General features: G+C 44.3%; 4 protein-coding genes across 6 annotated transcripts in view; 2 read left to right on the forward strand and 2 right to left on the reverse strand.

Moving 5' to 3' along the window:
• Window positions 1–1,933, reverse strand: part of pprc1 (PPARG related coactivator 1) — an 8,959-nt gene extending 7,026 nt beyond the window's left edge. The window contains exons 1-2 of the mRNA XM_084470458.1: window positions 1,842–1,933; window positions 20–115 (exon numbers count right to left, since the gene is read on the reverse strand). Of these exons, the coding sequence (XP_084326584.1) occupies window positions 20–115; window positions 1,842–1,922 (177 nt within the window). The 5' untranslated portion in view covers window positions 1,923–1,933. The remainder of the gene's footprint in view (window positions 1–19; window positions 116–1,841) is intronic.
• Window positions 1,934–6,307: 4,374 nt separating this feature from the next.
• On the forward strand, window positions 6,308–21,848 carry ldb1a (LIM domain binding 1a). Of its 3 annotated transcripts, none has more exons than XM_084470478.1 (11): window positions 6,308–6,434; window positions 13,875–13,977; window positions 14,625–14,669; window positions 14,894–14,969; window positions 15,612–15,714; window positions 15,801–15,973; window positions 16,320–16,442; window positions 16,542–16,634; window positions 16,795–16,918; window positions 17,377–17,513; window positions 19,650–21,848. In XM_084470478.1, exons 1-11 carry the CDS (start codon window positions 6,407–6,409, stop codon window positions 19,701–19,703), a joined length of 1,059 nt encoding a protein of 352 aa, XP_084326604.1. In that variant the 5' UTR covers window positions 6,308–6,406; the 3' UTR covers window positions 19,704–21,848. The 3 variants fall into 3 exon arrangements, with proteins under 3 accessions (XP_084326604.1, XP_084326606.1, XP_084326605.1); XM_084470480.1 differs by lacking the exon at window positions 19,650–21,848 and adding an exon at window positions 18,683–19,514 and having other exon boundaries at window positions 6,375–6,434; window positions 17,377–17,519; XM_084470479.1 differs by lacking the exon at window positions 6,308–6,434 and adding an exon at window positions 11,500–11,811.
• A 2,253-nt stretch (window positions 21,849–24,101) lies between these two features.
• On the forward strand, window positions 24,102–40,612 carry prom2 (prominin 2). Its single transcript, XM_084470468.1, has 24 exons — window positions 24,102–24,297; window positions 25,089–25,440; window positions 29,197–29,261; window positions 29,601–29,806; window positions 30,009–30,129; window positions 30,692–30,755; window positions 30,890–30,979; window positions 31,251–31,447; window positions 32,159–32,224; window positions 32,904–32,967; window positions 33,160–33,316; window positions 33,604–33,756; window positions 34,968–35,091; window positions 35,547–35,611; window positions 35,949–36,033; window positions 36,431–36,574; window positions 36,695–36,763; window positions 36,873–36,965; window positions 37,468–37,521; window positions 37,678–37,758; window positions 38,392–38,460; window positions 38,684–38,773; window positions 39,209–39,321; window positions 39,538–40,612. Exons 2-24 carry the CDS (start codon window positions 25,179–25,181, stop codon window positions 39,587–39,589), a joined length of 2,484 nt encoding a protein of 827 aa, XP_084326594.1. The 5' UTR covers window positions 24,102–24,297; window positions 25,089–25,178; the 3' UTR covers window positions 39,590–40,612.
• A 935-nt stretch (window positions 40,613–41,547) lies between these two features.
• hps6 (HPS6 biogenesis of lysosomal organelles complex 2 subunit 3) lies at window positions 41,548–46,894 on the reverse strand. The gene has a single exon (XM_084470459.1). It carries the CDS (start codon window positions 46,598–46,600, stop codon window positions 43,625–43,627), a length of 2,976 nt encoding a protein of 991 aa, XP_084326585.1. The 5' UTR covers window positions 46,601–46,894; the 3' UTR covers window positions 41,548–43,624.
• Between the last annotated feature and the right edge of the window lie 25,195 nt (window positions 46,895–72,089).

Genomic DNA, 72,089 nt, shown 5'->3' on the forward strand with positions numbered 1-72,089 from the left:
TGTAATAAAAAGGACTTGCCTCTCCTGTTGGAACATCTTCGAACATGGAAAGGATTGACGGGCCTAAACATCCTTCAAAGGCCTCCAAGGTTTCACCAGTGTCCAGATCAACATCCTAGAGAGAACAGCATTGACGAAAATTTTAGTTTAAAAGCTCATTTAATGCTGGATCCCATTCATTACCATTGTTAATCATCTGAAAACCAGACCGTAGGCATTACGGATTTCAGCACTGGTAGAAAATGTAAACCAACAGGTGGACTCCGAGTGGGTCAGAATGCTAGACATTTACTAAAGTGTTGTTGTTTTAGAAAGGCATCTCCTGAGGGCCGGGGAGGGCCTGTTTTCCGATCTAACTAGCATATCAAAATACCATAGGCAACATCTTTCAAGTTTAATCTAAATCAGAACATATTTAGTCATAAGAACAACATTGTTTATTATAAGGCGTAACCGTTATATCGTACGGGTTAAAAACAGGCATAGCAGATCTCACTGCCCAATGTATTCTAGGCCAATTATAAACATTTAAATAGGCCTGAACGCTTCAGTAGAAGAATGAAGTGTCAAAAAGCATGTTATTAATTAATTAATTCGACTATATGGGCACTATTGACCTGACAACCACCATTGTCGCTATTGGTTCAACGTTTCAAAGAAATAAGGGCAGTTTGTTGCAATACTATATACTCGAAACCACGTGTCTACGCCCGTACATGTGTACTGTGCGCAGACATATTTGTTGTAGGCTACGCTCTAGCGTGGAACCCACGTGTTGCACTACAACAAACCAGGCAGCGTTTCCGGGTCCCCTCCAACTAATCCCTCACGTGTGTATTTCAAATCTCCAAAAATAGCAAAGGGATCTTCATTTATATACACGATGTGCATGTATATGCATAGATTGCAACCCCACTGGATGACAATTGTGTTGAATTCCCGGTGCGCTTTGTAACGTTAAAGCTAGCGACATATGACTCGCCACTGCTTGGGAAATGCAGATGGAGAACGTAAATGGTATTCCTACAATACGCGATTATCGCAATTTGTACCATCGAGACACAATATAATGGTCAACCACCCAGACACACCAACTGACATTCAATATCAGCAGGTCGAATTGAGTGCAGCACCCCTTGCAAACCCTATGGGCCTATCTCGTGTTGCTGCAGTGAGCATGTGTGGGTACTAGCCGGACACATCGCTGTGCCCATCCACCGGTAGGCCTTTATGGTCGAAGTCCATTTTAACATGGCTACTAAACTTTGCGGCTCATTTTCTGCATTTTGCAGTTTCACGTGTTCATTATAAGCTTTGGTTAAAAAGTGTATACGTTTCAAGAACCAGGCACATACGCCTTAAAACGCAAACTACTCTAGCGGTTAAATAACCCTGTAAAAACAATGACATTTATAAATGTATGGCGAAAACAAAGCAATATTATAATTCAACTGTCAACGAAATCGTTAAAGTGAAAACGAATAATAAAAAGATAAGAATTCCGAAACAGCCCTGCCACCCATCAGTCATCCCAACGTGGTAAACCGGCATTACCAGTCACATCGGTTAAGGTTAACGGGAGGCATCGCTTACTACATTGTTGCTATATATCCAGCGTATGTTGTCATCAAACCAATCATTAATTAATAAGCAAATTGTGTCATGGCATAAACCACACTGAACTAAATAGTTTGCTAAAGACACCGGGATGGTATCCACGTGTCACTTTTCCCATGCGCAGTCCAGACCATGTACACAATGCAGTCAGCCACCGTTAACGACATTAGGCTAAACCAAAGCATTGCGTATTTCAATAATTTTGTTATACAGTTTCCATTTACCTCGTTTAGTGTATCGGTAGCGAAATAATCCAAATTGCAGGCTGTTAATATTTCCTCGCCTGCTCCCCACCGAGCCGCCATCTTACAAGTGCTTGCAAGCCCTACCCAGAGTCAATAGCCCAGTTTGAAAGTATGAATCGTTCACGTTCACAGGAAGAACACGCTGGGATGCAGACACGTGGTTTGCCATTCCCGGCAAAATGACGCAAAATGACGCCAGGGGACGGCGTCGTGAAACCCGGTGCGGCCCTGGCGTTAACCAAGGACCGCGAGCATTATCAGTATTTTGCTTGTGATGATTTGTGTCATCCATGTACAAAATAACTATCACATACAAATTGTATTACTTTTTGAAATAATGTGTTTCCCCCTATGCAAAATATATCTGTGCACTAGGTGTGCTTCAACACTTTTAAGCCTTCCTTCCATATTTGGGAAGGGTTAAGAAATAATTAATTCATGGGCCAGGGTGGGGACAATTAGCAAACATATAAAACATATATAAATAGTATAAATACAAGTATTTGAATGCATAATATACTTCGTTTATAACCTGTAATAGTCAGTATGTCAAATTTACAGGTCTACTTCTATTTAAGTAATTAGGGGACTATGTATTTTTTGTTTCCCTTGTTTCCAGAAAATGGTACTATGACTTATTCATTAGATACAAAAATCCATCCAAATTGTTTCTATCAGCAATATTATAAGTTTAACAACGCCAATATTTAGGCTTTGAATCCTTGGACGTCTTTGTGGAGATCAGATATCAAACTGATCCAACAGATTCGTTCCCAGTCTTTCCAGTGCAGGGAAATTGCCTGAATGGGTTTTCCTGGCATATATCCAATCTCCCTTAAGTGAACTAGTGGAAGTCCGTTCATTCAAATAATCAGCCAAAGGAATTGATAACCTTGGTTCCATGAATCATCCTATTGATTGATTTATATTAAAAGCACAGCAATTTTGGTAAGTAGAAAAATACCGCCTTCATTTCCAGATGGTTCCTGTCTGGTACAGAACTGTCTGAGGCAGCCATTTCCATCTTATGAAGCCAACCTCACCTTGACTGACCCCTGTGCATCCGTTCTGTTAACAATGGATTTGTGCTGCTGACCTTTTCTTGTATCATGCAGAGAGTGGACTAAAATCCACGGCCGAACAAACACTATGGGAATGAGATCACGGGTTCATCACAAAGTGGATGTCTCTCCCTTTTACTAGAATAATCTATAGAGCATACATTCACAGCCTCCCTTATGCTCTCCTTCACGGATAACATCCAAACCGTGCCCTTATCTCTCTGTCTACACAGAGGCGGAGGACACCCTTGTAGAAGTTAATGGCTTACACGGCTTTCGTTTTATGTGTGTGTATGTGTGTTTCTGTGTGTGTGTGTGTGTGTGTGTGTGTGTGTGTGTGTGTGTGTGTGTGTGTGTGTGTGTGTGTGTGTGTGTGTGTGCACACACGTTCACACATGTGTGTGCGCATGGGTGTTTGTGTGGAAACCCAGACAGCGAATAACAGTAGGTGGATGAACCACCACTGTACCCCTACGTACTCCCTAATAGCTATACCTACCACTGCTCCGGCGTTGCCATGGATACAGTGCCCTCTCTCTCTCACTCCATCTCTATCTCGCTCCATCTCCCTCTCCCTGTTGGAACGGAGGGATGGGGCTGGAGAGCGGAGGAGAGGATCAGTGAGGAGAAGAGACTCTGGCGGCTGTCTCTGCGTCATATTCATACCAGCGCAGCTTAGAGCTGCCACCCTAACCCCTCCTTCTCCTCCTCCTCCTCCTCCTCCTCTTCCTTTCTCCCTCCCTTCATCATCTTCCTCATCATCCAATTTGCACACTGCCAGATCCCCTCACTTTGTCTCTCCGTCTCCATGTGGCAGACTCACTTTGCGCCGGTGTTGCGGTCCAGCAGGTCGCTGTGATCACTGTTTTGAACGAGGAGAAGGAAGGGGAGGGGGGGGGGGTGTTGCACGCCGTGAGAGCAAGGATTTGGTGCGTGCACGACGTGGGCGCAGAGAGAGAAAGAGAGAGAGAGAGAAGACAAAAGGTAAGTGTGGAAAACATCAGGAGGCTAAGTGAGAGAGAGCGAGAGCGAGAGCGAGAGTGAGTGTGTGGGAGAGAGAGGGAGAGACAGAGGGAGAGAGAGAGCGAGAAAGAGAGATGCCTCAAGACAAAAGGAAGGCTGGGAGTTAATTAGATAAACAGACTCAAGTATGACCACTCAAACCGTTTTATTATATTAATACTTTTACTGAAAGGCAGAAGCATGTTCATGTGAATAATGAATCTGTAATCTTTTGGTATTTGTTGTTTTCATCGGCAATGTACAGTTGGTGGAAGTCTTTATTTGTTTATATTACTGTGTTTATGTGAATGTGTGTGCGTGAACGCACATGTGCACGGGCGATTACATGCATGCCTGTGGACTCTCCTCTACAGTTGTGTGTGAGTGTTTGCGCGTGTGAAGCCAGTCAGTCTTCCAATGTAAGCGCAGGCATTCCTCTTGTCTTGCAGCGTTATGAAGCTGCGGCAGGATTAAGAGAGATGGTTGACGTATCACTGGTTGTGAAGACAAAGTGCGTTTCTCGTGTTCACTTGAGACAGGGACCTAGAGTGACAGACAGCGCCGTGCATTGAGTTGAGACATTGGTGAATTGTGGAAAAACCTCAGCCATTTACTGAATCACTCTGTAACTGGTTTGTCCTTCTTTCGCTTGTCTCCTTTTGTTTTGAGTTCCCCGTTTTTCAGCAGTCAAAAGCCTTTCTCAAAAAAGGCACAAAGACTAAATGGTGAGAGATATTGTACGTGAAAGCTGACTTGGTATATTGTTTGGGATTTATATATATATATATATATATATATATATATATATATATATATATATATAGAGAGAGAGAGAGAGAGAGAGAGAGAGAGAGAGAGAGAGAGAGAGAGAGAGAGAGAGAGAGAGGAGGAGAGATTAGGATGATGATGAGGCTGTGAAATAATCAGACAAACCTGCAGCTCTGAGAACAGTGTGTGACATTTAACTGCGATGCCTCTGCCACCTTGGTGCCGTGTGTTGAATGCGCCTGGCAGGTTTTGGTTTGTACTGGCTCATTAATGTATTGATCAGTGAGCAATGGACCACACAGATGGGCTGAACTCCATACACGTCACATTCGATTGGTCACTTGTGTGTAAAACAATGGAATTGTACTACATTGAATATACACATACACACACAAACACACACAGCAAATTACATTTTCTATGTGAGCTCTTGTGAGCTGTGTGATCTTTTTGACGTTAAGTGAATCCTTCTCGTAATGGATGGAATCATTGTGTTTGTTTGTGTGTGTGTTTGTGAGTGTGAATATGTGTGTGAGAGCAGGAGGGAGAGCAAGAGAGATAATGAGAGAGAGAGAGAGAGAGAGAGAGAGAGAGACTTGTGCATGCTTGTACGTGCACTCTCCTCTCTCTCTTGTGTCCTCTGTGTCCCTGGTCTCCAGGTGGGCTTTGCATTTTTAATCAATACTGTCTGTAGTGATTAACACCGCTGTTCTCTGTGCCGCAGAGAAGGAGAAGGGCAGAAAATAGAATGAGAGAGAAACAGAGAGAGAGAGAGAGAGAGACAAGGGCGCATTGAAAGAGAGTGAGTGAGAGAAAGAGAGAAAGAAGTATATATGGAAAGAGATAGATGGCAGATACGAGAGAATGAGGGACAGGAGAAATCAATCGAAAACGAGACAGTGTGTGTGTGTGTGTGTGTGTGTGTGTGTGTGTGTGTGTGTGTGTATAGTGCCGTAATGACCCTCTGCCTCTGGGCTCCTAGTGAGCATGTTTATCTCCCATAGCAGCACCAGGCAAAAATAGACGATGCATCACTGACACACATACACACACACGTGCACGCACAGACACATACACGTGCTCAAACACATACATGCGTAGTACATACGCACACGTGAACACACACACACACACACACACACACCATTTTGCCTTTGCTGTTTTTCTTATCCTTTGCCATAATTGCATCCCTCCCCTCCTCTTTCCTTCACTTACCCCAACACACACACACACACACACACACACACACACACACACACACACACACACACACACACACACACACACACACACACACACACACACACTGCGTATAACTCCTATCTCACATACCATTACCGCTCTTTATTCCTGCATTCTCTCTCTTCTCTCCCACTTGTGCTGCCTGTATGCCTATTAACGATGCTGCCTTAGCGCCACCTTGAGCTTCCTGTTCTGACCAGGGGAGGGAGGGAGAGAGAGAAACAGAGGAAGAGAGCAAGAGAGAGAGAGAGAGAGAGAGAGAGAGGGTGTCAGAGAGAGCAATGAAATGTTGTTTGCAGCTTTCAACCACTCCCTCTGACTCTCTCCCCGCCCCTGTGTATGTGTGTGTGTGTGTGTGTGTGTGTGTGTGTGTGTGTGTGTTCGGTGTGTTTCCACAGAGTTAGCCCATGCGAGCAACGTGTGGACTGAACGCAGCTGTTTCGTTCCGAGCAAAGCCCAACATGTGAGAAGATGTCTGTTGGAGGTTGTGCTTGTCCTGGTGAGTACTACAGACACACACACACACACACACACACACACACACACACACACACACAGAGAATACCCCTCGACCTTATTGCTCTCTCTCTGTCTTGTTTTGAAGCTTTTCTAACTCATTCTAAGACTGTATTTGCCACCTCTCCCCTACTCTCGTAATCCTTGTGTCTCCACTTTGGTAAAAGTGAGGTGCAAAACAACTTCTGTATATCTGGGAATTTGTCTCTACCATATATGTTTATGTTAGTGTGTGTGTGTGTGTGTGTGTGTGTGTGTGTGTGTGTGCCTGTGTGTAACTGTTGTGCTGCATTCTTTAGACATGTTCTGAACATAAACTGCACTTTTGGAGTTAGGTATCTGTCCTTTACTGAAACCTCAAAATAACAGATCAATTGCCAGATCAATTCCTCCCTGAGTGGTGCCACTTAGACAAACAGTGGAAACCAATCACCATATCTATTTGGTTGGTGTAGCTCCTTTTCCGTGTGATTTCTGGCCATCTAAAGAGTGGTGTTAAATAAGCTTTCATTCTAGTCAATAGTAGTGTGCACCCTAGCAAGTGAATGGTAACCCTAACCCTCCTGAGGAGTAGATCCAACGGATCCCATGTTGAGAACATTTCACACTTTTTGGGACTTTCAGGAGAACACACACAGGCTCTGGAGAGCTTCAGGAACATTTTGGAACTCACAACGACGCGGTACCAGGGGGCGAGCGAGCAACACGCAGAGTGGGGGAGAGAGGGGGAGAGAGAGAGGAACAGGGAGAAATTGAATCTCTGTGTCCGCTCCGGGATAGTACAGCTGGCAGATTGAATTAGGGTGTCAGTATCATTTTAATGGTCCTGCCCGGATTCAATGGTGGTATCAGGCGAAAAATATATTAGAGGAGACTCCGTTTGATATTCTTCTCGTCTATCTGCTCCCAGCGATATCTTTCTCTCCCTCACTCCTCCACTCCTCAACCCCTTCTCTCTCTCCGTCTCTCTTTCTGCTGCGAAGTAGTACTTTATCTGCTATGTTTCCTACACTCAGCCTGCTGAGTCTTAGCTGTAGACTGGAGAGTTATAATGGTATCCACATGTCCACGTCTAGGAAGGTGGTCCAGCATCTGCACATACGCAAAACACACACATACATACACGCACACACATACACACACACACACACACACAAACACACATGCACACACGCACACGTGCACACGCGCACACACACGCACAGACGCACACACACACACCCACACACAGCTTTTGACACATATTCATAGATGGGACATCAACATCTTGTTGGGGCAGGTTTAGAAAAAACCTAAAGTACAGCATTTCTTTGCACGGCTGACTTTGTGTTTGTATGTGTTTGTGTGTATATCTCTGTGTGTATAGATGCATATGTGTGTGTGTGTGTGTGTGTGTGTGTGTATGTGTGTGTGTGTGTGTGTGTGTGTGTGTGCGTGCGTGTGTGTGTGTGTGTGTGTGCGCGCGTGTGTGTGTGTGTGCATGTGTGACTGTGTTTGATTCTGTGTGTATATATGCATATGTGTGTGTGTGTGTGTGTGTGTGTGTGTGTGTGTGTGTGTATGTGTGCGTGTGTGTGTGTGTGTGTGTGCATGTGTGACTGTGTTTAATTCTGTGTGTATAGATGCGTGTGTGTGTGTGTGTGTGTGTGTGTGTGTGTGTGTGTGTGTGTGTGTGTGTGTGTGTGTGTGCGTGCGTGCGTGTGTTCATGTTTGATGTCATTGGGTTTTTCGGAAGGCTGGTTTGTTTACATTCTTGTAACATGGTGGCCAGACTGCTCCTCTCCTTTCCTCCTTTGTCAGAGCTGCATGTGAACAGTCCTTCCTTTCTTATTCTCCCATAACATACACTTTACCTTCTCCCCTCCCCTCTCTCCCTTACGCCTGTATTTTGCTTGTGATGAAGCCTGACACTATCATTTCATCCCCCTACCAGTGCATGTGTTTATTTTCAGAACTGTCTTTCAACAATAATTTATTTGTATGTGCGTAAGTGCAGGTATCCATTAAAACATGGGAGATGGGAATCTGTGATGTAACAAGATGTACGCCTGTCCATGTTCATGGGGTCTATATGCACGTCGTTTCGGTGTAATTGGTCGGCAGGGACATGTCGTCCTGCACTGGATTTCATTCCAGCGTAGCTTTCAATCCGAATTGGAGAATGCTTCAGCAATAAAATGGCAGAGATCTGTTCTAACATGGTGCGGTGGAGCAATCACGTCCTTTGTTCTGACTAAATGGTAAAAATAGAATGCCTGTGAGTTGAACACCCCCCCCTCTCTCTATTCTCTCTCTCTCTCTCTCTCTCTCTCATCCTCATACACACATTCAAGCTGGCGCTCTCGCTCCACAGTGTCTCACCCATCTCCCTTTAACCCCACCCCCCCTCTTCCCTCCCATCCAATCTCTCTCCCTCTCTCTCTTTCTCTCTCTCTCTCTCTATCACTCCCCCTCACTGCATCTCCCTCACCACCCCCCCCCCCCCCCGGCTCACCATGCTGATTGCAGTAGCTGTGGCGGTGACGTTACCTCATGCAGAAAGTCACATGGCTTCTGATTGGAGAAAAGTGACTTAAAGCAGAGGCAAGATGGCAGCCAAACAGCACCGGGGCTGTTTTGATTACTGTTGCACAATAACAAGGCTGCCGTATAGCCTCTCGCTCTCAGTACTGCAGAGTATCGCTCTCTCTCACTCTCTCTCTCTCTCTTTCTCTCTCTCTCTCTCCCCACATTCTCTCTATTTTCTATTATTTTTTTACCTTCCTCTTGTAGTCCTTCCTCCTTTATTCAGTGCTTGGTTTGCTAGATCAGATGAAAATGGCTTTTTTTGTAAAAAAAAAAAGAAAGAAAGAAGGAATGCGTGGGAGACAGGGTTGTCGTTGGGGGGGCAGAGTGAAGGGGAGAGAGTGCGGGCAAGAGTGGGGGGCGGGTGGAAGTGTGTGTATGTGTGTGTACGTGTGTGTGTGTGTGTGTGTGTGTGTGAGGGGGGGGGGGTCAGGATGCAGTATAGAGCAGGGTTGTTTTTGTGATGTAATATCTGCTGCAGGCGAAGAAATCGGCAGTGGAAAGCCAGAAAAGATGGAAAAACACTTTAATTGTGTCCTTTGGACATGAGTGAAATCTGACACCAGACTGATAGGCAGCATGTGTACCTAACACAGGGAGGAAAGAGAGAGAGAGAGAGAGAGAGAGAGAGAGAGAGAGAGAGAGAGAGAGAGAGAGAGAGAGAGAGAGAGTCTTGTAATAACAGGCAGAAAGATGTTTGCTTTTCAAGCTACTTCCACCTGTGTGAGTGCAACTAGTTTGGGTAGTGTGTTGATTTTTTCTTCTATGTGTTTCTTCTAAGATTCAGCTCAGAGACTTGGACTGTTGCGGTGCACACTGGCCATGTCTACTGTACAGATACTTACTTCTCTCTCACTCTCTCGCCCAGTTTTGCCTCCTCCCTCTCTCTTGTTATTCGTTGTTTTATCTTTTAAGGCACCTTGTCACGTCCACTTCCTCCTACAGTAACCTCCTCCTCCATAGAGAGAGAGAGAGAGCGTGAGAGAGAGAGAGAGAGAGAGCGAGAGAGCGAGAGCGCGAGAGAGTGAGAGAGAGAGAGAGAGAGAGAGAGAGAGAGAGAGAGAGAGAGAGAGAGAGAGAGAGAGAGAGAGAGAGAAGCTGCCGCTCAGTTTGTTCTGTCTTCTTCCTTGTTGCCATCACGACCACTGAGTCTCCGCCACAACACTCCACTTGTAGGGGCTTGCTGTTTCCTCAATGGCTGTATGACTTAGAAACTTAGGAACCAGGAATCTGAATCTGACACTTGCTATCCTCTTGAATAGCCAGAATGTGCCAATAACAGGTTTGATTATCCTCCTACACTGAGGAACACAGTCCTCCAGCATTGCATTTTAGTCAGATGGATGGAAAAAAGATGGAGGTCCCCGCTAAGCTGTTTGTTGGGCTTGTTTAAACATGGTCTTGTTTGTTGAGTGTGAAACTGATAATTTATCATGTTTTCACTCACCCCATTCTTTAGAATGACAGAGAATACAAAGTTCAGCATACTGGCACCACAAAAAGTAGTGTTATCAAATGAAATAATATCTGTTCTCTACATATTTTATCTGAGAAGCGTTTTTTAAATCTTCATTCTATGCGATAATTTGTGTGGGTAAACATGAGTCAAGCTATCAAGACACTGCAGTCGTCATTATCATCTGTATCACTTGTTTTTATTACCATTTTATAGTCCATTTATTTTTCCCACATTGTACATTTATTTTATTTTTTAGAATTCGATAGGCCACACACTGACTTCTCTGTGTCACCGAGCCAATGCAGTACCACTCAACTCACCTGATTTCCAGCAGAGGGAGATGCAGATCTAGAAAGGCTTTACTCCATCCACCCATCACATGCCTCACATGAGACCAGCCCTGCAAATCATAAGCAAGCATGGGCCAAATTTCAGGCTGTGTGCCTGACATTGTACTTAATACTTGCAAAGTTTTCTTAACAAGCTTGCTTAACATCTATCCATCTATATTTCTATATATTCATCTATATTATATATCTATATTAGGATACAAGGGTCAGGGTTATTAGATATCAGCTAATAGATTAGAAAGAGGCAAATATATGAAAATGTATTTGTAATCCTTCTTAAAAATGATCCTTACATAAATATAGACTTGCTATGAACGCTATAGGAAAGCATATAACTGCATTAATGAAATGTAACAGTTGCCTTTACATGAGTCACATTCATTTCTGGGATCGTTATAAATTAACCAGCTTCTTGAAACATTCAGTTGTCCTATCGCCTTTAAGTACGACATGGTTATTGCATGATGATTTAAAGATCTGCGTTCACGCTAAATGTTCTTCCATTAATGCACGTTGTGGTATTTGCCTAGTAGTGAGTCAGTGGAAATGACTGCAGTGGCGAAAACCCTTGCGATATTGGGTAGGCGGAGTGGTAATCTATGTTTTAGAGGGGGGGATAGCATCAGTCTGGGGTATGGAACAAGCATTGGGGGCGGGGCCATTGTTCGTTCCTCGGTTGGCAGGAACAAAGAGGTCTCGCTCTCTACATGTTTAGTAGTAGTTGTAGTAGTAGCAGATAGATAGATAGCATCACCCCCGAGAAGACAAATGACGCTCGAAACCCACTGGCTGCGAAGGTGGTAAAAATATACCGACAGTGGGACCAAGTACCGTTTGTGATTTACTTTCCCCCCCGTCCACATCTCTTTATAATTTGGGTCGAGGAATCGTAGTAGCCTCAAGGTTGAAGACAGATCGGCAGCTCCCCGGCTAACAGGAGGGCTAGCTTGCTGCAACACCGCGGTTCGGTGAACCTTTCTCTTCAGGTAACTTGACGTCCACACCTAGACGGCTTTAAGTATTTAAATCGCGTACAACAAATGCAAAGTGGAACTGCGATGTGTTCTCAGTAAGCTATGCACAAATGGCGGCGATATTTGAGTAACTAATGCAGCTTAGCAATGGCATCCGTTCTGCAAATGGGTAACTGTTAATAAATGCGGCCCTGCAATGTTTGGTTGGTGTCTTGTCGAAACGACTCCCTAGTCAAACGTTTGGGAGCTACGTACTGCAAGCATAATAATAATAATATGAAGAATGGAGCCCATCACTACTGCCAATATGTCAAGATATACTCTAATCGTTCTATTTTGATATTGCTTCAGGCCTATAGAATAAATACACACACCGTGATTACATTATATCTCAACGATTGCATCTTAATGCCGAGCTCTAATCTCACTGATACATCTTGACAAGATGACGATACAACAGCCTCTACATCAACATCTTCCCCAAGATGCGACAGAATGTGTTGGACCTGCCGCCATTCACTACAATGCATCATCTGATTGCCAACAGACCTGAATGCCTTAATGTAATGTTATTGTCAAGCAAAACTCTATATTTATTTTTATTTAAGATGCAGTTTATATTTAATCATGTGGTTGATCACGTGTAGCTGACAGCATATGCTAGGTGTGTGTGTGTGTGTGTGTGTGTGTGTGTGTGTGTGTGTGTGTGTGTGTGGCGAGGTGCTCAGAAAAGAGACAAAAGCCACGTAAACTGGTTTATAAAGAAGTGTCATGTGTCTTGTGCATGAATGACACCATTAGTCCGATCTCTTGTCTGTACCTGGGTGATCGCTAATGAGGTCATCACAAAGTGCAGCATAGTAGGGAGTGGTGCCTGGGAGATAAGTTTGTGTTTTTGTATGGACATCAGACTGAACAAAGGCATATTGGACAGTTCTAAACACTGTCTGGTGGTGCTGGTTGTGTGTTATAGGCGGGTGGGACTTAAGGTCATAGTTGACACACAGAAGATGGGCATTGTGGGGCCCCATTGAACATGTTCAGCCCCTTAATAAGGTGGATAAAGATGACCCCAGAGGGCAGTTCGATGAGAAGAGTGAGAGGAAAGGTTATATATAATATAGGTGTCAGGGGGATATTCTCAAATGCAATAATTGTGAAGCGAAGCACAGACCACCTGACACTAGTCAGCCCTAGTCCTTCGGTCTCTCCCCATGCCTCTATCCTTCATCCATATCATGCAGCCACTCTGACTGTCTCTCCCTCCATCTTTTACATTATTATTGACCTACCTCTGCTTTTGGTCTGTCTCCACACAGCCCACAGAACAAATTAGAAGATTGTAGTCTAGTAATGTAAAACAACCACCGGCCTCAGACAAGCTCCCAATGTTAGGCTGTCATCCAGCCGGGATGATGAAGATGTTTGTGATGGTGTAGTAGATATTTCCTTAAGCACTCCCTGCATGTTGCTGTATGAATGGCTTATCTGGGCAGACAAGAGTTAACAACAGCCGGGATAGAGAGTTGGGGGATGGGCGGGAGAGGCAGAGAGAAGGGGGGGTGGGGGGAACACACACACACTGTGCAGAGGAGCGTGGTTAGGATCACATGAAATGGGGCTGGGAGACTGAGGGAGAGAGAGAGAGAGGAGGGTTCCCTATAATGAGGACAATACCAGAACACAAAGAACAGAGCAGGCCCTGACTTAGAAAAGCTCCCTTGCGTTTTATAGTTATGATGGTTTTCAGATGTCATTGTTAGGGCTATGCTGATATATTTTTTTGTGTTTTCCCCTAGAGAGATATAGTGTGTGTGTGCGTGTTTGTGCTGCCACAGACATGCGTTAGGTAATGAGGGGAAAAAAGGAGCAGATGATTGTTGGGGGCCAATGTGCTTTAATTTGAACCAATCCAAACGCAATCCACACACACATTAGATTGCTTAGAATATGCTGTGATTTAAAACGATCTTAATCTTTTAATAATCGTAATCCCTGCTAAATCTCTGCCCTCCTCTCTCCTCCCCACCCCAACCCCATGTGTCTCCCGCACCCTCTCCTGTGCTCATGTGCAGGCTGTTCGTCAAAGTCATTCAAACTGTACTCCCCCAAGGAGCCCCCGAACGGCAGCACCTTTCCCCCCTTCCACCCGGGCGCCATGTTGGACAGAGACGTGGGGTATGTGTGGCTACCTCACTTGGGCAAACGAACGATGGAAGTGTAACTCACAACTGGTGGGGCGGGCAGGTTCGACATCCCCTCAGTGTAGAACAGGGACTCATGACACGGAGCAAGGACTATCTTGTTTGACAAGCCGAAAGGAATTTGTATGGGGGGGGGGGGGGGCGGGGGATTGTGGCAGAGCAGGATAGGGGATGATTGGCCTAGATTTAGTAATCAATTTAGTGTAAAGAATGTGTTTTTCAAAGTCTTCTATGTCCTTGGGCTCTTATTTGACGTTTTTTTTTAATGTGCAAAATACATTTGCAACACTTAACTTGGGTTTATGTTTATTATTATCCCCATGTTTCTGAATTTGCATCTTGTAATGGCCATTTAAGCATTATTATAGAATTAATTCTGTAGCGCTTTAATATTGGCAGTTAAGTTAAGAAGGGTAATTTCATGGATCGTGCTTGTTTGTACTTTTCTATGCACATTTTAAGTAGTGCTAATCTGCTCCCGTCAGAACTGTTTTACCACAACAGAAATGAATGGCAACTCTGACGAATCATGTTTTGATTTGCGGTATTCCCGTGCCTCTGATCTACAAAGTAATGGGTTTTCTAATGATGAATTTTCTTTTTCCACTTTTCCATTTCTAGGCCTACACCCATGTATCCCCCATCGTATATGGAGCCTGGGATGGGGTAAGTTATCATGTTCTGTTGGCTGTTTGTATCCAATTATCACGCGTTGTATTCACAAGGACAACATTCATGGTTGTCCTTGTGTCAACAAAAACATAGTCAAGCGCAGTGTTCTGGACGCTGCCTATTGCTAATAGTGTCTGTTAGCACTGTGGCTGGGGGGCCTACCACTGCACTCACAATGCATTGCAGGGTGTTGATCTTGTGTTCCCGTTGGGTTTCAGGAGACCCACGCCATACGGGAACCAGACAGACTACCGGATATTTGAGCTGAACAAAAGGCTACAGAACTGGACAGAGGTGAGACGCGGACAGCAGTTCTCTCCCTGGAGTATGAGTATACCACTCTGCTGTGTTTCTGCCAGGATCCTTTTTGTTTCTTCACTATTTCCACCAACTGAATTGGGGTCTGAGAATAGTTTTGGATGAGTCAGTCGGGATCGTGTTCTTTCAGAGTCCGTAGCCCCTTAATTGGTTTCTGTGACTGGGCTTTATGTTTTTACCGCCGTCCCTTAGTTCCAGTGTTTGCAGCGTACAGTGCCTTTTAAGGGTTTTATGGCAAACAAAGCCTAAGATATGAGTTGTTTACATGGACATGCACTGGGAACTGGTTTGTGGCTTCTTCATTTACTGTCAATCCTCCATGACTCTTGATTCAATGTGATTCAGCTTCATGAGGAAGCTGACCTTGCACGCACTAACTAGCTAATGTTGTTTGTGGAAAAATACTCAACCATGGTCTTCAATGAACAGGGTCAGGTCAAACAAGGTTTAACTTGTATTTCATGGCTGACATTTTTTTTACTTTAAATTTAAAAAGGGAAAACACAAGTACAGCAATTCTTATTTGAATGATTCTGAAAACAGCCTTTTGGTTTAGCCAGTGTTTCTCATTATGCATTATCCAAAGAGATCTGAGTGGTTCCTGTGTCTTTGCTGCAGGACTGTGACAATCTCTGGTGGGACGCGTTTACTACAGAGTTCTTTGAGGATGATGCCATGCTCACCATCACGTTCTGTCTGGAAGACGGCCCCAAACGATACAGTAAGACTCGAAAGCAGCCTCTAACATATCCTCCTGACCGATTAGCAAGGATGGCAATTATACTCAAACCACATGTCCGTCTGCAGCCATCGGCAGGACGTTAATTCCGAGGTACTTCCGGAGTATCTTCGAAGGGGGCGCCACCGAGCTGTTCTATGTGTTGAAGCACCCCAAGGAGTCCTTCCACAGCAACTTTGTGTCTCTCGACTGCGACCAGTGCACCATGGTGACTCAGAACGGCAAGCCCATGTTCACTCAGGTAATGGAATGAGAGTTCTGGAACACTTTTCCTTTTTTTTTAGTACATTTACCTTCAGGGCCGTTCACACTACAATGGCAATCGCGGTTGCGATCGAATGCAGTACAGTTGCAGGTGATGCTGACTACTGAGGGTAAATAAGGCAGAAGAAGACTAGGAAGCTTTTTGAAGAATACACAAGTGGTTTTATTAGCCATGGGCTTATTTCTGAACAGCCTTTCTCCATTGAAAGTAATGGTACATTCTTGTGCAACACCGGATTCACCATTTTAGTATGAACAGCTATTGCGAGTGTATCTGTCCTTTACCCTAACGCCCATGTCTCGATTTGTTCCCTGGGCTGAAGGTGTGTGTGGAGGGCCGACTGTACCTAGAGTTCATGTTCGATGACATGATGAGGATCAAGACGTGGCACTTCAGCATCAGGCAACACAGGGAGGTTCTCCCTCGGAGCATCCTCGCCATGCACGTGAGTCTCACGCACACACACAAACGCGCACACACAGGCGCACACCTTCGTGTATAATGTACTCTGTACTTGTGAGTGTTTAAAATGCTTTGCTTATAGTCCAATGGCATGCAGGACCCCCAGATGTTGGATCAACTGGCTAAGAACATCACGAGATGTGGCCTCTCCAACTCCACGTTGAACTACCTTCGGGTAAGCGGACAGATTCGGGAGACATTCTTTGTATTTAGATATGATGGAAAATTCACAGAACCCTGTGATGGAGTGAGCATGTTTGTTTAAATTTGTCATTTGTGATCTTTATGTTGTGTTGACCTGTACATCCTCACGGTGTCGTGTGGTGTTGTTGCAGCTCTGTGTCATCTTGGAGCCCATGCAGGAGCTGATGTCCAGGCATAAAACCTACAGCCTCAGCCCCAGAGACTGCCTGAAGACATGCCTCTTCCAGAAGTGGCAGAGAATGGTGGCACCACCAGGTAATTTGCCATGATGTCAAACCAAAACCATCTCGGAAAAACGATCACACAAATTATTGGTATTTTATGGTTTCATTACATTAATTGATCTCTTGTGGGCCTCAAAACGTATGTTAAATTATGCCTTTATTGATTGTACGGAACTATTCCTTGTGTGGCCTTGTTCTAATTGTATATGGTGGCACAATAGTCTATGGGTTTGGGTTGCTTTACTCCCAGCTTACTTTAATCCAATTTTAATACAAAAAGTCTCTAAAATGAATGAAAAGCAACGATTTAATTCAACAAAAGCACCACAAGGCTTTGTCTCATGTCACGACACCAAAAGGACATTGACTCAAACGTATCCTGGCCTCGCCCAAAGGAGGGGTCAGGGGGAAGGGGGGTAGACATCAATGCCAGCCCTAGACTGATGTGTCTTATATAGTCTCTCCATGTTGTCCCTTCCCCACATGTAGCTGAGCCGGCCAGACAGGCGCCCAACAAGCGGAGGAAACGGAAGGTGTCCGGTGGCAGCACCATGAGCTCGGGAGGCGGCGCCGGCGGCGGCAACAAGAAGAAGAGCCCGGCCAACAGCTTCGCCCTCTCCAACCAGGTACCTGTACCTACACCCTCTCCCTGACCTTTGACCCCCAACCCCCCTCCCCCTCCCCTCCCATCCCCGTCCCCTGCTCTGAGGCTGCCCGGTCCGGCCCCGAGCAAGCCTGGGTGGGAGGGAGAAGGAGACTAGAGGGGAGGAGGCGAGGAAGCAGAAAGAGAGAGGGGAACTTTTGTCTTGTTTGGCTGGGAGGGGGGAGGTCTAAGTGGGGGCTTGGTAATAGGAGACCTAGGATTGTATCTTGACTCAGACTAGAAGATGGAAAGGCTTTTGTGTGGCGAGGGCATGGTTGATTTCCCTGTAATAATGAGAGCCCTTCGGTAGCCACTGGAGACCCCTGTTCTGAACCAGTGATGGGCAGTCCCTGGTCCTCTGAGGCGACCGGCTAATGGTCATCTTTATACATGTATTTCTCATACAGGAGGTGCTTATAACCTCTATGCACAGGCCTGGATGTTTCTGTGTCTGCCTAACCTTGTTGGAGTCTGTTTGACTTGGCTGTCTTCCTTGATTGGTGGTCTGGAACACACTGAGCTCCAGTACCACAACATTGGGCAGCAAATTGATGTACAGGATAAAGCATGAGAGAGCAGAGTACACACCGATAGTGGCACAGCCCGCTGGCTTCCTATTGGTGACAGGAACGAGACCCGAGTTGGAATGGAAGTCCCTGTTTGATTGCAGCGCTGAGATGATGGAAAAACAAGAATGAGAATCATGAGCTGCTGCTGACTGGAGCATGGGACCAGGGATGCCCACTTGCTGGCGGATAGGGAGGCCCCTACACGCCCCACTGATACCCCTACACTTCCTGAAGAAGGGATGTGTGAAAGTAGAGTAACGGCACATCAGCTTTTGATGTGTTGACGATAAGGGAACCCTAGGATGGTGGAGAATCAAACCGCAGCTCTCTATGGCCCTGGTGTCAAAATGGGGGACAAAAGCATTATCATTTCACCATGATGATCATTACCAAAAAAATGCACATTAAAACATTATAAGACTTATTCCAAAATAAATCGTGTCACACCTAGTTTTTCTGCTCCAAACTTTATTATAATATATATTTTTTAACAGCAATTTCAACCCATCCGTGCAGTCAGTAATTCCGCGCACCCCCCTGTAATACAGGGATAATGTGTACCGGCCCTTGCTGTCCCCTTTAGGACGTGATGATGGTGGGAGAGCCCACTCTGATGGGAGGGGAGTTTGGTGACGAGGATGAGCGTCTGATCACGCGGCTGGAGAACACGCAGTTCGATGGGGCGAGTGGCCTGGAGGATGAGGACAGTTTCAACAGTTCACCCGCACTGGGCGCTCACTCGCCCTGGAACAGCAAGGCGCCCTCTAGCCAGGAGAGCAAGAATGACATCTCCCAGTCGTCCCAGTAGAGAGCTATCGGCAGTACCCCGACCCACCTCATAGCCCCCCATACCAACTTAAAAAAAGAAAAAGACCCACTGGATGTGACTGAGCTAACGCCCGCGGGAGGAGGGGTCTGGGGCGCCATAGTTGAATTGTCTAATTTATTTTTTGTGTGTGTTTGTAACCAGATGGGAGGGACGGTCGTGTAAACTGTTAATCAAAGGCCGTTTTGTCGTCAAGGGGTGGGGGGGGCGGTGATCAAGGCAGTTCCAAGTGGCTCCAACGTCAGCGTTCCCCACCCTAGCGCCCTCATGTTCCTGCACATGCTCAGTGGTGTGGTGCTCAGCCGTGGTCCCTTGCCTCCTCTGCCCCTCCATGGCGTCCGCATGGCACCTGCTCTTCTCCTTCGTTGTTCCCGCCGCGTGTCTCCATGTGCGTGCGCGTGCCTGGTACCGTTCCACCGCTCACCGCTGGGATTGAGCGAGAAGCAGGGGTTCGCCATGGCCAACCGTATCAGCGGGTTCTTGTTCCAACCTCGGGTCTGCCCTTCTGCGCGTGCGTTGCCTTGACGACGCAGCCCTCGTTTCTGTTGCTGTGCTCTTGTCAGAAGGGGAAGCAATGCTCAGCTTTTCATTTACCCCTCTCTCCCCCCCCCTCCCCACCCATACCCCCTTTCCCAGTCTGTACAAAAAACTAATGTGTGCACTCTCTTTTGAGTGCTAAAATTCAACTATTTTATTTTTAAACTCAAATTATTTGTTTTTGTAGGACCTGGTTGGAACAAAAACCTGTACAGGGCCGGAGCTTGAGGACCGGAGTTGAGAGCCACCACGCTAAATCTTAATCCCATCCACACCAATACTGACACACACACACACACACACACACGCAAGACACTGACTGACATACACTCCAATCCAGCCAAACACACACCCACACCCCCTTACACTTGGAGCATGAATGGCAGAGGGACGGGAGGTGTTACGGACCGTGTCTGGACCAGAGCACCACATGCTACACAAGTGTGATTTCTCTCTTTTTTGTTTTGTTTCTTTGTTTTTATTATGTTTTCAATTGGTTTGGATTTTTTTTTATTTTTGTAAACAATTTCTAAAAAAAAACAAACAAGAATAAAGTCAAGACTAGCAAACGTAATAAAAAAAAGAAAGAAAAAAAACCCTACAAAACACCCCAGAATATTCTTTGCACAGTTTTTCCACAGTGACACCAATCTATTTTTCCTATGAATTGATGGTGTATTCTTGTTCTTTCTAATTGCTAATGTACCAACTGTATACCATCCTAAATCTGTTGTGGGAGATCGCTCTGTGTTGCGTATATTGTAATATTACTGTTGAATCATTCTTACTGTGGTGACAACTGAACCGCAATGCACATCCATGCTTAATGTCATCAGTGTCTGACATCAACTCGGTGGATGGAAATGTACTGATGTGTATTCCTAGCAGTGATGCTATGGAGTTGTATGGCTTAATGTTTTAGTACTACAGACCAGTTTGTCTGAATTTCCCATTGGATAATGGTTTCCTTACTGCACTCCACCTGCTGTAAAATCAGTTGACGTGTCATTGCCAGGAAGTTTTTTTTTTTGCTTAGTCTATCTGGAGAGTGTTCACTTTTAGGAAAACTACACAGGAAGTTTGAAATTTGCTACTTTAAAAAAAAAATAAACAATTTTGACAGGATTGTAAAATAATAAAATACTTTTTGTATTGAGTTTCCCAAGAATGTTTTTCAATCACAAATGAGAAAGCTGCAAACCAAGGAGCTACATGTAATTTAAGATAATGCTAATGCTATGCTATTTGTTTGTATAACATATTTTTGACCCTCCCATGTTTATGTGTATGTACTTGTATATTTTAGGTAATAGTTATTTGTAAGTTATTCTATTATGTACCCCCCTCCCTCCACTTCTCATATACCTTGACAAAGCCCATCTCATGTAAAGAGAAAAAGCTCCTAGTTTTGTTTTTTTACCCGACTATAAAAGTAACAATCACTGCTAAGATACATTTGGGGTCATGTTGGCAATCCTATTTATTTTTCTAGATTCTCCCATTTTATTTAGGCCCAGCTCAAATGTGCAACAACTGTTATTTGTCGTATTAAGTCTAGTGGGTGGCAAGGTTGGTAAATGAGAAAATGCTAGTGTTTTAAGTAGTTGCATTTTTGACGTTTCTAATGATTTAGGGACGACCATGGTCATTTTATGCAGTTCCCACAAAGACATTTGTTTTGGGTAAATTTCAATTCTAGTCACATCATTGGAGAAATTCAAATGTCTGCAACTTCAATTTCTTGTAAGAGTCGTGAAAATAACTTTCTGCAATCATTGGAGCAATTACCTTTTTTTCAAACCATTGCTTTTTTGTAAGATTCGATGGGTTATTCATTTGATGTATCAATAGTTAAAGCCAATAACTTACGAATCTAATTAGTGAGCAAATATTTTAGTACTTGCAAAATATGCGCCACCTATCAATTACTGGTGTACAAATAGTTTTTGTCACAAAAGGAATTGTGATTCTGTATACACCGAATTAAGATATACACCTCGCCGTCACTAGGGGTCTCCAATAACACAAAGACAACCCAATCACGCTCACGAGTTGGTTCCCACCTGGCAAGTTGCCCGTGGGCGTTTTCTCCAACACTAGTTGTCGAGGGATTTGTGGAACTATTGTGTTAACCTCTCATCGGCGTCTTAATCTCTGTAATCTACCCGTCGGTCCTAGCAGTGAAAGAAGAAAAACCCTATATATTACCCGAAAAAACATCCCCGTGACCCTCCCAACACATGCTGAGAAAAAATGTTCTATCACAGAGCTGAAACAACAGCGCACCCATAGCTGGTTTCGGTAGTGCTCAGTCACAGGGGTGATTTGATACATATATATCTATATATTTTGCCTAACATCTGTCATTGACGATTCATGTATGGTATCAATAAAATGAATTTTCACTGAAGTATCCATATCAGGTTCTTTATTTAAAAGACGCAAATAACACTTAATATGTAAAAGCAGGTTTTTTTTGTTCCCACACAGAACCAACACTCAATTTGAGACCGTGCTCCAAAGTGACTTGCCCGCACCTGAGCTTTCTTTATTTAACTTAATTTTAATATGATTTAGGCCTATCTAACTGTATAGGCCCTAGTCTATACAATCAGACGGTGCAATTGATGCAAAGATGACATTCATATCATATTATGGCCTACCACTTTGTCAAGAGAGAAATGTCATGTTGTTACACATTCTATAATAACATAACTCAATGTCAGTAGGCCTACGTTTCTTCGCGTATAATAGCCATCATAGAAACCAAGGGGAGAGATTGATTTTCTATCTAAATAGCTTGGCGCCAGAAGGGACGATATGATCTGGGAGTATACGACAGCTTGCTTCATAGTTCCGCACGACATCAAAATGTCCTTCATCCAATTGTGCAATTGAATGACCTCATACACTTTTATACAACCAGACCCTATTTATTTCAGAGAAAGACTGATTTTGTCAGCAGTTATTTATTAGCAATGTTTATTGAAAGCTTATTCAGTTAATAGCAATAACTGCGATAGGCCTACATATTTTACTAATTTTATATTTTATAAACTATCGTTAATCTAGCCAACAAAGCAGAGGTTAGTTGTATTTGACCATCATCTATAAACACAAGTAATTTCCATGGTGGGTCCCAGCAATGGAGAATTAGGTTTCTGGTAGACATAGTGTACTTTATTAACTGACTATGGTGAATCAATCTAACAAAGAATAGGTTGATACATATGATATGCTTATTTATTAACGTGCGATACACTGAGCCATATAATATAGTGGCATGTAAACCTCATTCACCTTTATGCAGTGTGATTTTCCACCTAATGATGGGTAAACACCCATCATTGGAGAATTTTTAAAATTAAGAAAACGTTGGAGACCACACACCTAACGATAGATTAAGATAAATGTATCTGTCTCAGTAAAGTTCAAAGTTCATATATTAGTAACAATGTCACTACAATATCAAGTGGGCTAACGCTAAGCATGTCTATCAACAAAGTTGCACAGCCTGTGTTAGCTTAGTAGCTTGCTTTTGTAATATACAGTGAATCACTGTAGATTGTGATCACTGAACATTGTACATCACTTGGTACCATGTCATAGTTTGCATTTGCACAGGGGCAGTTTCTATTTGCACCGGGGAAGTTTGCATATGTACCATGCTAATGGTCTAACACTTAGTTGATATATTGATATATTTTGACCCTATTCTCGTGATATTATGACTTCATTCTCATAAAATCCTCCTCCTTTATTCTCGGAATTATGATGTTAATCTCTGAAGATTTCTTTTTTATCTCGAAATATCTGATTCTTTTTTTAAAGACAAATGTTTTTTATGCAGTAAGAACATGGATGGGTGGTCAGTGTAGAAGGCAACTGAGGAACCACGACTGAGACTAAATGCTCTTTATAAGTGACAGGCCGCTGTTGTCCAGATAAAACAGAGATCAGTGGATGTCTAATTTTCGGGAAATAAAGGACCACAAGAGCATGGCCACAGTGGACCAACAATCATTTGCATTATTATTATGGTAATTAATAAATGGAAATTATATGTGTGGTTTCAACTTCCATGCAAATGCACTTTCCCTCGGCTAAAAAGAGCATCATACTGCGAGAGAAGAAGTGAGGTGGAAAAAGAAGTTAGGTGGTTTTTAGAGTTCCTAACTGGCATGCCATTTCAAATAAGCAAATAAACGGGGATAGTTCAGCAATCAAACCAAGAGTCACACATTAAGTGGCTTAAGACCTGCAATACATGTTTTAACATGCTTTTACAGAGATCCAAATCTTCCCACATATCTCGCATACACACACGCACACACACGCACACACGCACACACACGCACACACATACACATACACATACACAAACACACAAACAAACCTTGAAGGAATAATTCACTTTTGTTTGGCTCCCCTCCCTTCAATTATTTACTCTGTTCCAACACCTCCTCATTCCCACGTCACTCTTTATCCTGATCCCTGTGCGCTCAGCTCCAAGACCCTCCCTTTTCATCTCCCGTCCGCCTCCCTTCTTCCCTCCCTCTGCCCTCCACTAGCTTATATTTCTACTGCAGGCAAAGGCTGTCCTTTAGAATTCCACTTCATGGTGCGTGTAGTGCTTGTGTGTGTGTGTGTGTGTGTGTGTGTGTATAGGGGTTAAGCCGTCACACACCTGTGTGGACCTATAGCTCACCTACTTGAGGCTGGTCTTAAAGAGGCCACACAACTGGACTCTGTTCTGGAGCCTTCAATCTCTCGGCCGCCTTGGAGAGTTGTGCACCTGCGCCTGAAGGAGAAGGAAGGAAAAACAAATTCAAGAGGTGAAATTTCTCAAAATTTCTCACTATATTTTGCATTTCCTGGTTTCCTGGTTTCTTTCTTGTCTTCTTTCTTGTTTCCTTATTCCATATATTTCCCTATATTTTGTTATTTATTCTTTCGTTTTGCTGTTTCCTTGTCCTATTTACTGGACTTGTATGGGGGTTGCTGCCGCCTGTCCTCCATTGTCCTTCACACACCCATATGTTGATACAAGGAGTTAAAGCAGTGTTTAGAGCCAATACTCTGACTGTAACATGAGCGGTGTCAGAAGTTGGCTATGTTATTGACTCTTAACAGTCAATGACAATGTATTTATTACAAATCAAATGTGTGATACTCTGATGTAGGGCAGCTTCATGATGATGAGGCACATTCACTCTTTTCCAAAAAACTTATCAGTGTCTTAGTTTCCCTGTCTAGTCTAGTCTAGTCTCTGTCTGGTTCAGCACTTAATTGTCTTACTGCATCTATCCTGAACAAATGGCTGGATATTACAGTAGCTCCATTGTTGTCAGTTTATTTGTTTTAGATTTCTGACAACCTGTTCAGAACCGGTGTGTCATTATTTACAGAAAAACACAGAGGAGGGTTGTTGTTTTTTAACAAAAAGCTTATTCTCTCTGCCAGAAAGGATAAAGGGTGAGGTTTACTTAGTCTCGTATCAGTGACTCCACTCTGCATGGTCTGATTTAATGACTTCCCTTATCTCTGTCACAGTGCTTGTGGCCACTTAGTTCGCTGTTTCCCTGTACTTCCTCCTTCTTATTTTTGTTATTATTTCTATCGTCAGGCTTAATTTGGACAGAGTTGACTCTCTGATGCCATCGGGGCCCATACTACCAAACAAGTCTTCTCCAGCCCGCCCGTAGTAGCTGTCGTCATGAGACCCAGCGAGGGACCGCAGGACCCCTGGGACGGGGCCTGCGCTGGAGTGTGGAGGGCCGCTGTGGTGCTACTGCTGCTGCAGTCCGCCGCGGCCCAGACCTCTGTTCCTGAGGGCCCCTGTGGAAACGGAACAGCCCCCCAGAACCTAAGGCAGCCTCGGTACTTGGACAACGCGGTGGCGGACCCCGGAGCGGGCTTCATGTTGCTGCTGGTCCAGTCCTTCCTCAACACGGTCCAACCCTGGCCCTTCCCTGGTGGTAGGTGACCCGCTCTATACGCCCATGATGTCGGGACGTTTCAACCGGCAGTCTCTGTGGGAGTGTCGATGTGTTAGTTCACGTGATTAAATGTACCAGGATACAAGCTTGCCTGTCCAGAAGATTAACCTAATAACTTATGACACTAGGCAGGAGGCAGGCACACTGGAAATCACTTTAGGACGCTTTAGGAAGACACACTGGAAATCTCAGATCCACTGATTTACCTCCAAGGAAGATTCCGTTTGAAGTGATAATAGTAATATAATAATAGTGACATTAATAATCTTGATGATGATAAATACATGATGCCTCTGGTAAAGTTAATTTTTAACTTATTCTCCAAGCGGACTGAGTCGCACTATGTGTGTAAAAAGGAAAAGATAACAGTAAGTGCTCTGGTCATTTAGCCTAATAGCTTTTTATTTGCCTTTTGAGCTTTTTTTAACACTAGGGAAACCATTGTTGGATCCTGGGAATTTCCACGCAATGGGTTGAATGAGCAAACAAAGGGTAGACTTGTGTACACTCAAAGAACACAATCTCTCCTTCCCTGTGTCTTCCTCCCATTTGTCTTTTTCTCTTTCTTTTTTTTGTCTGTCTGTCTGTCTGTCTGTCTCTCTCTCTCTCTCTCTCTCTCTCTCTCTCTCTCTCTCTCTCTCTCTCTCTCTCACACACCCTCCTTCTCTCTCTTGCTCTCACCCTCTTTCTATTATATACATAATAATCACAATGTAACCACTCTTCCCCCTCTCTCGCTCTTTCTTCTCTCTCGCTCTCTCCTCTCTCTATTGCTCTCTCTTTCTCATCTATCCTCTCTCTCTCTCTCTCTCTCTCTCTCTCTCTCTCTCTCTCTCTCTCTCTCTCTCTCTCTCTCTCTCTCTCTCTCTCTCTCTCTCTCTCTCTCTCTCTCTCTCTCTCTCTCTCTCTCTCTCTCTCTCTCTCTCTCTCTTGCTCTCCCCTAGCCTGCTCTAATAATAGCAAATGTCCAGGTATCTGGTTAGATATATGTCAAGGCTATTTTTTGCTACGGTGCCACTGGACAAAGTATAAATAATAGTGTTGGTTATTCATACGTGATGACAACCTTACAAATATACTTGACAATGACAATGCTAGCTTGATTACAGTTTTTCACAATTGTTTAAACATATTAATTGGAACATCAGACACAATGTGCACAACCTGAAACTCATGTACCAACTGCAAAACCAATTCTGCTGAACTCCAAGCATATTTTCTGCTTTAGACTCAGATTCCCATTCCAAACCACACATTTTTGCACAACACAGCACACAATTCTCTATATCTTGCACACTTTTCCTGAATTCCCTCTCTTGGTGAACACAGAACACACTGTCAATCACATTTCTAAACTCCAAAGGCTGTTGTGGAATTAGCAATCTGCAATTAGCTATAGAAGGGTCACAGCAGAAAGACATGACACTAAAGTACAGACATTGAGTATTATCACTCTATGAGAATGTTGATAATGGTGATGATGATGAACATTCTTATTCTCATTATGGTTATCATCTTTTTTTAGGATTTTATCCATCTTATGGTGGAAATGTACTGGATATAAGTATTGACCCTTATGGGTATGTGTAGGCGTGTATGTATGTATGTATTGCCTATTTTCTGTTATCTCCATAATTTCATCCTGTTTTCATCCTGTTTGCTGTGATTTACAGCAGACACATTTTGGAAACAAATACAGTATTTGTTGTTACTGTAAAGTATTGTGTGTTGTTTTCTATTTGAGTATACGTAAAAACATTATATGGTAATATTATACACCCAACAGGTGACAGTGTAACACTGAACATGCAAAAGCATAATTCTATTGATGAAACATTCATATAGTGTTTTCCATTCTGCACACCAGTGTTCAATGGGTGATTAGAAATGTATACTCATATGATGTGTGTGTTTGTCATTTGAAAAGAAAATATTATTTAGTGAAGAGTTAACACTGTTTTGAGGACAAAGTGTGCTTTTTACAAGGATTTAGGATTTTGCATTTTGTGTGTGAGTTTTGAAATTTGTGTTTAGGGTTTTGAGAAAGTGAGGTAGTCTATCAGGAAATGTGTTTAAGCAACTGTGAAAAACTGTAAACCATTACCGTAGGCTAAACATTTTAACATTTTGACATAACCTGTGTTGACATAACCTCTGGTTGTAGCAATAACTGGTTATACCGGATCTGCATTTCATCTGACATTAACTTATTTGTAAAGTTGCTGAGAAATATGTCCTGTATTTACACCATAATGAGATATCAGGCAGAACACTTGTAGAACAGACAGCCATACACAGACAGACAGACAGACAGACAGATGGACCATCTCCACTCTGGCATACCTGGACACTGGCATATCCTCTTGGTTTTCCCTCCAGAGGTTTGAACCTTAGGCAAACAGGCTGAGGTCAACCACAATCGCTGAAAACGCTTCAAAAAATCCTGTCCGTCTCTGAATGGGCTTTTGGTTGCTTGGTTACGACCTGGCCGTGGGATGCGGGTGTTGGGTTTCCAGCTGTACAATTAGAGAGGTTTAGAGAATGTTTGTATTGAACAGAAGATAAGCCGTTTCTGAGAAGAATTTGGTTGGTTTTAACGTGGATTCAACATGACAATGTGGGAAAATGGTCTTATTAATAAGTTGTCGTAATGTGTAGTGTTGTAGTGTGTCTGGAGCCTGACAGTATTGTGAAAGTTAAAAAGCAATGCCCCTTTCCTATATGTTATATTACCATACTAGTCTATCTATTATTATGCTAACCTCCGCATTATTACACACATTTCATGCTGACACAAAATGTCCCATCTAATCAGGTAACACTGTATACTGCTAAATCTGTCAACACTGGATTTGTTGATTGCGACACACTATTGCGAGGTTAGCACTAGGTTTCAGTGTATAGAGAAGAGGTTACATTTACACAAAGATTCAAACTGACTTGGGTCCTATTTGCATTTGAAGCCCCTTGCATTTTTTTGTAATATCTAAAATAATATACCACATTATTGTTGTCCTTTAAAGGTGACATATTATACCACCAGGTGTGGGTGTGATTAGCCGCTACAAGCTGTCAAACATGAAGGTGGACACGCCCACCTATGACGTCAGAAGAGTCAGACGAAACGGCTTGTAATGGCTAATCCAACTCACACCTGGTGGTCTAATATGTCACCTTTAAAAACACAAGTCAGCGCTCTCACTCTTGTCGCGCCTTGACTCAGGGACAGGGACTCAGAAGCAAAACTCAGAAGACGGCAGTATGTTTTAACCAAAAACGCTTTACTAGAAAAGGGTAACAAAAGACGCTCTCATTGAGGATACAAAACTATAACAAAAGGTGCTCACTAAGGAGGTTACAAAACACAATTAAATGCAGTAAGTATCTGGGCACAAAAAAACTGGCAATTACTGACACTTGACAATACCCATGTGACGCAAGACAAACTGACATTAGACAAAGGGAAACAAGGGCTATTTATACATGAGGGAGGGGAACACAGGTGAGACAAATCAGGGACCGGGGAGGCAATCACAGTGGAGGGAAGTCAAGTGCCTGAAACGAGAGGGAAAAGGGAACTACAAAATAAAACAGGAAGTGAACGACAAGACTAGACATGAGTTATTTTAACTTGACATGAAAGTGCTCAACAGAATTAACAAACTTTGCGTGACATGACAACTCTCTCTCTCTTTCTCTCTTTCTCTCTCTCACTCTGCCCTGATTTTCTAATAGATTTGATCCTGTCGCTGACTAAAGACTACGATAAACTTGTGTCGGATCCGGACACCAGGACAGCAGTAAGACGAGTTACTTTTAATGGCTGATTCATGAATTCAATTAGAATTTCTAGCATTTGCCTAAAACAATAACCCCCCCCCCCCCAAGTATTCTCTCTCTATGGAGAGAGAGTATGTGAAAAAAAACAGATAAATAAAACAAAGAAAAAAGATTTGTTTGGTTTTGATGTCTTGATCTTGAAATGTAAAATAGAACATAACTATGTTGTATTTGTGTGTGTGTGTGTGTGTGTGTGTGTGTGTGTGTGTGTGTGTGTGTGTGTGTGTGTGTGTGTGTGTGTGTGTGTGTGTGTGTGTGTGTGTGTGTGTGTGTGTGTGTGTGTGCGCGCATGTGTGCAGGCTTTACGGTATGAGACGGGCTTCTTGGTGTGTGTCGCCATCGGCATCCTGTACATTGTGCTGATGCCCCTGGTGGGTATCTTCCTGGTATGCTGCCGTTGCTGTGGCAACTGTGGCGGGGAGATGTACCAGAAGCAGACGTCCAGCATCAACTGTTGGAGGAGATCACTCTACTGGAGTCTCTTCGTCACAACAGTCATCTTAATGTAAGCTGTAGAGAGAGAGAGAGTTTGTGTGTGTGTGTGTGTGTGTGAGGTACTTTGAGAAGGATTTGGGAAGACTTACAGTCTTCCAAGTCTGTGTGTAAGGACATGCTATTCATGTATGTTTTTTATGGGTTTGTATGTGTGCGCGTCATTTTTGTGACTGTATGTGCGTTTGTGTGTATATATGTGTGTGTGTTCATAGTGCGGGGAACGTCTGCATGTTCAAAAGCAACGAAGCCTTCAAGGTCAGTGTGGACCAAGGCCAGGGAGGGTTCATCAAGACGATAGACAACATCCAGACCTACATCACCGATGTGCCCGAGGTAGGAGTTCACCAGTTCAAAGCACTCCAGGCTTATCTCATTCAACTCTTCGATACAATGGTTGGTGTGTTGTCATATGCAGAGATGCAAGGTCTTTGACATTCGTTTCAACAGTGTTTGCCTACTGCCCGAATAGGTGATTACAATACTGATTGATGTGGTGTTCCATTATTTTGATCTTTTTCAAAAGACAAATGTAACTGAAATAGCTAATGGCTTAGTTTGTGGCATCAGTCAGGATGAGTCGTGTAGCGTTGCTCTTGTTGTGCTGTTAGCAGGCAGTTATTGAATGTGTTTGTGTGTGTGCGTGTGTGTGGCACACACCCCCTCAGCTCTTCAGTCCTCCGACTGAGCACCGACTATGTACGCTGCTTTTTCATTTGTCAACACAAAAAATTAGTCAAAAGGAAAATGGAGTCTTTTCAAGTGTGCCTGGGATGATCCGTCACAAAGGCCTAGTTAGTTAACACCTTGTTTTATCTGTGGTGTATTTATTGTGTTTCAATCTTAGTCTTTTTGTTGCATGTCCTCTGAAATAGTGTGTTTCTTCTCCCAATCCCAGCAATTAAACTATGTTGTGAACGCAAGCTACAATACTGTCAATGAGGTGACAGAGAACCTTGGTGGTGAGTATCAGGACCTCCACTTTCTTTCCTTCCTTGCTTTTTTAAATTAAACGGTTTCCATATTTAGATCCTCTACAAATGGGTAACCCTTTCATGTCATACGTATTTTTCTGGTGTGTGTATTTGGTGTGTAGATATTGGCTCTAAGCTGGGTTCCCGTATTCAACACAGCTTCAGGGGCCCTCTGAAACCGGCACTGGACTCTGTCGCCCTGCTGGAGCGAGGTACGTTACCGCCACGCTAGTTCATGTGAGACTAGGCTAGCTACTTATGGAGCTATGTTGCTAAAGCAATCGACTCTGACATAACATACATTGTTGAGTGTGAAGTCTACTGTAAAGAACTGCATTGTATTACTAAATTAGTTTGCAGCTATATACTCAATATATGTCTGTGTGTGTGTGTGTGTGTGTGTGTGTGTGTGTGTGTGTGTGTGTGTGTGTGTGTGTGTGTGTGTGTGTGTGTGTGTGTGTGTGTGTGTGTGTGTGTGCACAGATGCTTTGAAGACCGACAATCTCTTAAAGAAACTGAACGGGACCATGGACCAGCTACAGCGCAGCATCGATATCGTCCAAGCTAACGTTACCGCTGTCAGAAACAAACTCCTGCAGACCATCCGCAATCCAGACTGCTTAAACTGTGCTCAGTTAGAGCCAGAACTGCAGAAACTAACAGTGGACACCATGCTAGTGGTAAGCAGCATTGAGGTGTAACACAGGTAGCATATAGGTGAGGAGTCTTTTATCCTCAAGTGACTCACTCAGGATCATTGTAGGTGAGACAGTAATCTACCGTTTATCTCAACTGAGATTGTACTACTGACCTAAAATGCCTGGTCCTCTTTTGATACATGGCCAGAGAGCTGTGTTAAAACTGTGTTGAATCTTGGAGTTGCATTTAAAAGATGGAGACAGCTTAGAGCTCAGAAGAATTGCATGACGGATGCCACATGAGCTCATTAATAATAATTTACACGCAATAAATAAATTTCGTTCACATAAGGGGATCTACTTTAAGTGTCAAACTCATCGTTGCAATATATAACGTTGTGCTCGGCTTGTCTTGCGCTCTTATTTCGTTCTGTGTGTACTCAACCTGGGGAGGTGGTTCAAGTCAGGGGAGGAGAGGGTGGGCGGAGACCACTCTCTCCAATGTCGTGAATTTGGACTGCAGTACCCATTTTAAACAGTGTCAATGTTCCATGTTGTACCTTTGCATTTATGTTTAATGAGCAGAGCAATTGTAACAGAAGGGTAAATATAGTAATCTAAATCACGTGAGCTGGATTGGAATATATACTCTACGCAGCCCCCTCTTCATAGTAGAAGGAATACATTTTGCATCTATTTGCAGCTAACATCAACCCCCCCCCCCCCTCTCTATTTGTGTACCTTGGTTGACAGAAGCCTAACCTGAGTGGAATTCAGACTGCTGTAGATGAGGTCATCAAAGCACAACTTCAATCTGTGGTCAGTCATTTTCTTGTTCCTGGAGGTAATGACAGGCTTGAGACTAGAGATTTAGAGAGAATGATGACAATTATAGTATTCACATATAAGATAACTCTATTCATATACAATTTTGTAAAGGTGTAGGTTTATATGTTTATGTTGTCCTTTTTTCTTAGGGCAGAAAAAAAGTAAATAGATTTTCCCATCTACATTTGAATGATCCGATATGGATTGCTAAACTCCTTTTGTACTTTTGTACTTATGTACATACATGTTATGTACTAATGGACTGGAGAGTAAAGAGAGACAGGAAAGCAAATGTAGAATATGACAACAGATGGGAGGTCACTCCAGAGATCGATTAAAAAAAAAATATATATATATATGAATATATGTATATAATATTTATATATTTTGGCCAGCCTTTGGGCACAACTTCCACTCTATTGGGTTTCTTAGTGTAGTATGTTGGTCATGTTGAATAAAAAGCACATTAATGCTGCTTTGGGGTCAATTCTTAATATACATATAAATATTTAAAATAATGAACCAGGTCAGAGGGAAATCGGTGGCGATATCAAGCCCTATTTTTACGTACAAATTACAAATATTAGTGTTCATGTTTTATGCTCGTTATATTCATATTTTATCTTTTCATATTTATCTTTTCATTAAAAAATGTCTGTATATATTGTAGGCAGATGAATACCTCGACAGCATTCCCCAGAGGGTAACTAACGACACCAGGGCTGTTATTCTGAGTAAGTAGCAAAATCATCACACCCACAAACAAACAGAAAATTCTTCTTCTTCGAAGGGGACATACATTCATATTTGTACATGTGTATATAATAATAAAGGCATTGTTTGTTTATTGTTTATAATCCTGATCTTGTGTGAATGTGCATGGTACGTATTGATGTGTGTTTGTGTGTGCTTTGCTACTCTGTTAGCTACCAAGGAACAGCTCAAGAGCATTGAGGCAACGATCTCCCAGGGGTTAGATGGACTCCAGCTCTCTGTTCTGGATGAACTTAAAGCCTCGCTGGACCGAGTGAAGCTGGAAATGAACAGGGTCAGCGAAGACATCCAAAAAGGGAACCATATCAAGTAATGGTTGTTATATTGTTATATTGTTATATATGTATATTTATCATTTACATTTATCTTAACACAGATACACTACAAAAAGTAGATTATGTCACTATAAAGAATAACATAAGATAATATAAAAAAATATCCACACACACACACACACACACACACACACACACACACACACACACACACACACACACACACACACACACACACACACAGCTGCCACGTGCACTCTCATGAAGGACGTGTTGCTGACCAGTGTCCTCCTCCTGGTGTGTGTTTCCTGTGTGCTCCAGGTGGGGCATTGGTGTGGCCATCAGCTGCCTGGTTCTGCTGGTGGTGCTGTGTAACGTCCTGGGTCTGGTCCTGGGCCCGGCAGGTCTGAGTCCTGAGGCGGACCCCAGGGAGCGCTCCTGCACGGCCAGCAGCGGAGGCACCTTCATGCTGATGTGAGTGAAGGCAGGGTGAAAGGTGAAAGGTGAAAGGTCGAGGGGTCTGACCGCCACACCTGTGATTCTGGTTGCATAGGGCTCGGTTACACATTACGTTTCCATGAGAACCCTTTTGGAATCATTATAGTTGTCTGGACACAATCCTCCCACCATCCGATCAGATAACCAACAATAGCCGCGTTTACATGGACACTTCTGTTCCGAATAGAAGTGGAAGAACAGCTCAATCGGAATAAAAAATTATCATATATACGCCTCGGAATACAATTCTCTGATCGGAATAGAATTCTATGCGGAATAGAAGAGGTGGTGTAGTCCGCTATAATCGACATGTATACACTTATTCCGATTGGTTTGGGGTGGGTGCGGGTAACTTAGAGAGATGGCATCAGCAGCTGCAGTAGTCAGATAACCTATGTCTTTTGAACCACGCCCGGTGCCTCTTGGTTTACAAAGCATGGACAAAATGTCAACTAAACCACATTTAACCACAGTAGGAATGAGTAGAGTGTTTGTTTCGTACCATAGGGAAGTCATTTGTATTCAGCAAAGAAAATTACCCAAAAAGAGGCCTCTTATTGTTACCAACTGCATTTTATGAGGAAGTTTTTCAAATGGATGGGAACATGATACCCGATCACATATCTGCCCACAGAGTTTCCTTTCAAGTGTCAGGTGTGGATGAAGCATCCGTGATCGGATCTGTCTGATTGGATCCCAAAATTATCCCAAAGCGAGCAATCAGTAGCTCCAGATTGTCCCCAGTAAATGGCCTAATGCAACAGTCAAATGAAATTGGAGACGAATCTGCTCATTCAGTCATTCAGTCCATCCATCCATTCAAGTGTGAAAAGCAACATCTTGGATCAGCATGCTATCCCACCAATATCATAAATAATCAAATTCAGAACTAGAAAATATAACAGCTAGTGAACATAATTTGGTTAAACCTCTAAAGCAACATTTGAATCATGGTTCAACCTGCTTGTGTTGTACACATGTTACTTTATACCATCCAAAAAACAGTGTTAATTTCACTTAACGATTTTAAAGTGCTCATTATGATCGTATTTATTATTTATTTGTCTCACGTTTGTTATCAATTCATTTTTGAATTTGTATTTAATTCAACATTATTGTAAACTTTAAACGTGACTCAAAAAAAAGGTTTTGCCAGATGGACTGATATGTTTCCATTATGTTTCCAGGGGAGCAGGTTTCAGTTTCCTCTACTCCTGGCTGTTCATGGTGCTGGTGCTGCTGCTCTTCCTGCTGGGAGGAAACCTCTACACCCTGGTCTGCAAGCCCTGGAACAACGGAGAGCTCCTGCAGGTAGTCAACGCACACACGCGCACACACACACACACGGGCACACGCACTAATGCATACACTCACACATACGCACGCAAATACACGTATGCATGCACGCACACACTCACTCACACACACACACACACACACACACAAACAAACAAACAAACAAACAAACAAACAAACAAACAAACAAACAAACAAACAAACAAACAAACAAACAAACAAACAAACAAACAAACAAACAAACAAACAAACAAACAAACAAACAAACAAACAGAATCTGAAAACCATGACAACTCATGCAATATTCTGTCTGGCTTCCATTTCCCTATCCAGGTAGCACGGTTTCCACAAAGATTTTAGAAATTTTCCCCACCTGATGAACTGATATGGCCCACTGGGGGACTACTGTCTAATAGCCCAACAGTGGGCTGCAGTGTGCTAACGTCCTCCATGTTCTACCCACTCCACAGTTCATTGACACATCCGGCCTGGCTCCATCGCTGCCCAACAATGTCACATTTGGTGGAATCTACAGGTTTGTAGCCAACTGTGGCACACTTTACACACACACACAGAAATTAACATACTCCAAAAAATTGTACTGTAAATCTGCTTTTGATTTATCTTTATTTTATCGTTTGAATTGTGAACCACTTTTTATCATGTGATTGTCTTCATGTGGGTTTGGGTGAGCGGGGTTGGGGCTCATCGCTATGAGCATGGAACTGGGTTGGTATTAATAAGAAATAAACCTTTCTTTTGTAAAAAAACCAACAACAACAATGTACTGAATTTACCAATACCTTTACCAATACCATTTTCATATTTCTGCATCTCTGTCCACCTGTCTGCCCACCTGTCTGTGTCTACAGGGATTGTCGTAAGGACATGCCTATATGGTCCACCCTCAACCTGTCTCAGAACATAGACCTCAAAGAGATGCTTAACGTATCTAAAGTAAGTACTTCCTGCTCCCAATGCTGATGCACCATGACCCGTCTCAATATCTTTCTGATGTTCTCACTTTCTCCTTCTGAGTCATTTATAACGCTTTATTTCTCTCTCTCTCTCTCTCTCTCTCTCTCTATGATGTTTTTCTATCATGTCTTTATCTCTCTCTCTCTCTCTCTCTCTCTCTCTCTCTCTCTCTCTCTGTCTGTGTACATCTGTCTCTCTCTCTCTCTCTCTCTCTCTCTCTGTCTATGTGTACATCTCTGTCTCTCTCTCTCTCTCTCTCTCTCTCTCTCTCTCTCTCTCTCTCTCTCTCTGTGTCTATGTGTACATATCTGTCTCCCTCTGTCTCTATCCCTTCTCCCTCTCTCTCCTGTCTATATACTCTCCCTGTGGTTGACAGTATACAGCAGAAATCCTGCAGCAGTTTGAGAATTCACAAATCGCCCTGTCCAGCATCACCCTGCTGAGCCCAGAGGTCCGTGCACAGCTAGGCGACTTCCCGGACAAACTCAAAGAGATCGACTTCGCCACAACCAGAGAGAAGGTAGTCTATTGGAGTGGGCAAGTCCAGAGTTCAGTGTGTGCTGTATGCAGATTGTACATGGTTGTGTGAGTTTTTACGTGTGCGTGGTGTGGTGCTAATGTAGCGTTTTCCACCCAACAGCTAACCAACATCACCAAATTGAATCTCAACAGCACTGCGGACAGACTTGATGCCATTGCAACTTTTCAAGTGTGTAAAACCTAACCCTAACCCTAAGTTAAAAATAAGTAAATCCTTCCATCTTAGAACGTGTAGTTATTTGTACTATTACATTTGATTCAACTTTATGTCTCTTCAGACAACACCGGGGATTAAAGCTGATCTGAACAAGGCCGCCACAGATCTGAGAGCAATACAAGTGGACATGGAAACAGTCGTCTTCCCACAAATTGTGAGCTTTGAGCTTGATCTTCTCCCTCTCCAAAGTTTACCCCATGTGACCTCTTTGGTACTATTTGGTTTCCCATCACAAATCACAACACCCTGGCTATCAATCACATCCTCCGGTTCAACCCAGAGGCTTCAGACTGATTCTCAGTCTGGCACACCACTGTGCTCATCACAAATTCCAACTGTCAAACATAATGACAACTTTCTATGTCTCTCTCTCTCTCTCTCTCTCTCTCTCTCTCTCTCTCTCTCTCTCTCTCTCTCTCTCTCTCTCTCTCTCTCTCTCTCTCTCTCTCTCTCTCTCTCTCTCTCCATATGTCTCTCTATCTCTCCCTCTTGCTTACATTACATAGGCTTGTTTAAGTAGGCAGATGTGTTTGAACCCAAACCGAATGAACACAGTTATTGATGTTTGTTTTGTTCTTTTGACCGCCCATTTGAATGTAAAAATCTTCTCTAGAACCCAAAGACATATTACATAATGCTTTTATGTTCCCGTTTAGGAAAACCTCCAGTTCTCCATAAATGAACTTGAAGTCCAAGCTGTGATAACGAATGTGAGTAAATACACAGCAGAGCAAGGGAAAAAAGCAAAAAAACACAGCAGTGGTCAAAAGATGTATAGGAAAAACACAAAACACTTCCCCTATTCTTTCTGTTAGAAATAGATGAAAACATCCTTCTGTGTTTGCGGTCCTGATTTGTTCTTTCAGGGAACGGTGGCGACGGTTTCCAGTGAAGTTGAAAAAGCACAAGACTTCCTGAACACAAACACTACGCAGATTGTCAAGGCAGTGAGTAAAGCTCTGAGTCACATGATGGTCCCAGGGAAAGTGTGTTACAGGGCGGCCGGCGTGGCCTCTGGTGTTTCACCCATACTCCCAGAGGAGAACCGATCCGCCGGGTCAGGAGGGAGCTGGAGGATTGCGTGAGGAATGTGTGTGTGTGTGTGTGTGTGTGTGTGTGTGTGTGTGTGTGTGTGTGTGTGTGTGTGTGTGTGTGTGTGTGTGTGTGTGTGTGTGTGTGTGTGTGTGTGTGTGTGTGTGTCTTTTTGTGTGTGATCATGCTGGTTGCCTTGACTGATATGTATGTGTGTCTGATGATGAACCAGTCAAATTGGAGAGACAAAATAGCTCCTAGATGTAGTTACATTTGACCAAATTGTTACTTGTAATTTAATCATCCGTATATTTTTCAATGCAGTCTTTTTCAACTTTGAAAAAACATTTCACAAGCATAATATAATAATGCATAGCATAGCATAGCATAATAATCAACTGATTCCAACTGTTGAACAGAAAGAGAATTTAGCTCTGTGCTTATATTAGCACTGCACTCTCTCCCTGTCTCTCTCTTACACATTGTGTGGGTCTCCTTCTCTCTTACATTCTGTTTATGTGTGTTCTCTCTGTCTGTCTCTCTCCTAGGAGAGCAGAGAGTTCCTAAACTGCCAGATGCAGTTATTTGATGCCTATGCAGCCTGGGCCATCTTGACGGTAAACATTTTGCCACAAGCACGTTCCCTTTGGCACTCTAGGGGCTATTCGCTAACAGCATACGCACAAACACACACACACACACACACACACACACACACACACACACACACACACACACACACACACACACACACACACACACACACACACACACACACACTCACACTCACAGCAACATGGTTGGTGACGGCGGTGCCCCTTGCTGTTGTGTGCTCCTCAGATCACGGAGGAGTTGGGCCGATGCGGGCCTGTGTCCGGGGCGGTGGACACGGCGGTGGTCATCATCTGCTCCAACCTGGTGGAGTCTTTGGTGAGGAGGACGACCATTTTGTTGTGTTACTGTTGTATATTTAAAAAGTTAAAATGTTTGCTTGCTGCCTGCCCAATGACGTGAACTAACGTCTTAGGTTGTTGTTAGCTCTTTGCTTTTGTTAGAACAGTTGTTAACTCTTGGTTGTTGTCTTACTCCTGTGCATCTTGAGCTGTTATGGGATGTCTTGGACTTGGTGTGTTGTCACACTGATTATATTTGAGTCTAGTTCTAGTTCTAAGCTGGGAGGTAGAGATACACACATTTAAGCGAGACCAAACATATAAGTATTGAATTCCCTGGAGCATATCTTCATTGCACGTGGATTTGCACATAAATATGAGCATGGTGAATCAATATGGTCAGTGTTAGCTGTCCCCAGTGAGTCTAATACATTTTTTGTATTTTTTGTATTTTCTGTTCCCTCCTTCCCAGAATGCATTCTGGTTCAGCCTGGGCTGGTGTATGATCTTCTTCATCCCCAGCATCATATTTTCTATCAAACTGTCCAAGTACTACCGGAAGATGAAGCGCGCGGATGAATTTAAGTGAGAAGCGCACGCACGCACAAAGACATACACGCACATACACACGCACGCAAGCGCGCGCACACACACACACACACACACACACACACACACACACACACACACACACACACACACACACACACACACACACACACACACACACACACACATAATTACTTCACAATTAAAGAATAATATACACACTTTATAAAAACGTTATGTTTTGGTTTGCAGCAAACACATTGTGATGAACCAAATCCCAAGAGCTACCATGATGCAGTACTGAGGCTAGGAGGAAGATGACTGACTCGGCTTCGATGGCAGACTCACAAAAGAACAGAAGAAATTTCACGGTGCAGCGGAATCTATCAAACTGAAGCTGGGAACCTTAGCAAATGGTGTTTTCTGATTTCTGAAGTATCTCTTTGTGTATGATGTGGGACACTAGCTATGTCCTTGAACTAGCTACGATGAGATGTATGTTTGTGTGTGTGTGTGTGTGTGCGTGTTTGTGTTTGTGTGTGTGTGTGCTTCGAGCCTAAAGCAGGACTTTTGGTGTGCAATCTGTATCGTCAAGGTACAATAACTGAATGGTTGGCAGATATCTCTGGGTCTGCATGAACCATATTTTTTCTGTTTTACTTTATATCGCATTTGCTATGGCTTTTATATTATATGTGTATTATATCACATATATTTTCTATACTATTTTTATATTGTGGATAATATTGTCCCTACCCTTCACATTTGTATTAACCTTTGAAAAAACTATAATGATATGGTTTCACTTCTCAAGGGAATTCTCTTTAATTTATCAGTTGATCTATTATTATTTTTACTTGCAAATATTATACTTAATTTGGATGGAAAGTACGATTATTTTTTATTTGAAAATATTGCATGTGAGTCAGGTCATGACAAGACACTGGAAAATAGGATTTGTTCATATTTCCAAATGTTGTAGAAGATGGCCGATACCATGCCATAAGGTGGTGCCATAATCCTTTTCTTGGTTCATAAACCTTGCGTGGCCTTGAGTGTTTGACCAAAACCAACTTCCTATAATTGTGCCAACCTGCATTTGCAGCTTTTGTTTTGTCCTGCCTGCGCCAATGAAAGAAGAACAAAAGTACTGACTACATTGATGACAATTGAACAGAACCTGTTACTATATGAATAAATATCTGATTCAATATATTTAGACAAGCACAGGTTGGTTTATGCTTAAGATGTCTTGAAACTGTAAGTTGTACAACATCGCTGATGGTGACATTTCTTTCTAAGAGTTTAGTTTGTAGTGATTGATCTGATTTGGGGGTGATTGTTTTGTACTCATTCTGATTTGATTTATCTTCTACTATTGTAATGAAAGCACTTTATATGGTATTTGTATCTGATTTGATTGAATGTGAAAAAGTCTGATTATGTGAAAACTGATTAAAATGTGTTACTGATTCATATGTTCTGTTTTTGCATACTCATGACTTCCTTATAGGGTCTTAAAATATTGTCTTTTGATAAAATCACTGCTCTTTGCAATGTATCTAGCCATAGACGTTGCTCCAAGACTATAATCTAGATGTTCTAATAACCCCGGTTGCTCTCCAAAAATATAAGGCAATTGCATCCGAAATGTAACTGTAATGCTACATTAAACTCCAAGCCATAGGTGTAAACTGAATTCTACTATAACTATAGCCAGCCCACTGAGACTAAGTGCAAAACGCATGATAGACATGTTTCAGAAGCACAACATCAGCTGATCAGATAGTAGTGCAGAAGAGCCCTGTTTAAATTCAGAGTAAGGTCTAAAGATAGTACAGGTGAATCAATAACATTACAACACCAACCTTTCTCAGGACCTTGTAACACGAGAAGACACACAAAGATTCTCTGGCTCAGCAATACGTTGTGTGTGCTGCTTCGAACGGTAAGGTCCGATAGGGGGACCAAAATGCATGGGCAGGCCTTGTGCGAGTGACATTTAACCCTGACTAGGGTTTGTGCAGTGGGATGCACTTTCTGTACTTTCATACTTCCCATCTCATCTTTGAACAATAAAAACCTCCAAGTTAAAAGTTAAAGACCCGCCACACTGTGCTACTATTGAGATGATTGACCGTATACGACACCCCAAAGACATTTTAAGTAAGCATCTCATATTTAATAACAGTTTAGATATGTATACTGTTATATACACACACACACACACATACACACATGTTGACTTTGACATTGATGACACCTGTTGACCTGTGAAAGAATGCGAGTGCTTTGCCTCTGATTGTCAGTTGCGAGAAAAACAAATTGTACAATAGACTTACAACTTACTACAATGTTAGCAACACCCCCTTACCCCCCCGCAAAGTGGACATTCAAAACTTGTGCAAATACACAGAACTGCAAACATAAAAAATCAAAATTAAAATGGCAGCAGTCAAACTAAATGGCCTTGTGATTACAACAGTGGTATGAGAAAACACATAGTAAATAAGTTAAAGGCAAATCCAACCTCCCCCTCTCTCCCCCACACAAGTCATGGGTGAGCTTGATGAGGGGGGAGAGAAGAAATGTGACACTCGTGTGTGAAGAAGAAGAATCACCGCTGCTCACGGTTCCCACATTGTTCTGTGGCATTCCACAGTCACATGTTTGTTCTTGTTGTGACCCATACCTGCTTACAGGCTCCTACATACAGTCCCCTCCACCGACAACCAGGAGCTGGTCACCTCAGCGTTTCTTATTCTTCAAATAAATAACACTTTTTCCAAGGCAGTTTGCATATTATAAAACCATGCTTCACATAAGGCATTATTAATTCGATTTAGTAAACCTTCTGCAAAAACTATGAAAAGAATGTAATAGAAATACAGCATAAAGGCATTAATATCGGAGGCACAGACAAGCATTCTTGTTTACTTAATGTACATATTACTTTATCATACACATGTATGGATAATTGCATGTTTATCTCAGCAGCCATGGCACACAATACTTTGGTTAGGCATTAATACTGGTTTGGACAAATTGGTGACGGCAAAGTACATAGTTTCATGGCAAACTGTAGAACGACTGACAGAGAACACCAACAAAAGGCCCAACATCTCTAATAATATTACCCTCACAAGGCCTGAACTAGACGTGATACTCAACCCCTCTCTCTGTGTGTGTGTGTGTGTGTGTGTGTGTGTGTGTGTGTGTGTGTGTGTGTGTGTGTGTGTGTGTGTGTGTGTGTGTGTGTGTGTGTGTGATGAATCACAACGTGTGCTGCCTCTTCCCCTACTTAAAGAGACTAACAGAATTACTCTGGAAATGTGATTTTAAGGGCAAGACTGTGGGCCACTCCGGTGGCTATTTCCACTGGAATGTCCCTTTGGGTGGCTGGTCAAGATGGAGGACGAAGAGAAGAAGAGAAGCAGAGAGTGGAGGGACTGAGCTTGGATTATTGAGGTGATAGTGACAGTAAATGCAAAGTTCAGGTTCACGGCGACTCGGCTGGTTAATGTTTACGCTGTTGGAAAGACATTAGGAAAAAACAACGTTACCCAATTAGGTGTAACAACTATTGGATAGCTATAAACCTTTCTTCATATTTACTTTAAAACTCATTTAAGATTGAAGAAATCATTACAGGCGGTTAGAGTAGGCAAGGGTGATCCTGAAGGCAATTAACCAAATCTCAATGCACAAAGCCTGTTGCCCATCAATATTCATAGGTCTTTGAGGAACATACATTGCACTCAGTGACTCACAACGAGGAACAAGGTAGTTAATTACTTTCTCCACGCATCATTTTAATATATTACTTTTCGTCTTTTGATAATGGCTATTCATTAAGACCTTATGCATCACTTTCCTCACTCTTGTGCATATTTAACTTCTAAAGTCTCCATAATGTCACTCATTTATTCACTCTGATTTAGGGTGAAATACCACGAGTATACAGAACACCGTGAGCTTCAGTAGTCATTCACTAGGCAATAGTAGTCATAACTGTTCTGAGTATTAGTGATAGTCTTCAGCAATGGCAAAACAGGTGTCACTGACAGTTCTTTCATCCATTTCTAAAAATAATATAAAAAAACAAAACAAAACACCATTCAACTATAAATAGTCATCAAGGGAAGTGACTTTTGTTCACTCTTTGACTGTGATTGTCGTATTCTTGTTACAGCAAAAGCCAATTGATAATACTTTAAGTGTACAAAACGGATTTACAGATTTCATTGTACAAGTGCAAGCAGAACAACCTGTACTTTTCCCCACAACACTGATGCAACGGTAACTCTCATTCATCCAAATGGATGGTTGTAGACGTGCGTCAGTACGGACTTGCGGGCAGCGGAAGCCCACCCTTGCATCCGAGTGGGTTGCGTTCGAGTGGTCGTGCTGGTTGTGGTATGGGGATGGCTGTGGGGTCACTGCCCCACTGGGTGGAGTCTGTGTGGGGGGCAGCCTGGGCCATTGCCCTGGGCTGCTGCCCCCCAGACTGCTGTCCCGACGGCTGCTTCTCGGTGGGCTGTCTGGGGGGTGCGGGCGGGGGGAATACAGGAGATTGGAGGATATCAGCGTAGCGCTGGCTGGGCTTGGTCTCTCTCTGGAGGACCTTCCTGAGCAGGGGCTTCAGCAGGCCCACCGTCAGCTCTGTGGAGTGGGGCTGGGGGAACGGGGACGGCTGCCTGGATGAGGAGGGGGAGAGGGGGGAGGAGGAGGAGGAGGAGAGGGGAGGGAGGTTGGGGGCGGGGACGTTCTTCAGCACCAGGTTGAGGATGCTTGTGACGGTGAGGTCCTCAGGGCACAGGGCCCAGAGCAGGTCCAGGTAGGGGTCCAGGTCGCGGTGCTGGGCCACCTCGCACAGCAGGCTGGCGAAGATCTCCTTGTTGAGCAGGGGGCTCTGCTGGCAGAACCTCTGGGCCACGCGGGTCACCCGCTCCCACTGGCTGCGCCGCATGAGGTTCCGCAGGGCCTGCAGGACGGCGTTGGGGCGCCCGCTGACCAGCAGCAGCTCCACCTCCAGGTCCTGGCTCTGTTCGGGGTCCACGCTCGGCCCTAGGCTGTGCAGGACGGACAGGGCCCGTTTGTAGAGCGGCACGGTGCTCTCCCCATTCTCTCCCCCTCCCCGGCCGGGGGTGTAGCTCCAGGAGGAGGAGGCCAGGCTGATGCTCAGGCCGCCCGAGCCCTGCTTCTGGTGGGCCAGCTCCAGGAACCCTGGCAGCCAGCCTGCCTGGAAACGAAGCACCGTGAGGCAAAGGAGCTCAAACACGGGCAGGGTCGGACCCGTGGTTTTGGAGCCGGGCGCGGCCTTGAGGTGGTGCCTATTCTTGGGCTGGCTGTTGGTGAGAGCAGGGGGGTTGGCTGGAGGGCCGGGGAGCTGGACGGGGCCCAGGACGGTCTTCCACACCTCGGCGGGAGCCCTGCTGGAGAGGGAGCCCGATCCGTTGCATTGGAGCTGCAGGGCGGCCTGCATGGCCCTCCAGGCCTGCTGGGGGAACTGGCTGAAGAGTGAGTTGAGGTAAAGGAGAGCCTCGCCGTCCAACTCCGACGCGTTCAGCAGCCTGCCCACCTCCTGCTGGACCAGGCTCTCGCAGACGGCCTCCACCTCCCTCTCACCGGCCTTCACCAGCGTCCCCTTGACCTCCTCCAGCGAGACCAGAGCCTTCAGCTCCGCCTCCAGGGAGCCCAGCAGCTTGTCCTGCCCATCCACGCCCGTGCACGGCGGAGCTCCGTTGGACCGCTCTCCCCCACCCGCCTTGTGCCTCCCCCCGTCGCGTAGATAGTCCTTGAGGATGGTGGCCAGGGAGATGGGAGCCTGGAACATCCCTGCCTTCTTCAGCTTGTCTACGGTGAGCTGGGTGCTGCTGAGGCTCCTCCTCTGGTAGTACGTACACGCCTCCTCGAAGACCGACTCCACCAGGCGGGTCCCAGGGACGGCGCCGCCGCCGCTGCTGCTCTCCGCCGCTACCACGGGAAACAGAGGCCCGTCGTCGGGGACAAACCCGTTGCCTCGCCACGCATCAGACCCCCCCTCCTCCTCCTCCTCCTCCCCCTCCCCCTCCGGCCGCCGCATCACCACGTACAGCCCCGTCTCCAGCAGGAGGCGGGGGGCCAGTCTCTCGACGCGGTGGACGCACAGCAGCGCATCTCGCTTCAGGGTGATCCTCTCCATCTCCCGGCCGCACCGCAGGTCTATCAGGTACAGGGTCCGGCCCGTGGCCAGCGCCAGTGTGTCCCCGTAGGTGTGGAAGCTACTGTGCGGCAGTGCAGTCGAGCCGTTTGACGGGCAGCCGTGCCCCAGTCGGTAGATGTGCCTCAGGGTGCCGTCTCTTTGCAGTAGAGTCACCCAGCCGGTGCTGAGCAACAGCAAGAGCCCCCCGCAGGCGGCAGGGGAGAAAGCGTGAATCTCGGGGGGTTGTAGAGATGATAGATAACCTAAACAATCCATCACCAATCGTTTGAAGTCTGTTTCTTTAGGGGAAGATGAGGAGTCTTTCTTCAACAGTAAAGCGCCTTTACACGTGCTGCACACCCTGAACGTGTCCCGCTGAGGCGACCACGATAGGAGACACTGAGAGACGCTCAGGAGGGGCTTCTCCTGGGGCGCGGCGGGCAGCAGGTAAACATAGTCACCCGAGTTGATGACGGTGAAGCAGGGGTTGTTGTGCAGGGCAATCTTCACCCCTCCCAAAATCACGCCCCCCTCCTCCACCTCGTAGGCACGCTTGCAAATGCAGTATCTGAAGTTATTCCTGGTGGCGCTGATAGACGGCGAGCTTTCAGAGTGCGGTCTTTCCTCACACCAGATGATAAGGTTGGCGCAGGACGACACAGACACCACTCTGGCGCGGGGGCTGTTACACAAGTCCGACGTATGGAGGAGCTGCCACCCCGCTTTGCACTCCTGAAATTTCCAGAACTCCGCTTTGCCATTCTCGTACACAACGACGAGCGTGGCGATGTCAGCGTTCCTATTGTTGTTGTGGTCCAAATAAATGATGTCCACTATCGATGAGGTGCGCGTCAAACGCAGCTCCAGACGCTTTTGATTCGGGATGATCTGTGGTGTTTCATATTTGTCGAATGTCAGCAGACCCACTTTGGGTTGGCGGAGAATGACATGAATGTGACGCCCATCTGGACTGAGGCGCACATCTGACATATTGTTTGTGCCTCGGTTATTAGTGTTGGTCTGCTTTAAAAATTCGTGTAATTCGTTACCACACGTATAGTCGCCAAAATCCGTCACTCGCTCTAGGGTCGGGCGTGTCATGACTCCGAGTTTACTTTGCAAGAAAAGCATATATGACTTGAGGTATTAAAACGAAACCTTTTACTAGCCAGCAAGCTAGCTTGAGGTAACCAATCTCAACTTTTGACTCATGAACGGCTAACTGAATGGCATCCCGTTAGGTCCGACGAGAGACTTCCCATTACCGTCCATGCCGACGAATACATCCACCGACAGTACATCCACGTTCATAGTCCCACGTCGAAAGTTGCCAGCGATTCTAAATAGTAAAAAATATCAGCGACTGGACTCGGTTTTATTTCTTGAAGCAGAAAGCCACTCGAGTCATTCCGATGCTCTGCTAACACACAACCCCCTGACATCACGAGATCGTTAATTTCCGGATACTGAGGGTCATTTACATAAGGGGCGGGTCTTAGATATGACGTTTACATGTCAACCAGGTCGATACAGAGCTATGTCAAGAGCTTCTTATTTCGCATCTTCTTTTCGAACCAAACTTTTTTCCTCAACAGATTGAATGTTACATTATTGACATGATTTTCACGACACGAAGTATGAATAACTGTCATGAATAACTTTTGTGGCAGCTTTTATACAAACTCATGAGCATGTTCTGGGACCCTCCTCTGACATCCAATGTGTTTGCCCTGTAACCAATAAGAAGAAAACAATCCGACTTCCATCTGTTATGCTTTAATTTATCTTAATTAAAAATGTCAGCTTGCAATATCGTTTTTGGCTCCCTCCTCCTTGTCGTCATCCTCTCCGTCCACCATCCCCGTAGCTATGGAAACCTGGCTTGGCGCTCTGTGGAAACCAAATGTGGGTGGGTCAGTTTGAAACTCTAGAAACTCTAGGTATTTAATTCACTTTCACCGACGAAGCAAAATACGTTTTTTGTATTATTATTATACTTTTTTTTTTATTTTTTTTACAGATGTCAACAGACAATGACGCTTATAAGTGGGGCATGTAGGGTATCCACGACACAGAGCATTAATGGGAAATACACATAGTTGTTGGTCTGGGTAGTCCATGGTCCAGGTCTGTGGACAGAAGATATAGCCTACTGTATCATGTGTTTTCAGTAGTAGGCATGACCAGTTTATTTTTTTCATGATCAGTTTATTTAATTTCTGCAAATTACATCTCATGCTCAATTGGGTTAGAAATATATATAGGTCCTAGATATATATTTCCATTTACATTTGGTATTAAACTTCCTAATTTCTAAAACATGTCATGTAGTTGCCTTACATGTAGGTCTAAATTAATCATCATGACTCATTATGAGTGAGAATGCAATCTTGTGATCCCATGATATAATCACGTCAGTGGAACCAGCTGGTTCCCAAATGTCAAATAGGTAATTTCTTGTGAACATCAACTGAACATCAACATCAAGTGAACGAATATATGTATATGTACAGTATATATATTATATATACGATTTCCATCAGTTGTCAGCAACCACTTCAATAAACGCCTAGTATTTATAGAAAATACAGCTGTTTCTCTGGGTAGTCCATGGCCAAGATATATCATGTGTTTTCAGTAGCAGACATGACATCAGTTTATTTAATTTCTGCAAATCAAATGTCATGCTTAATTGGGGTATATCTATTATCTATCCAATTATTTTATTATTATTTTCTATAAATACTAGGCGTTTATTGAAGGGGTTTCTGACAACAGAGAAAAATCGTATATAGGCCTATATATATATATTTTTATTTATTTAATTTTTTTTTAAAATTTTACATTTAGGCTTACACATGGTATTCAACTTCCTATATACGCTATGTAGTCCCCTAACATGTAGGTCTAAATGAGTTAATCATCATGACTCATGAGTGAGAATGCAATCTTGTGATCCATGACTTAATCACTTCAGTTGAAGCCTGCTGGTTCAACTGAAATGCTGCTCCCTAAATGCCTTTCAAATAGGTAATTTCTTGTGAACATCATTGGAAAACATAAACCCTGCATTAAATAAACATTTGTCACGTTGAAATCGATTATTAAGTGGGCGAATGAGAGCATATCATATTGATGGGCGTTTCAATGTTAATACATTTCACAACCACGTGAGGGCAGTATTGAGCTTTCCTCAACGCTTTTCTTTTAGTTTAGAAACAACCTCTGTTGAACGATGTTACGTCGTGGTGTAGGCCTATGGAAAACTTGAATCTTACTTTTTCGGAATATTGATGGAGAGAAAAGCTGGAGGGAGAAAACTACATTTCAGATAGCGAGAGGGAGAAGGAGACGGGCTGTACACGAGAAGGAGAGAGAGATAGCGAGAGAGATATCTATAAAATGGTAAGTTAACAGCATATGCTACCCGTGGATTTGCACGAATTTCCCTTTCCAGTCCAATTTTAGTGGGGTTGGGTTTGGTTCACCTTTAAAATAGGATATGTTTATCTGTCCCACAATCTGTCTCCCTCTAGTGTTTCTTACGTCTGTCAAAGAACACCAGATATTCATTATATAGGCCTACCCAGCCATTCCAGAGAAGTTAACTTGTCATCTTGAAAAAATTCACTCAGATTCTAGGTTCGTTTTGAAAGGTTTGCTTGGACGGCAAGTGAGAGATAGAATGATACAACTCTTATCTAGAGAGATAAATGGATTGGAGGAAGATACAAAGAAGTGATGAAAAGAACACACACACACACACACACACACACACACACACACACACACACACACACACACACACACACACACACACACACACACACACACACACACACACACACACACACACACACACACTCTCTCATTACCAATACTTCATTACTGCATGGTAACATAACATGTGTTTATACCGTTTACATCTTTATAAACTAAATGATGCCAGCAGTGTCACATGAAAGTTTCAATGTTGTCCAGCTGTCTTCTAGATTCAGTTAGGGGACATTGAGGATTGAAACCCAAAGACTCTTTGTTCCGAGTTGGCTGGTGTCAATGGCTTGAGGACCTGTGGTCACATGTGTTTGTGTTCGATTTGCAATTGGTCACAATTGCAGTGAATATCTCTGGGCTGTCTTTGTGTTGGTCGCTTGTATGTGTGTGTGTGAGGGTTAATTGGTTAATTGGTTACAGGTTGTGTCGTGGTGTTGATTGAGTGAGCAGGTGGCAGCTAGAGTATCAAGGCCAGTGAGGGCTGAGTTGGGTTAGTTTGTATTAACAATACGTATTATTGGACAGTATATTAAGTGTAATTTAAGTTCTTGGAGGTGGAAGCGTACACTTGTTACTGGTGTGCCTGTGACAGTCGAAACACTGTCCACTAAGGTGTCCTGCCCGATGGTAATTACTAAGTTTGGTGGTTATACACTCTCTACTTGTATGACTCCATTGTTTTTCCATCTCTCTCTCTCTCTCTCTCTCTCTCTCTCTCTCTCTCTCTCTCTCTCTCTCTCTCTCTCTCTCTTCATGTCTCAAAAGGTCATTGTTGTATTGTGTCTCCTAGCTCCTCAGCAGTGGAGGGGGATAAAGACTGATGCTTCCATCATTTCCTAGCATACCCTTCCTGCTAAACCAGAGGAGGACAAAAACAACAGAAGGCGAGGAGAAGGAAAAATAAATCCTCTGCGTCTCAATAGAAACAAAACAGGTAAGAGTTGAGTGTGTGTGGTGGATCAGGTAAGAGTTGTGTGTGTGGTGGAACAGGTCAGAGTGGTGTTTGTGGTGGATCAGGTCAAGGGCCAGTTTCCCGATAACGATGGATCCACGCTCGTACGTACATTCTCACGAATGATCTTTCGAACGTTTGTAAAAAAATTCTGTGTGTTTCCCAAAACTCCTCTTTACATGAACGCACGTGCACTGCTCTAACGACGTTCGTAGGCTTGTAACTGTCCACTGACACGGTGCTGAAATGGGCTCTGTAGGAGGGGGAGACACAGGAATGTTGTTAGATGAAACTGTATATTTTGTGGCAGCAAAAAAATATCTCCCCAATAAGGCCAACAGCAGAGTAGCCTATGAAAAAGAATAGACTACAATAGTATGAATGCTAAAAATATTAAAACGCAATTGATTAGGCCTAGGCCGACAAATGCTATATTGCTAAACAGCCTATGGCATAATTGTTCAATTAATTAATTGCTCACGTGAAATGACAGACCTATATAACACCCTCCGAAAGCAGGGCAAGGCCTTTTGCAAAATGGCGGACAAGGCTGAAAAGAGGAGAGAAACTTTCAAAGCAGAAGAACTTCACATTCTCCTTGAGGAGTTAGAGGCCAACAAAGCCCGCAGTCCCTCAACGGTGAGGAAGAGCGAGCCATGGCCATCATAGGCTTCTTGGCCTCCCAAGGCATCCATGCGGGTATCATGGAAGAGGGAGATCCTTCAAGGGAGCAATGGCAGGAGGATGAGGAACCCAGGATCCCCCACCAGTCCACCTCAGCTGCTCCCACCTCACTACCCGTCATGACGCCCCTGATCACCGCACTTTCCACCTCTGTTGCTGACACCTCCTCATCTGTCATGATACCACTGATCCCGCACCTTCCACCTCCCTTGCTGCCACCTCCTCACCCGTCGTCACTCCACGGTTCACCGCCCCTTCCACCTCCGCTGTTGCCACCTCCTCACCCATCGTCACTCCACGGTTCACCGCACCATCCACCTCCGCTGCTGCCACCTCCTCACCTGTCGTCACTCCACAGTCCACCGCACCTTCCACCTCGGCTGCCACCACCTACTCAACTCCTTCCACCGCCTCAACTGCCCCCGCCTCAATCAGCGCATTTAACAGCTGCCAATGCAGCCAAGACCTGGTGGAGATGGAGAGGGAGAAAGTGAGTCTGAGGAAGGACGTCTGTGGTCTTCTAAGTGAAGCTGCCGATTGAGACTGCAAATTTCAAGAGGTGGTGATAATTCTGAAGAGGGCAAAATTGGAGATTGCTGCACGTCAGCTTGCCCTTGAGGAGGAGAAGTTTGGGCAGCCACAAATTTCCATAATTCTCCCAGAGCAACAAGGTGATGCATATTTTCAGTACTTTTTAAGGTATTTGATATGGATGTTTGGAAAGTTAAATGAGCTGTGAAAACGTTTTCATAAGGCATTTTTGTTCTCTTTCTAGATGGCCAAGCTGAATAGATGGAATGGAAGGACTCCGGGTGGTTGCTTTTTTTCTTTGAGTTTTGAGACAGAAAAGAGAGAGAGAAAATCTGACAGAAAATAATAAAACCTTGGTTTGTCAAACCTGATGTGCATTTGTCATTCTTCTATTTATGACACAGTCGTAACAGTGTGAAAATCATGAAATTACTACTTTACCTGCTCAAACATTTTCTACAATTACATACAGATATACAGATACAATTGTTTCTAAGAATAGGCAGATTTTAACATTGCCGTTATCAATCACCAAACTAAGAACCTAAAGGCACACAATAGGCCAAGATGTGACACCCCATTACCAATATAGACTAGGCTATATAGCCTAGTTTGGGTTTCTGGAAGCCTTCAAGATAAGAAAGGCTGATTATTAAGTGAGGCGAAATCTCTCAGAAAACCCCAAAAAACAAGCGAAACATGAAAACAATGATACAGTGTTAACAGCATGACTCAGTGTACCACGCAAAAAAACTTGGGCATGTCTTCAATCCACAATTGTATTGAATTGGGCTTGTGTGTCGTGTGAACCAGCATGATCCAGACATGTGTCTCTTTGTCTTAAGACAAAGTCATCATGGTAAACTGGAAGGCAAACAGTTCCCAGTAGAAGTCGGATGACAACATTAGAGACGGAGCAGCAGCCTGGCCGCCTGCTGATAGACGTTTGGTGGCGGAGCGGGAAGAGAAAGAGAGGGTTTCAGGGCTCATTAGAGAAACAAACAGATTCAGAGGCAAATCTGCCCGACTCTCTTCCTCTCTCTTCCTCAAGAGACTGACAGCGGCAACAAGCTGACAGTCTTCTTGTTTGGGATGTCAACGGCTTACAATAGAACCCCTGTGGGGGATTTTATTTAGAGATTACTTCGGGAAGGTGGTTGGCAAATAAAAAAGAAACGTTGGTATCGGTTCTGCATTTTAAAAAACATTTTGGCACATCCCCCTCCAGAACTCTGAAGGGGGACATTTTCAGTTGTGTTATTCATGTAATTCATACATTGTGGATATGTTATCTAGCAACTCATACCCAAATGCACAGATGGCTACAAAATGTATGGGTTTTACTAAAGAACAAAGAAGTTCAGAAGAAAATTACTTCTGAAATCCATGAAATGAAATGATGTATAAAAAGTACAAAAAGAAAAGAAAAGAAAAGAAAAAGAGTACAGCAGGATTTCGTTTTTTTTGTATTGCTGACATTTCCATTAAAGACTAATCTTTGCCCCTTCTTCCTCTTAAGCTGTCGGTTTAGTAAATGCCAAACAGCCTAAGTGCCTTTAACTTCTATTGTTACTAGACGTGTGAGTGGTTTAAATGTTAGCCAAAGAGACTATCTTAAGCAGGAGAAAACATCACTTCATTTGGTGATGTTAGCAGCGAGCAAATCCTACAAGGACCCTGCTCTGTTCCTTAATGTCTTCCCTATAAATGAAAAGTTCCAAGCTAGAGGTTACTGCCACAGAGTGACCCATGTCATTCTCCTTTCAATTGGTCCATTTTCAATAGACACCCGGCTTCATCTAAACTGCACTGATGTGAGCAGATCATACACCATCGGCTGTCCCTCTCCATTAAGCAGCAGCGCTCGTCTCAATGACCCCGTACCCTTAATCAGGGCTGGAAGAGCATTAGCTCTCAAATCACACTATTAATGGGATTTATGGTCCTTGGCAGCTCATTTAGTTATTTTTGCCTCTCACTCTACCCTGAATGTTTTCTCTCATCGTCTTTTGCCCTTCCATTTTTGCCTTCACGTTCTTCTTCTCCTGCCTTATCTTCTGATTCTTCTTCTGCAGTTCTCTGAGTCACCACAGACTGGCAGTGTGTCCAATGGTGAGAGTTATACCGGTAGTACTCGATAACGATAGAGCATATGAGGCCACGTCCACTTTGACTTCAAGAATTGCGACGGTTAACAAATGCTGTGGTAACCTTCAGGCAAGGTCGTGACTCCTTCTGCTGCTATTCTTGCCATAAATCTGAAGCGAAAACTTTTTGAGTACATGCAGTCTAACACCATAACCCACATACCTACACTCCCACACACACACAAACACACACAACCAAAGCCCCGGCAGATGACAGGAAAATCTCCCCCCTGTGTTTTGGCAGATATGAGAAAGCGAGGTGAGTCACAATGCTTCAGGTGTTCACAAAACACCATGGCTCATCTGCGTCTTGGATCAAAGACGAGGATTTAACCTCCTCATCCCTCTCCTCGTCTCCCAATGTGATTTCCGTTCACTTCACCTCACAGCTTTTTTTCATAAATCAGCCTGAAATTGTATGGACCTGCCTTATTATCCACCAGGAACTCTCTCTCCCTCCCTCTCCCTCTCTCCTGCTTACACTTCTCCCTGTCTTTTTCAATCTCACACTTTAAATCTCTCTCAGCATCACCTTCAATCTCTCTCTCTCTCTCTCTCTCTACATCTCTTTCTCTCTACATCTCTCTCTACATCTCTCTCTACATCTCTTTCGCTCTACATCTCTCTCTCTACATCTCTTTCTCTCTACATCTCTCTTTCTCTACATCTCTCTCTCTCTACATCTCTCTCTTCATCTCTCTCTCTCTTGCTGTGTTCCATTTACCTAGGAAGTTAGAGTTGGGAATGAAGTCACAGCCGAGATGACATTTAGCAATACCAATTCTAACCAGGTTAGCCATTGTTAGCCGCTGTTAGCCGCTGTTAGCAGTACATGGTATCTTGCGCATACAAACACCCTAGAAGCATGTCCACAGACAGACACAAATAAGACATGAGTGCTAATAAACAGTGTATCACTACAGCTTTCATTACTGCTGATGCACAGAGCAGCCATCTTGGATCGTGAGATTTGGGTTGTGATGTTCTCTAAGGAAATCCAACTTCAGTGGGGTGGTCCTGTTTAAAATTCCTACTGGGAACTTGGAAATTCTGACTTCCAAGTTTAAACGGATTGTGTCATCCCTCTCCTGCTCTCTCTCTCTCTCTCTCTCTGTTTCTCTCTCTCTCTCTCTCTCTCTGTTTCTCTCTCCCCCCCCCCCTCTCTCTCTCTCTCTCTCCATCTCACCCCCTCTCTGTCCTCCCCTGGTATGTCTGCCTTCCCGGGGACTCTGCCGGCTCTTATGGTACATGCTATTCCAGGTGAACCCAGATCCGACAAAGACATGTCTTCTGCTTGGAGCCCTGAGCTCCTATCTGCCTGGGCTTAACTTGCTGGCACAGTGGAACAGTGGAAGCGGGGAGAGGACGATCATTGCGGTCTTTTGATCATGCGGTGCATCCTCTCCCCAGCCGTGGCCTAATTTAGCTGCTTCTCCAGTATCCATGGCACCTTGATGTTGCCACTTTAAAGGCCTTGTGTTGGCTGGTGGCAGATTTGACAGGAGCTCGGTGTGTGTGTGTGTGTGTGTGTGTGTGTGTGTGTGTGTGTGTGTGTGTGGTAGGTTGTACTTTTGGTCTTGCGTCTGAGCCATATCCCACCTGCTCTAAATCTGCAGTTGTACTTTTTCATGAACGTGTTATTCCATCTGAAGCGCTCCGTCTGCATTTATGGGTGATTTCTTTATACGTCTCAGGATGGCTACAAGAAGAGCTGCATAACGTAATCGTCTCTTCCGGTGCTTCCAATCTTTCTCTTCCCTCTTCATCGATTCAATTCACAAGGCTTTACTGGCATGGGAAACATAGATACATCTATGTTCAGTGAAAAGTACTAACTTTTCACTGAACATACGCTGAACAAAGACTTTACACAAGTACAGGAAAGTGCCAACATACTAGCAATCAAGGTTGATCATTCATATACATTTTTTTCTGGAAACATTTTAAGATGATACGAGAAGTTATACACTAGTAGTATTACTATGTTGAGTAATGTACAACTTAGTGAAATATAGTGCACATTTAATTGATCCCTCGCTATGAAACGTTTAGCTCACACACACATACACCGACACACCCACAGACGAACACACACACTTCTCTCTTGGAATGGCAGCTTGTTCTGCGTACTGCACAGGGAAGCTATTGTGCTGGGCTGTTGGGTCGGACCATGACACCTCCCTGACAGCAGGCTTCTAACCTGCCAGAGTGCCACTGAGCAAGACAGGCAATAAGCTCTTACAACTCTCTTTTCACTCGGCAGGGGTGACCTCACTGTGCTGAGGTTGACAAACAAAAAAACATTTCTACTCTTGAGTCAGAATACGATGTCAGACAAAAAGAAAGGTTCACTCAGTACATTTACATGACACTCGAGAAAGTCGACTTATTGGGTTAGTCCAACTATGTTTTATTACTAAGATGCATGTATACACCTTAGTCAAACTGTACTCGAATTGAATTGGGTTACTCATAGTCGAATTAAGACCCCTAGATAATGTGATTCATAGTCGAGTTAAGCGTGCATGTACAGAGTCGAATTGGATTATGCGTTGAATTGCGTTCTGCGCACGCTCAAGATCTTTTCCCGGGGCCGTGAGCCGGAAGTAGAAGGAGACGATAGTCGTGTTGTTGTTGTCGCTGTCAGAAAACGAGAAACTGAGATTTATTTAAAAAGGTGGCGCAGAAGATGGAGGACGCCGGTGAATGTAGTTACCCCTATAAGAATTGTGTCCCGGCCGTGGGAGCGTGCATGGCATGCATTCATTAAAGGTGGAAGCACACAGACACTATGCTTCGATTTCACCCAAGCCTGAAAAAGTAAAGTAGTAACTTCGGGCACATCTGTCAAAATAAATGTTTTTTTCTCCCAACGTGTTTACGATCTTTATTCATTCCTTGCGATGCGGCGGGGAATGCCGTATACGGACGGGCGGCGGAGGGGCTGCTCCGGTGGGAGAAAGATGTTTTCAGTAGACAGCTGTCAACTCACTTCGGATAGGCGATTTATTTAAAAAGCTGGCGCAGAAGATGGAGGAAGCCGGTGTCGTGCCAATGTAGTTACCCCCTATAGGAGTGTATCATCATCAACATGTTTTTCAAAATTTTTCTCATCAACGAGGTTGTAAAATAACTACGATCTTTATTCATTCATTGCGTCGCGGCCGAACTGACGGGGGTATTCTCTGATATTATGAATCTTACAGACATTGTTTTCGACCTCTCGGTCGTATGCGGACTCCTCCGGCAGCAGAGCAGCCGGAGGAGTCTGCATACGACGGAGACAAAATGATATGGACCCGAAGTGAACTAACAGCTGCCTACTGAAACATCTTTCTCGAATGCCGCCTGAGTTTGTTGTTGCTGGTGATGTAAAGAGGTCAACCGGTGGCTCTATTACCACTAGTTGAAATGGGTACAGCGCCACCTAACGTACCGGGGTATGACACGCTTCGGCCAATGAATCGATTTACTCACCGCCATGTATACGCGGACAATTGCAGTTGTCCAATTGAGGAACATAGTCGAACTATGGCTTTAATCAAATTAAGCTGTGCATGTATACGTACTGAGTGATGTTGAAAAGATATTCATACATTTTAAAGCTATTCATACATTCAACAGCCTTCATTGACAATGTAGTATAGTGTCGGGAAGGTTCCAGGTTCGATCCCCAACGTCCACGGTTTACCTGAAGGCATCCCTGAGTGTTGACATGTATCTGAAGTCAATATAATCCAAGTCACTTTGGCTAAATGACTCAATGGTAAAATAGTGGAAATGTAGCGAAGAGTTTAGCGTTGTGAGACCATCCTGATCTCGCAAGATCACGTTCTGTTTCTATTTGCCGATATTCACTGCCAAACGCAAATGTTCTGATCCAGTGGGTCTTGTGAGGCGAGGACAAGTTGTCTTTAAGTTGCAAAATGGCCTTTTTGTGTCGGCTGTAAAATATTTGCTTGTCATTCTCTTTAACTTGAGAAAAGTGTGTAATGCGTGTTTGAAGAAGCTTTCAATATCTCCCTGTGAGGTTAGTTTGTACACGATAACCCATGACAGGGACTGTTGAAAATAACAATATCAACAGTAATGTGATATGTAATGTGTATCAATGACATTTTAATTGCATATGAATATTCATCCTTGTCTGTCCTGTCAGATGTTATTTAAAATTCTGAAACCAAAATGATGAAGTTAAAGTCTCCCGCTCCTCATTTAAAATTGGGGTAATCACTAATTCAATTTACCCTTGGAAGTAAAGGAAGACCATGAATTAATTAAGGCGGGGGCTGCTTTAGCATTCAATCTCATCAGAGCGCACACAGACGCACACACACACACACACACACACACCTCAATCACGGATCAAACTCTACTCTACTCCACTGTGGTATGATCAAATATTCACATCTTATTAAATATAGATAAATCAGTGTTCTCCAATGCCAGGAGACCTGCTATCTTGCATTAGCCTCCCCAGGGGATGCCTGCTTAATTCCCTCCCCCCTCCTCCCCTCCTCTCTCTCCCCCCTCTCCTACCTCCCCTCCTGCCCCACTCCAGGCAAGAGAGGGAATCCAGTGTGGCTCAAGGCAGTGAAGCTCGGACGCCCCAGCCCTCACTGGGTCACTTAATGTGTGGCCGCGTCTCTTCCTCTGGAAACGGCCTTGACCCCCGTGGCCTTTGTGTGCTAAATTATCTCCCCAGGTAGGTGGTTGGCTCCATGCCGCGCTTTCATTGAGAGCCGACCGCATATGGTCGTTACGCAGAGGAAAGTGCTTTGGCCCACCGCTCTCCAGGGGTTACTGTGGTGGGGACGCACGGTGAGCCAGTAAGTAACTTTCGCACCTGTGTGTTCGGATGCAGGCTGGCTGCCACCCCAACACACACCCCCCCCCCCCCAAAAAAAAAATAGTTCTAGAGACAAGACACACACACAGCACAGGCACACACGCACGCACACACACACGCGCACACACACACACACACACACACACAGAGTGCTGCCTCATCAGAACCCACTTGAGTGATGGGAGACACTCGGACTGGAGATACGAGGACTTGTTTTTATATAGCTGTCATCCTTTCTACTGCGGAGATGACTTATAGTGTCTCACTGATCCAGGCTCCACCAAGAGCTCCACCACGCAATCAGATGGCAGCACCGATACTGGTCCCGCTTTAATGGTCTTCACATGGTGGCAGCAGGGAGCAGGCTTAATGGAAAGAGGAAACGGAAGAGAGGCGATGAGTGATGGTGTGTGTGTGTGTGTGTGTGTGTGCGCGTTTGTGTGTGTGTGTGTGTTTGGGATAGGAGGATCGGAATATAGCAGGACCCTGTAGCTGTCCTGTGAGACTCATTTATGCAGCAGTTGTACTCTGAGATAAAGAATCCCCGGGACCTGAATCAATGTCCCTCGTCTCCCTCCTCTTCCTTCCTACACCTCCTTCCTCTCTTCCTCCTGCCTCCCTCCTCCTCCTCCCTCCGCCCTCAGGGTATTTCTTGTCCCCAGCCAATGTTGGGAACTCTTGGAGGAAGCGTAAAAAAAAGGGGAACTGGTTAGTGCTCTCGAGTAGAGCTCTTTCACACAGGTGTACGTTTCTATTTCATGGATCTCACTCCATCAACCATCTCATCGACTTTTTAATTTGTTTGCTCTCACTGTCTTTCCTGTTTCACTTTTTTATCATCTCTGTTCCCCATACTTCAAGTATATACTACTTATAATCTTACTACTACCCACCTTCCCACGACCCCCCCCCCGCCTCATTACAACTCTCTCTCTCTTTCTCTCTCTCCCTCTCGTAAATGCTTTCAGCCCCCACCTTCAACAAGCCAACAGCTCTGACACTAGTGTGGTAGAACATGGGAGAGAGGGGGAAGAAGAGAAAGTGCTGAGCCTCTTGCATGGACCTGGATTTATCTTCTGTCAGCCAGGTGTATGAGAGTGATATCAGTGTTCATGGCGTAAATTAGACTTGGCAAGAAGATGCCAGGCACTCCGGCAGGCCTGATGAATAGCTTACACTGCTTCAGTTGCATAGAACCCATATGACACATGGCAAAAAAACAACAACACACACACACACACACACACATGCACATGAGCCAGAAGGACAGAGTGGTGGTGGCAGCCAGGCAGACAGACACACGCACACACCCACACAAACACACATGCACACACACAAACACATGTGCACGCACGCACGCACGCACACACACACAAACTTGCATCTGTTCTGGCCAGACGACTGTAGACAGGAGCATGAGAGGAGGCACAGGAATGAAACAGAGTTTGCATTGATAGATTTTCCAAATCAAAGCTCAATAAAGGTACTTCAAAATGCATCTCAACCTTTACAGATTTGGTATGTATTTATGTGTTCGAAATTATTTAGTCCCCTGACCAAAGTGGAGGGCAGTGCCAGCTCCCTGCCGGTGATTCTTGAGCTCAGTAACTCCTTCGACACAATTAACCACAGCAAACTCTGTGATCGTCTCAGACACTGTTTTGGCATCAAAGACTCTGATCCTCTCTGGTATAGGTATTATTTCAAAAACACAAATTGTTCTTTGTGTAGATTCAAAATCGAGACGATGCAATCCAAGCTTTGGTCATCCCCAACGGTCAGTCCTTTGTCCAAGGCTCTTTGTTATCTAAACACTTCCTCTTGGCAATATTATTCGGGGCTACAGAATTAGCTAGCACTGTTATGCTGTCAACACTCAGATCTACATTCCTATTGGATCAAACGACTTCTCCAAAATCCAGATTGTTTAATCTTGCTTGCCTACAATATAAAGATGGATGCCCAAAACGAGTTGTAGCACAACACACGGAAAACTGAGCTGATAATCATGGACCCGAAGGGACAACAAACCCCCAGAAATCGGTCAGAAATGTCAGTGTGACCCTTCACCCTATCCTTCTTTTGAATCTCATGTCAAATGTATTACTAGAAATGCATTCTTTCATCGTTCTTTTATTTTAAATCCTGCTGTGATTTGCACCGTCCTACCTGAAGGACCTTAATATTCCCCATTGACCTTCTTGGCCCCTCCGGTCTTCAGGAGCTGGCCTTCTTTCAATTCCAAAAGTTAAAAAGGAATCAGCAGGAAACAGAGTGTTCTCTTATCGAGCGGCCCATCTGTGGAACAGTCTGCCACTTGTGATCAGGTTCACTGACTTGGCTGAAAAACTGCAATCCAAACTTTAAACCTTCCTCTCTACTCTCTCATTTGGATCCTAGGAGTGTCCATCAGCTCTCATTACAGCTAAATCAATGTTGGCCAGCACTAGCATACCCCTGCTGCCAATAAGTTCTAGATAAGGGGTCCTTATCCAACCAACATGTTCATCATCCATTCTGTCCATCAATCTACCATAATGCTGTCTCATCCTCAGTGTGTTGCTGATCATGACTGGACAACTGGCCAGCCCACCTGGCGGCTACCAGCTTGCTTAATGGCCAGCACCTCATCCCCATAGGACATACAACCTATTTTCTTAATTGTACTTCAAATGTTTGCTTGTAATATTAGAATGTATGTCAATTATGGCACCCATTGCACTCCTAACCATCCCATCCCATCTCTACGTTCCTTCTTATGATTTCTTTCTTGATAATTAAGAGTTGCTTCTTTTCCTTTGGGGGGCTAGGGTTAGGGGGTGTCATAGATATACGGCCTGTCAAGCCTTCTGAGATTTAGACTCAGATAAAGGGCTACACAAATCCAATTTGTCTTGTCTCGACTTGACTTGAATTGACCTTCAATGCAAGACCTGCATTTGTTAACTGTTGCATATTTTATGCATCTGAAACATATTCCTCAGATCATTGTGGCGCTTTAGTTTCCTTTGTCTTTGGTTGTGTTCTACATCTGGTGTGGGATCTGGGTCATCAACCGTATACAGAACGTCAATGTCAGTATTGATAACTAATTTAGAGGACGCATCCCAGTTAAAAGGCCAACTAAGGGGTAGTGTTAATATATCTGTCGATAACTCCCTTCCTTATGCTAATGTGAGATTATCAGACTGCAACTGTGGACAGCTGTGGTGCCACGGTAGACTGGGAACACAGTTGTACTCCATGCGGCCATAAAACTCTAGGACAGATGGAGGGGTGCTGTGGTCCATAATGAGCTTTGAGTTTGATATTACCTGGAAATACACTAAGGTTATCAACGCTTAGCTGGTGAAGGACCTTTAAGGAGACACAGTGTCTCCATTGTCTATTTACACTTGCCACTTTTATCCAAAGAGATTTACAGTGAATTATCTTTCATAAAGGAGCCGGTAGAAGTTGTGCAACTGGCTCAAGGATGCCTACAGGTTGACTGTGGACATTGCGGCTTGAACTCGGAACACATTTCCACTGGGAGATGCTCACCCCGACCGTCAGTAAGAGCATCTGTAAGAGTAATTGTAAACCGAGCACCCTGCCATCCACCTCTGCTCCGGCTGTGTGCTGAATTCCTCGTTCTGCTGCTTCAGTGTGAGGTTATTTGTCTAGTCCAGTCCAGATAGAAGGAGGTCACTGCATAGACAAAGTGCCTGTAAGGACAACGACAACAGCCTTGTTTTTTACACCACCACTACTACAGCCCAGGAGGAGGAGATGGAGGACAAGGAAGGGGTGGAGGAGGAGATGGAGGAGGGGCTGGAGGAGGAGGAGGTGGAGGGGAGAGGAGGGCCAGCCAAAGAGTTTTCTATCTTAGTCCGACTGAATGGGCGCATTAGTCATTTGTGGACGCAATCTTAAACCGGGCTTCACCTAATTAAAATGGGTGGGATTGCATTGTTTTTATCCTTGGAGGGAAAGGCAGTGTGCAGGTATATTAGGCATACAGAGAACAGCCTGCATTCCAGGGTTATATTGAAATTGGCGATCTCCTGATGATTGAACAATTGATCAATTTGCAGAATATAGCCGAATGAAGAAATGTCGTAGCGCTCTCTGCGGTGATCAATGGTATATAGAGAGCTTATATTGGAGCTGCAGATGCTTTGATTAAATTGATTAAAAGAAGAGAAAGAGACACACACACACACTCACACTCTATATTTGTTCAAGCACTGCTGTTCGCTGTGTGTCATGCACTATAACATGCTTACATTGGACCAACAGTGTGCTATACCATCTACGCCAGAATGGTTTCGATATTTCATCAAATGTGTGCACTCGAAGGGTAAATGAATGAAGCCATTCAACCCCTTTTGAAACATTCTGATTGATATACATTTTAAATGATTTAGGCTTATTTAAAATACCGAATGACATGTTTCATTACTAGTCATAAGTACTGCACTGAAGCAGTTCGTCAATTTTAATGAACTGTAAAACCATCCATCATCAAACTCGGGCCATCATCTTTTGTTGAATGTAACATTTTTATTCACTACTTGATGTTTTGGATTGCTATTAATATCACGCTTTAGAATAACTGCTGTCCAACTTCATCATTCTGGCAAACTGAACAGCCCTTCTGCCTCACATGTCAACAAAGAATACAATCTGTGTGTGTGTGTGTGTGTGTGTGTGTGTGTGTGTGTGTGTGTGTGTGTGTGTGTGTGTGTGTGTGTGTGTGTGTGTGTGTGTGTGTGTGTGTGTAAGTGAAAATAAAAAATTTTGTTATGCATTTTGATAAGATGGAAGTCATAATTGCTTGTCAATGGTGGTATTAATGGAGAATATATATCATGTTATCATGTTACCATGTTTCTCAAAAGTCCAATGGGCTTCTGAAGAGGCTGAATTTCATTACCATGTTAGCGTTAGGGCAACAGATAAATCAATGTTACAATGCTTACACCCTGCTAAATATCTAGCAGCAGATAATTTGTTTCTTTGATTAGGAGTCTGTTACACTAACATTGTATCTCCTCATTAATTAGATAAGGTCATGTCAATAAGGCATACAAGCACTGCCTTCAGGATGCTAGGTTTCCTGCCAATCTTGGCGTTTCAGAGGCCAGCCCTTGTTATTTGCCGCTTTCTTCTCTGAACTAAAGGATTTCTACCGGGAGGATATTGGGTGATTGTGTAGCAGCACAAAATTCTTACGCTTACCATTTACCATATTCGTTTCAATAGTTTTAATTCCAAAGATGAACGACTAAATTCATGAACAACTGACTTACAACTTTTATTTCAACTTAATACGATGGATCGGAATGGATATGTTGTTAAAACTTACTTTGAAAGTCTGGCTGCACACATTCTTATTGTTATTTAAAAAAACGTTTGTATCAGTTCAGTGAGAAAGTATAATTAAACGAGGATGAACACAGGCAGATCATCTAAAAATCGTGCCGTGGCTCCCAAAGATGTAAATGTAACAGCGTGTGACAGACTTGTCACAGTCCAAGAGTTAGATTGCATTTTCATGTAGAGCCTTGCTGGCTTTTCCACCGCATGTTTGGACTGGAAACTGGAAACCCTCAGGATCCCTCCCAGCAGGGCTTCTCCTCATTCCTCTGTGTCCCGTGTCTCTCCCTCCATCTCGGTGGCTCCTGCTGGGCTGAGCCGCAGTCGGCTGAGCTCCATCCACAGGCCCCTTGACACGCTCTGCCAAGCACTCGCCCTGCATGTCAGGTGACACACGTGCTGACACGCAGACAGGTAGACAGGCAGGCAGGCGCCTCGCATGTATGCGCACACACACACATGCACGAACGCACACACACACACACACACACACACACACACACACACACACACACATACACACGTGACTGAGCTGTCTACTCTACTCCCTTATTTACACCTGTCAAGCCTGCCCAATGCATATGTGCCTGCTCTAGCCCAAGCCACACATGCAGTCACCCACACACATAAATTGAAAAAATTGAAATTGAGAGAGGGCAGGGCAGATCAACACACACACACACACACACGCGCTTTAAATGTAGATGCAGATGTAGTTCCTGAGCCTCCATAGGTGCTGCAATTCATTCAGTATGCTTGAGGGACTCTTCCTCCCAATTATCCCAGGGTTTCTAAAGATTTTGCCAACCGGTGATGACCATGCATGTTTGCACGTGCTTGTGTGTGTGTGTGTGTGTGTGTGTGCGTGTGCGTGCGTGCACATGCATCAATGACTTTGTGCACCTCACTTGGAGATCATTAGAGAACCACTGGAGACATTGGACTGGAGAGATAGAGAGAAATGAAAAAAACAGGGAAAATGTTTCTTGTGGTCCCTGCGTAGCGTACCTTAGTTGAGCAGCAGTGTTGCGGCTCTGGGACGATCCGTCCCCGGTCGGGGACCACATCCATTCCCCATGAGGGAGACCAGGCCCCGCTCACGTCCATCATCCTCTGCCTGGGTACCGTGTTGTTTAACCGTTCATCCTTCTTTTAATATCCCTCCCTACCAACTCCACACTCCTCCACGTAGCTCCAACCCCTGCCAATGAGTGGGGCCCAAAGTGTGTGTGTGTGTGTGTGTGTGTTGGCCCGTCACAGTGCTGTGAAAGGAGATAGGATAGGGATAGGGGAGAGAGGGAGGGGCGAGAGACAATACGTCAATACTGCCTCTGATTAGCAGTGCAATGACGGATGTCTCCTCTCTGGCGAGGGTGTCAAGGGGGGGAGGGATGGGGGGGGAGATGATTCCTTTCTTTCCTAGCTCTACTAAGACAAAAATGCAGGCACAAACGCACGTACACACGCAACACACACACACACACACGCATGCACACTTTAAAAATGCACACAAACACACATGCATGCACACGCAAACAAACGCACACACACGTGCATGCATGCAGACACACATGTACACACACGACACACACGCACAAACTCACCCTAGAGAGCTACTTACAGACAAGTCCATTAAAGACTCAATCACTCGAATGTATTTGTGACTTCCTAAAGGACAAGTCCTTGCAGACCTGCCCTCAGCAACCCCCCCCCCCCCACCTCTCCAGATTGCGGAGGCTCCCTTGGAACCTGCTGCCATGGATGGCATTCTAATTAGGATGTAATGGTCATTAAGTCAGCATCGCCACACATTGATTTCCCTGGAGGGGGCAAATCTGCAAAACCCTTTGACTTCAGGAGGCCCAGACCACAGTGATTGGTCACCCCCCCTCTAATATGTGACTTGCCCTTGGCAATGAGTGACTATGTCCCCTTCCTATAGGGACTACCACTCTTTCAGCAGGGAAGGAGATGAATGAATGAAACGTCGGCCTCCAAATTTCCGATTTGCCCTAAGAACGACGTCAGCCTCGTGAGTCATCCCAGTCTTGCGCTTTGCATTCTTTACCTGAGCGATTCTTCTCTGCAGAACGGTCTGGTCTGAATTTCGTTGAAAATCTGTTGAAATATGCGAGGACCAATCAGTGCTCGCAGGATGGAGTTTCAGTCGTAAGATATGGCCGAAATATGGCGATGCTAAAGGAAAACGCAATTTCCGGAGCAGGAAAAACTTTTTATATTAAAAAAAAGATTATTCCTCTGAGAATATGTTTTTGCTTTACTTCCGACCGGATTCAGCAAGAGTGAAGAGAGCAAGGGCAGCCCTCTGATTGGCTGGAGTTTTATGAACAACTTAAGGCAGCGCCCATATTTGGAAATCAACTATGTCCAGCCGAGGCCAGAAGGATATTTATTGCGAAACGTGAACTTCCCCATCTAGATGGTCTCACAAGGCTACAAGTAAAGCAGCCATCAATCTATCCTCAACTATTCATGAGGGTTTCAAAGTAGTTGCTGTCCTTCTCTGTGGTCTCTTAGCAGAACTGGCGTGGGCATTTTAGCCACTCAAGGCAAAAACAATTACGCCACCCCTCTATTTGCAGTTACGTACCATACCAGCAACAATATACAAAGGCATGCAACGCTAGTGTGCTCAACGTGCCAACAATATCAAGTATGCATGACACAATATGCAGACATTTTGCGGATCGATATATAAATAACACCAAACAGGTCTGCATCATAACTGGTTCCAAAATATTTCATGAGAGCACAGCTGTTTTCCAAATATACCAATTTCAGCTCCTCAAACTAAATGATATCAGTGTAAATCTCTCCTATACACCAAATTCTGAATTTCTATGAAAAATACACAAGCATTGCATCAGCAGATTCTGCAACTTTTATCGACTTCATCGCAGCAAAAGTCCTAACTGCATCCTCTCCTTCGATTCTCTGTGCAGTTCATTTTTACCAGTCAATTCATTCTATCTTGTTCCATTGTACTGCATAGGTCATTCTTTTAGTAGAAAGAACTTTGAGAAACTGCGGACTCCGGAAGCTACTGGAACGGGGAGCGGGGAGAAGCGTAATGCTATAAAAGCATTGGGAAAAACGGATTCCATCCCATTGTCACAGCTGAACTTGAATGCGTCTAGTGGTTTAGTTCCAGCTGCAGTCAACTCTGCAAAACGTTCTTGCCCATCCACATATCTGGAGTCGCTTTGGGTCAGGGGTTTTCCAGTGCTGTGCGTTCTTAGAGACGTTTGTAGCATAGGGGCAGCGTGATTGTCACATTAAGTTTTTGAATAGTTGGTCCCTGAATGGCCCACATTTTGCCCCCTTTGCCAAAGAGCTGCCTACACTGCATAGGAAAGTAGGATTTTGGTCAATTAGCAGCACAGTGAATTGCCGTTGAAGTTTTTACAAGCCTGAGAAGCCCCTTGGTGAGGTGAGGCTTATGGTGAGGTTGGTGGTTGGTGAGGCTTTCACATGTAAATGAAATTATGTGAGCTGTACAATTCAGGATAGTAGGGGGATTTTGACTAACCACTGGAGGTAATACCTTTTTCTAGGTAGGCCTATGATATATGTTATTGAAAAGGTTTGTGTAATAGCAAATGAGCGTGCCATTTGAGTGATAAATAGGAGGTGTGGTAAATGGATAGCGCTTTTCTAACCAGCGGCCACTCAAAGTGCTTTACAATATTGCCTAACATTCACCCATTCATGCACATACTAACACATTCACACACCGACGGTGGTGTCAACCATGCAAGAGCAGTTAAGCTTAGGTGTCTTGCTCAGGGACACTCGACACTCATAGTCGGAGCCGGAGATCGAACCAGAAACCTTCAGTTCGCCTGTATGGCCGTGCCGGCACTGGCTACAGGTTGCTTTCATTTAGTAGCTCATGAGAGCTGGGGGAGGGAGGCGGCAGAGGCGCAGAGTGATTGTTAAATTTATTGTATAATAGCTGGCCCCTGATTGGCCCACATTTCTGCCTCCTTGCCAAAGTGCCGCTCTAGGCAATTGCCTAGTTTGCCGATATGGATGTGCCGGCGCTGTCTCTCACGATGTGAGTGTGAAACCCATCTTCCCTTTATAGCCCCTCTCCTCTGGGGCTGTTCTCAGTGGCCTCAGAAGTGCTGCCCGTGCACAATTCACACACGACTGAGGAACAATGATTAGCGACACCACTTCGCATAATACGGAGATATCTGTGTGTCACCAAGAACAATGTCTGTCTCTCTTTCCACCCCCTCCTACTCCTACTGCGCTGTGCTCGTCTTCACAACACAAACACTCACACACTCACTCATTCTCAGACATGGCCCCAGCGCGCTGACATCGGGAGCAATCCCCCGGAGCGTCCTTCAGAGAAAAGGTTGATGAACCCGCTTGCGTTCCCGTTCCTCTCCTCTGACCACCACGGGTCAGGAGGTACACAGAGGGGGCCAGAGCTAGACACAGAAAGATCAGACGACTTTGAATAAGACTTTGATGCCGTCTAGGAATGGACAGTGGTAGGAAGTCGGTAGGAAAAGAGGAGGAATGGCATGTTGTTGTGGTCGTTGAGCGCTTGGACCCAGGCCGCTACAGGGTTTGTCTATGGGTTTAGGGCAGGAGGGCGTTGAGCCACTATCAGGGTTATTTTGACCGTCTACTGCGGGTCAGATTCTACAGTATCTTCAATTCAGAGGACGTTGGAATGGAAAACCCAGTCATTGGTGCCAGTGATTGGCACTGACCCTGGTGGGGACAGGGTTTATGGACGATGTGATTGGCTATTTTCTGCAGCTGGCAGTGTCAGACTCATGACCCAGTGGAGGAATTGTGATGAGCTGTGGATAGCTCACTATTACTGCTACCTGCTTTGGAGGAGACCGGCTATGTTGGGACGGGAGCCTGTACGTGGCCCATCACATGAATGCAGGATTGCGTTATGTAAGGACACATGCACAAATGATGGCATGCTGACTCGTCCATGCGGCCCCTGGGAAGTCGTCGGGTGTCAGGGTGCTCAGCAGTAAACTGGAGCTGGAGAGTAATATTTAATGCTGATGGAGGCAACCCGGGTTGAAGAAAAATAGTAAATCCATAGAATACATTGAATGGAAAAGGATCTACTGTTATATCTGCCGTAGAACTGGCTTATAGTTCATTGTTCCACATTTTATCAATGTACACTATACATTTACCTTATTACATTTCATACAGAGATCTCAAGATGTGTATGTCATAAGACACATTATTCATATACCACATTTTTATTTTATTTTATTTTTTGTCCACAGAAAGCCACAGGAAATCGTTGTAATTGGACCACTTATGTTTCTATTTTAATCCTAATGCGTCTATAATAAATAACACTGTACACCCAGTGTGACTTTTCTTGGGGGGAATACATTTCTAAGCCAATAGTTTCCTTTCATTGGAGGAGGCAACCTGCCTTGGAAAATAATGAATGCTGGTGGTAACCTTGCAGAATAATTGGGCTATTTTTCAGTGTTTGCCAAAGAAAGTGAATGTAATAATTTAGCTGTTTAATATTCCCCTTTCATTATTTCCTTCCACTTTTCAGATTTATCCAAACATGTCTGACATGCGCATGCACAAACACACACACACACACACACACACCCAGATGCACATTCACGCAAACACTTCCAGAAACTCCATTGACAAAAAAAGCATTTTTCCGTCATGAATACAAACATCAACCGCAATATAAAAATAGGATGTAAAACGACATCCCGCCTGCTGAATCAATTCATATCTTCATGAACCGTGAAAGAAAAAGTTTGAGTGAGTGATATTTTGCTCCAATTCTTTAGTACTTGGAACAATTGGGACTAAAGTAGGCAGTGAGCAGTAAGCAACTCATAGCCGAGCAGTAAGCAACTCATAGCCGAGCAGTAAGCAACTCATAGCCGAGCAGTAAGCAACTCATAGCCGAGCAGTAAGCAACTCATAGCCGAGCAGTAAGGAACTCATAGCCGAGCAGTAAGCAACTCATAACTGAGCAGTAAGCAACTCCTAGCCGAGCAGTAAGGAACTCATAGCCAAGCAGTAGGCAACAGCGCTACTTAGAATTTTCGACCACATTAGCTCATCGCTCCGGAAATCAATTTTCTGGGGCTTGTCTCCCAGTGCACAGCCTGACCCTCTGCTGTGCCGCTGTGTTGCTGGGCAGGGCGGGAAAGTGGAGAGGGGGGAGAGGGTGGGGAGGGTGGAGAGGGGGGAAATGTCAGCGATGGCTTGCGGAGAGCGTGAGCCCCTGGCTACTATTAGGTTTCAGCGTTCCAGTGAATGGCCAAGGAGAATGGACACAGAATAATGTATGATGCGCCTCACATCTAGGGCGGTGGTTTAGAAAAGTGTGCGAGTGCGAGACGTGACAAGGGTTTATTTAGTTTTCCGCACACGCCTGGTAAGGCATGAGCAGAGATGTGGCACTTCAGAGACCGTGGTTTGGATGTATTTTGGCTCTGTGTTTTCGTTTTTTCCCAATGTTTTTCTTGTTTCGTTTGTTAAGGTACAAATATGCACAACGGGCACATAAGCGCTCCAAAAGTCCCGGATAAGGAATCATCCTTTAGCAGCCATCAATCCCCTCCATCCAAGGAGAACATCCAGAAGAAGGTCTGGACTATGCAAAGGGAAGGAGAGTGGTTGACCCCGTACACTAAATGGTGATGTCACCGGCCTCCCAGCAGCGACATCCCCCCACCAACATACTCCTCAGAGTGCGCTGACACTCCCCTCATCAACAGCGTTATTAAAACATTTAGGGTAATTAAGACGGCAGTTTACCATAATGGAATCCCTGCGGATGTTTTGCTCTCTCTGATAAACGTGTGTAGGCCCACAGCTGTTCTGCTGCTCTTATTCACACTGAATAGGATCAGAGGCAAGGCGCTAATCTGGTTCAAGCCATGCGTCCACACACACACACACACACACACACACACACACACACGCTAATACACAAACAACACATATACACACACACACACACACACACACTAACACTCACACGCGCAGATGCAAACACATAATCAAAACACGCACACACACAGTTACACACACATACACACACACACACACACACACACAAGCACGCATGCAGAGACACACTAACACATATACACATGCACAGATGCAAACACATAAACATACACATACACACACACTAACACATACACATACACACTCACACACTTTCACAAGCACGCATGCGGAAACACACACACAAACACACACACACAAACACAGGCGGAGCAGTATGAGCACCATCGCTGAGCTGCAGCATGTGGTACTGTGTTAATGGGTCTAATGAAGCAATAAAAATGAATTACTAGAAAACGATATGCAAATAAACACTGTTAGGATTCAGTCCACGAGCTCCGGTCTTATCAAGCGTAGGGATTATGGGCCGTAAATTCAACGTAAAACATTCAAGAAAAAATGGTTCTCATTTTTATAGCCCTTTTAACCAAAGCGCTTTACAGTGTTGACTGACATTCACCCATTCATGCACACATTCACACACCAACGGCGGAGGGAGACAGCCATCTTGTCAGGAGCAATTAGGGTGAGGCGTCTTGCTCAGGGACACCACGACACTCAGCTAGGAGGAGCCGGGGATCGAACCAGCAACCTTGCAGTTACCAGCCAACCCGCTCTACCTCCTGAGCTAATGCCCCCCCATTTTCAAGACAAGACAAGTTAGCTGGTCTCACATATCTGCCTTGAAAATGATCCTGAATAGTAACTAAGTAGGCACCTGAAGGGAAACAAGTGGATTTTAATAAATTTTTGTACTGTGCAATACTGATTGATGGTATTTATAACAATCAAACATACCTTAGCAGCAGCCATCATGGTTGTCCCTCCCCCATATTAGATGAACAGTTTTTATTGGCCCAGAGCAAATAAAACATGATTCGTCTGGCTCCCAGGCTACATACTACAAGTGGCAAAAAACTCCAAATCCAAATTCTACATTTGATTTCCCATTTGTGAATGAAGAATAATTGATCGCAGTTTGAAAATGGGTTCATTCCAAAGTTTGCACAATATTTTATAACCTGTGAAATTTTGCTAACACAGTAACAGTAACAATTATTGCAGGTGAGCTTGCACTAATAAGGCTTGCGATGCATGCTGTGGAGGATTGGTGAACTTCCTTTCTGCCTCTCTGGGGGGAAACACATTTTTTTTCTCACCCTTTGAGAATAAAATTCAGCAAGGCTCTTAAAAAAGCACAGAGGTGCATGACCTTGAGAAAATGCCCTAAATTAACTAGTAGCACTAGTT

The sequence above is a fragment of the Micromesistius poutassou genome (assembly GCF_964030765.1).
Source record: "Micromesistius poutassou genome assembly, chromosome: 7".
NCBI classification, from domain to species: domain Eukaryota; kingdom Metazoa; phylum Chordata; class Actinopteri; order Gadiformes; family Gadidae; genus Micromesistius; species Micromesistius poutassou.

Bases quoted from the DNA above. Each gene is read 5' to 3' on its own strand.
- ldb1a (XM_084470480.1), top strand. From the start codon at position 6,407: ATGTCTGTTGGAGGTTGTGCTTGTCCTG. The intron at 14,670-14,893 runs GTAAGTTATCAT...GTTGGGTTTCAG, and splicing joins TATATGGAGCCTGGGATGGG to GAGACCCACGCCATACGGGA. The intron at 15,715-15,800 runs GTAAGACTCGAA...GTCCGTCTGCAG, and splicing joins AGACGGCCCCAAACGATACA to CCATCGGCAGGACGTTAATT.
- prom2 (XM_084470468.1), top strand. From the start codon at position 25,179: ATGAGACCCAGCGAGGGACCGCAGGACCCCTGGGACGGGGCCTGCGCT. The intron at 29,262-29,600 runs GTAAGACGAGTT...GCATGTGTGCAG, and splicing joins ATCCGGACACCAGGACAGCA to GCTTTACGGTATGAGACGGG. The intron at 37,522-37,677 runs GTGAGTAAATAC...TTGTTCTTTCAG, and splicing joins TCCAAGCTGTGATAACGAAT to GGAACGGTGGCGACGGTTTC.
- hps6 (XM_084470459.1), bottom strand. From the start codon at position 46,600: ATGCTTTTCTTGCAAAGTAAACTCGGAGTCATGACACGCCCGACCCTA.